The 72,089-nt window shown below is 36.4% G+C and overlaps 2 protein-coding genes, 1 non-coding gene and 1 pseudogene across 5 annotated transcripts; 2 read left to right on the top strand and 2 right to left on the bottom strand.

The window, feature by feature from the left end:
• Window positions 1-3,936: 3,936 nt before the first annotated feature.
• On the top strand, window positions 3,937-14,251 carry TTC14 (tetratricopeptide repeat domain 14). 3 transcript variants are annotated; one of them, XM_028101081.2, is made up of 12 exons: window positions 3,937-4,254; window positions 4,710-4,834; window positions 4,945-5,144; window positions 6,069-6,153; window positions 6,312-6,441; window positions 6,932-7,087; window positions 7,735-7,806; window positions 8,200-8,319; window positions 8,423-8,545; window positions 10,990-11,107; window positions 12,055-12,164; window positions 12,993-14,251. In XM_028101081.2, exons 1-12 carry the CDS (start codon window positions 4,094-4,096, stop codon window positions 13,900-13,902), a joined length of 2,310 nt encoding a protein of 769 aa, XP_027956882.1. In that variant the 5' UTR covers window positions 3,937-4,093; the 3' UTR covers window positions 13,903-14,251. The 3 variants fall into 3 exon arrangements, 2 of the variants coding, with proteins under 2 accessions (XP_027956882.1, XP_027956883.1); XR_003608780.2 differs by lacking the exon at window positions 12,993-14,251 and having other exon boundaries at window positions 10,990-11,621; window positions 12,055-12,139; XM_028101082.2 differs by lacking the exon at window positions 6,932-7,087.
• Window positions 14,252-17,438: 3,187 nt separating this feature from the next.
• CCDC39 (coiled-coil domain 39 molecular ruler complex subunit) lies at window positions 17,439-64,436 on the bottom strand. Its single transcript, XM_028101046.2, has 20 exons — window positions 64,347-64,436; window positions 58,252-58,371; window positions 56,496-56,642; window positions 54,867-55,025; window positions 54,038-54,130; window positions 53,813-53,941; window positions 50,451-50,642; window positions 47,525-47,628; window positions 46,825-46,957; window positions 44,225-44,419; window positions 43,105-43,269; window positions 33,359-33,496; window positions 30,993-31,201; window positions 28,331-28,454; window positions 20,887-21,046; window positions 20,351-20,457; window positions 19,515-19,655; window positions 19,194-19,373; window positions 18,983-19,068; window positions 17,439-17,626 (listed from the first exon to the last, which is right to left on the bottom strand). The coding sequence occupies exons 1-20, from the start codon at window positions 64,434-64,436 to the stop codon at window positions 17,470-17,472; spliced, it is 2,829 nt and encodes a 942-aa protein (XP_027956847.1). The 3' UTR covers window positions 17,439-17,469.
• LOC148165028 (U6 spliceosomal RNA) lies at window positions 21,949-22,053 on the top strand. Its single transcript, XR_015766895.1, has one exon. It is a non-coding gene; the product is annotated as a U6 spliceosomal RNA (small nuclear RNA).
• LOC114207041 (E3 ubiquitin-protein ligase makorin-1 pseudogene) lies at window positions 25,330-26,585 on the bottom strand (annotated as a pseudogene).
• Window positions 64,437-72,089: the final 7,653 nt, after the last annotated feature.

Below are 72,089 nucleotides of genomic sequence, written 5' to 3'. Positions count from 1 at the left end.
CATCCCTGAGTCCTTGTTTAATTGGCAGTAAGTTTTCTGGTAAAGGATAGAAAACTTGATACCCACAATGATCTTACAGCACCCTCATGTGGATAAATATTTGACAATGTTTTTCTTAAAGAGATGTGTTAATCTGTGATATGAAAAGTAAGAAAAGAAGGTGGTATAATCCTTTCAAACAAAGACTACTAGGATGAGTGAACCCTTATCAGAAGAAGTCTGAATTATTTCTCTAATAATGAAGATAAATTTTTGGCTGATCTAGCCATACTTTCCATTTAGTATTCCTCCTTTTTCCCTGAGTTAATCCAGGGTGACTCCATATATAACTCTGAATAGAGCAAAGCTACCACCTTCTATGGAAGCAAAGCTGCCTCTTGCACTGTGTGCCTATGAATAAAACCAAGTGGCCCCATTATAGGGGAAAAAAGGTTCAAGGCTATCTTTAGAAGTTCACATAATAATATTTTTTAAAATAAAATAAGTTCCATACATGTATATTTACAAACTATATTCTTACAGAGCATGGTTTCAGCTGACCCTCTAGATGGTATGGCATGGTAGAAAGAGTACTAGATACATAGTAAGATAATGTGGATTCTAAAGTTAGTTTTTGAACAAATTCTTAACCTTTCCATATCTGTTTTTTAATTTTTTAAATGGCAGAGTAGAAAGAGCAGAAACTACTAGTTGGTGGCTTCCCAGTATAGTCAAGATTCCTTTCATTCCAAACCATAAATTTACTCAAGCTGGCTTAAGTAACAATAAAAAAAAAAGGGGGATTTTTTTTTTAAAGAAAAAAAAATTGGGAAAAAAATTGCTGAAAAGTTAAAGGGAGGAGTATTAACATACCCTTATGGTCTTACCTGGGTTTACTCACACTTCCCTGATAGAAACATCTCATCCTTAACTCCAGGTGAGGATGAGACTTTTTGAAATTGTTTACATCAGAATCAAGAACTAGAAAAAAACCTGTCCATAGATTTCGTATATAGTCACAGATTATCTGTGTAAGTCCTTCCCATGTGGCAATACACAAGTTTCTGAGATCCAGACAAACTTCATCTTTTGCATATTGTGTCACTAGCAGCTCTGCATGTTATTTTGGGGAAACTTGGGGGATCCAAGAAAAGCTACTTTGAGATATGCTGCTTTTGCCTTTGCTTTTTGTGGCTACCTAGCTCTGGCTAAGTTTTTGTGTTCTTTGCTAAATAAGTTAGGCATTTAGAGAGAGAGAGAGAGAGAGAGAGTGTGTGTGTGTGTGTGTGTGTGTGTGTGTGTGTGTATTCTCACACAGAGGAAACAGGGGTCTCTTTCCACCAATATATAGCCTACCTGAAATTATACACATAACTAAATATTCCTACCTACCTCAATTTCACACTTGCTGTCTCCAGAACGCATCTTTCTTTTTCATATCTCTACTTCTTTAATTATATTGCTCCCTCCTCCTGGAAGGCACATACTTGCCTCCTCCTCTCCTCTCTTACCCCCATCAACTCCCACTACCTCATCCCCCAGAAAATAAGGGATCTAAGCAGACACCTAGTAGGTGTCCACAACAATAGTACTTACAATGTGCCCCATTTCTTCTTATGTCTGATCCTCTGTTGGACTGTGCACCACTCAATAATCAGTTGTTTTCATTTTTGTATCTCCAAGGCCTAGAGAATATTTGTTTAAAAGACGTTTATTGTGTTTATTTAAAAATGGAATTTGATATCACAATAAAAATAGGCCCAGGATCCAGACACCAAAAATCTGTCTTGAATGCCTTAACCTCTCTTCCTTCCCATATAGTCACTTGATTATTCATACTGCTTAATCTGTAAATCTTATCAAAAAAGATTTTTAAAAGATTCTTTTAAAGGTCAAACCAGTAAACAAAAAAATTAGAGCAAGAAGTGAAAGAAAAGTGTTTTCTATGTCCACCTTGAGAAATCCTGAATATGGGACTAGTTTCTCCAAAATGAAATGCAAAACTAATCCCCCTCACTTCCTCTCCTCACTCCCTCCAATCCTGTCAACCATCCAGTGCTCAGTCCCCTCCAAAGTCAAAGGATATCTATCCCAGCAGAAAATTAATTCAAATCCATCTGTAACTGAAAAAGGCCTAACCCCATGCTGTGGAAGCAGTACTTGGAAAGTGAAGAATAAGGTTGCCTCTGGCACTTACCTACTGTGACTACCTCTATTTAAGGCCAGCACCAACCAAAGATAGGACCCAGCCTGAGTTTTGATCATACCTCCTTGAAGTTTTGTGGGGTTTTTTCCCCATCATTACTATGTGTACAGCAAGTATTAGATAAATTTCATTCTTGAGGAACACTGCTTACCCTCTAAAAGCAGTTACTTTCTCTTGTTTCCATGGTCATACCACAGCAATTTTAGATATTTGAGACATGGGGTGGTTGGAGTTTACTCTGGTGTTAAAATTAGGATAAACAATAGATCCCATAGTGATGAAGGCATGTTCTACTCAAGAATGGCTTCAACAAGTTGGGCTTCTCAGACTAAGTGTCACTGTCTAGCAACTGGTTCTCAGATACTGGGCTTCTCAGTCCCTCCAGAGATAATTAGATCTTTAATAACAGAATACCTCTCACTAAAATCACATGACTTACTGGAATGTCTATATAGTTCATTTCGGTGGTTGGCTTTCAGTGACAGCACTCTCTTTCCTAATATCAGCCATTCTCTAGAGCTGTAGCTTAACACAAATCAGGCTGACCATTGAGTAAACTTTCCTTATGTGCTCTCAGTGGCTTGAAATGTATTGTCTTTTAAACTTGCATCCTTCTTTGTTGCATCTTCTCAAGTCTCAGTAAACCATTTGTCTGGATTTTTCAAAAACAGTGTAGAGGCATACATTGTATTCTGGACAGGGTCTTCTATCCAGGTGATGAGACAGCAAAAACACACAGCTGGAGAGGAGGCAGAATAACTGCTACCATTTATTTTTGTTCAAGAGGACTGTACTAAACTCCGCATATTTAAATGGTATGGATTTTAATATAGTGAAATAAAACAAAGTCATATTATCTCAGAATCAGAGGAAATTAGGCCTTCTGGATGATAAATATACTCTTTCCAGCAATTGTATCTGTGAAGATCTCTTAAGACCAAGGTTGTAACCCTCACTTTAACCTTTTACCAGGTGGGTGATATTGAGCAATTTATTGAGACTCTCGGGCCTGTTTCCTCAATCTCTAAAGTAAGAGTATAATGAGTTAAAGCATTTACGTTCTCAAGTCATAACTAAGGGGGAAAAAGGCCTAAATCACAATTACCTTTGTAAGTCACTTGAATTATCCATACATACAGTATATTGACTTTAATGTACACAACACTACACTGTAAATCTTATGGGCACTAAGTTTTTAGAAGCCACTTAAATAAAGAAATAAAAAAAGAATGCATATATGCATATGTCTAGACATTAAAGCCATTCTGATTTTAAGCTAACTCAAAATCATTACAGTGACAGAGTATGGATGGAGAACACAATTCCGGTGCTTAATGTTAGGATTCTTCCTTTCTTCTGGCCTTAGACTACCAAGAAATCTCCCAGAGCAGTCATTTTTATGTGGTTATGTCTGAGACGCAGATTGTGACTTTTCCAAGCGAGTACTCTGAAGGAAGAATCTTTGTAACCCGTTTGGGGTTCTCGCCCTGGCACTGGCACTTAGAAGCGCCTCAGTAAATAGGTGGGTGAATTTTTATTTAGCCTAGATTTGAGCCCGGGCCATCTCAACGTAATAATAACATCAAAGAAATTTTTAAAAAACAACCTTCTCACACATCACTACCTCAGAGCGGTAGGCAGCAATGCTTAGCCCAGTGCTTCCGGCTTCCGTAGTCTCGCTCCATTTCGCGAGACCGAGGCGGAGCTCCTCCGCGCAGCTCCTCCCAGTCGCCGCTTGGGGCAGTCCCGGAACACTTCCGGGAAACGACTGTGTAAGTGTTCTGTGATGTGTGCTTCCGGCGGCTTCCAGGCTCGTTCCGCAGCCTCCGGGACCACCAGGATGAAGTAGTGGGTACGGAACGGCGGGGCTAGCAGCCCACCTGTCGTTGGGTCCAGCAATCTCTAGCCATGGACCGGGACCTTCTGCGGCAGTCACTGAACTACCATGGGCCGTCATTGCTCTCCCTGCTCCGGAGCGAACAGCAGGACAATCCACACTTCCGGAGCCTCCTAGGGTCGGCGGCCGAGCCTGCCCGGGGCCCGCCGCCCCAGCAGCAGTTACAGGGCAGGTAATGGGACGGCGGTGCCGCTGCGAGACGGGGGAGGGGACGCAGGTCGGGGCCCCATTACCGCCGCCGGCTGGCTGATTCGGGAAGGAGCAGAGCGGCGGCCGCGAGCACGTGAGGATTGCGGCGCTGGTGGGAGGGCTGGTAGGAGGAGGGTCCGCGCTCCGGGTGTGAGCGAAAGCGGGGGATGTGGGCTGAACTTTTTCTTTGATACAGCCTAGCCAAAATCCCTTAGGCTTCGTTATCTGGAGCTTCGGGAGTTACTTTTTAACTTTCCTCGCCCTCCACCTACAGGCTGGCGAATGAGGGAATCCCTGATTAAAACTTTTTCTCGGAGGATGTACTGCCCGGAGCTTAGAATGGACCCGATTGGGCGATGAAAACCATGAGCATAAGCTTGGACGTACTGAAAAGTTTTGCCCATAAACCAGTATTCATAAATTTTGTTTCCTTTTAAGAAAAGAGAAGAGAGTTGACAACATTGAAATACAAAAATTCATTTCCAAAAAAGCGGATTTGCTTTTTGCACTTTCCTGGAAATCAGATGCACCTGCAACTTCTGAAGTCAATGAAGACAGTGAAGGTGAGTTTTATTAAAATATTTTGATTGCGGTTTGGGGTATTTCACTGCACCTGAGATGAAGGAAAGTACGATGCTCTTGTTAGTAATTTTGCTAATTTTTTTCTTTTCAGATGGTTATGCAATCATGCCACCTTTAGAACAGTTCATGGAGATACCTAGTATGGACCGGAGAGAGCTCTTTTTCCGAGATATTGAGCGTGGTGATATAGTGATTGGAAGAATTAGTTCCATTAGGGAATTTGGGTTTTTCATGGTGTTGATTTGTTTAGGCAGTGGCATCATAAGAGATATATCTCACTTAGAAATCACAGTAAGTTACTTTTCAGTTATTTGATTGCTTCTGTTTTTGGTAAGAGTCCTCTCAATGCAGGAATTATGTCTTTGCATCCAGTTGTGTTTGGGTGTACCCCGCTGACATAGTTTTGAGAAATAAATATTCATTGGAGAAAAAGTACGTTTTCTTTTTAAAAAATTATTAACGGTGATCTAGTTATTTAGTTTCCTCCTCTATTTCTGGTTTTTTGGGGGTTTATTTGGTCCCTTTGGACTGCAGGGATAGAGTCCTTTAAATGCTCAGAGATAACAGTGGATTCGGTGAGATTGATTGGTATTCCAGGCTTATTTCTTCTAGCTGAACATGTTCTTACTTATTTAGTATTTGGAGTTAGATACTTGCATGTGGATAATTTGGAAACAAATTTCTTTTTATATTTACAGTAGTTAAATTTAAATGATTTGTACATGTACATTATAAGATACTTTGCCTAAGATGAATTGTCTTGAATTTGAAATAGTGTGTCAATTTAAAAGGTTTGATATTTGCTATCTGTCAAGGCAGATGATGGAGGAAGAAAAAGCAGGATAGATTGGATAACAGACATAAACTTTGGAGAATTCGCATTTAGTTTTCATTGGAATTCTCATACTTTCTGGCTTTGTTTTTAACAAGCATAAAATATCTTCTTGTTTCATAACCCATACTTATATTTGATTCCTGAAACTGAATGCAAATTTCATGAGATTCTAGTTTTTGAAATGAACAGAAAACTTGTTTTACTGTGGGCACAGGAGTTGCTTATAATTAAAATCCTTATTTGAATTTAGACTTTAGAGCGCTAGTTGTTTTTTTAACGTTCTTGTCAACTGTTAGCTGATTATACTGAACAACTAGGATAAAAGATACTTCTCACCAAAGAACGGAATGTCTGACGTTTTAAAATACTTCTCATTGCAGGCTCTTTGTCCGTTAAGAGATGTGCCTTCTCACAGTAATCACGGGGATCCTTTATCATATTACCAAACTGGTGATATTATTCGAGGTGATCAATTTCATCATATTTATAAAAAAGTAACAGTTGTCAGATTTTTGTTCATATTAATTTTGAAAATCTGTCTAATGAGTAGTGTTTGGAAAGATTTATGTATTTTTATGTTTGTGTTTTCTTGTTAATCAGCTTAGTTTCCTTATTTTTTTAAGCTGGAATCAAAGATATTGACAGATACCATGAAAAGCTTGCAGTGTCTCTATATAGCTCATCTCTTCCACCACATCTATCTGGTATTAAACTAGGTGTAATTAGTTCTGAAGAGCTTCCTTTATACTACAGGTAATCTGTCTACATTACTTAAAGAAGTTAATTGCAAAACAGTTTCTTGATTTAAAAATAGCAAATTGTGGGGCGCCTGGGTGGCTCAGTCGTTACGCGTCTGCCTTTGGTTCAGGTCATGATCCCGGGGTCCTGGGATCGAGCCCCGCGTCTGGCTCCCTGCTCAGCAGGAAGCCTGCTTCTCCCTCTTCCATTCCCCCTGCTTGTGTTCCCTCTCTCACTGTCTCTCTCTCTCAAATAAATTAAATAAAATCTTTAAAAAAGAAAAAAACAAATTGTGTCTAACTTCTGACAAAGTAAAAAATTCTCTTATTTCAAAATATGCTCATTTTATTTTTATAACCCTTAAGTAAAAGAAACCAAAATAATATCACCACACCTTCATGTATAAAAATATGAGTATTTCTTTAATAGAAATGGGACATGCTAATTAAGTTAGTCATTTTTTATATTTTTGTTGTGTGTGTTTTGTTGTTTTTTGTTTTTTAAGGAGAAGTGTTGAACTAAATAGCAATTCTTTGGAATCCTATGAAAATATCATGCAGAGTTCCTTGGGATTTGTTAATCCAGGAGTAGTTGAATTCCTTCTAGGAAAACTAGGAATAGATGAATCTAATCCACCATCTTTAATGAGAGGCCTACAAAGGTATAGTAAATTAGTTGTTATTAAGCGGTAAGGTAAATGGTGCTGAGCTCAAAAGCTATATAACTGAGAGACATATTTGACTATTCTAAGCCTGGTGGCAGCAATATGCGAAAGAGTGAATGAACTAGGCGATCCCATTTCCTTCTGGAATGGAGTCTGTTGTGATTACATGTGTTGAGAAAGATGCAGAAAGTTTATAAGAATTTTATGTTAAAAAGAATATAAAATACAATATATAAAATATATTTTTTATATATAATATATAAAAAACAATAGTCATTTCTGAGAGTTTAAGAATATTCTTTTGTAAGAGAGGGAAGCAAACTGTAAGGGACTCTTAACAATAAAGAAAAACTGAGGGTTGATGGAGGGGAGGTTGGTGGGGGATGAGCTAAATGAGTGATGGGTGTTAAGGAGGGCACTTGTGTTGAGCACTGTGTATTATATGGAAGTTATGAAATCACTCAATTCTGCTCCTGAAACCAGTATTCCACAGTACGTTAACTAACTAGAATTCAAATAAAAATTTGAAAAAAAATACTCTTGTGGAAGGAATATAAATTTCTCGCCTAAGATTGAACTTTTTCAGTGTTGAATTTTTATGTCAGAGTAAAATATATAGTTTGATTTTTTTTTTTTTTTAATAGCAAAAACTTCTCTGAAGATGATTTCGCTTCTGCATTAAGAAAGAAACAGTCTGCATCTTGGGCTTTAAAATGGTATGAAAACTGTCTTTCAGCAGTTGCATTAAAGGTTAGGATAAGGCAGGCATTTTTAAATCATTATTAAGACCAAATTTGTTTATAAATGAATTAAAATGCCTTTTTGACATTAGCTTTTTTATAGGTGTAAATGGTATTATGTTGCAAACTTAGCAGACTTGTTTTAACCAACATTTTCCATGTTTTTCAAAAGGAATTAGTATATTGATATATCAATTTCATAAACACTTGTTATGAAATTATCCAAAGGCAGGATACTTCCTAGGTATATTGAGAGTATTGAAGACTAAATATTAACCACATTAGATTTGTTTTAAAAATTTATCCATACTAACATTATGTTTGGATATGCTGAGAAATATGTGTGATGCTTTGCAAATGTCTTTTTAGTGTGAAGATTGGAGTTGATTATTTTAAGGTTGGACGCCATGTAGATGCTATGAATGAATACAATAAGGCTTTGGAAATAGACAAACAAAATGTGGAAGCTTTGGTAGCTCGTGGAGCATTGTAAGTGAATCATGGCTTTTAAGGAATATTGGTAAAGTAAATGTGTACAAGATTTATGAATAGCTCACAAGATAAATTCTTCTAATGTATTTCCTATGTCTAGATATGCAACAAAAGGAAGTCTGAACAAAGCAATAGAAGATTTTGAGCTTGCATTGGAAAACTGTCCAACTCATAGGAATGCAAGAAAATACCTCTGCCAGACACTTGTAGAAAGAGGAGGGCAGTAAGTATCAGATTTTGTTTAAAATTAAGTAGAGATCTAATGTTCAACCAACTATAAATAAAATCTTGAACTCAACATAAGGAAATAGCATCTTTAACTCAATTCAAAACACCCTTAGTTTCAATTTTGTTTGAAAATGTTTTTTAAATATAGTCCTTTTTAAGATTTTTAGTCTTTTTTTCTTTATTACTGAGGTTCTTTATGATTGGTGGTTGGAGATATTTTAGTGTCTTAAGTTTATTGTTCTGAACATATATTAAGTAAGCTTTTCCTGGACATATACAATAAGTTTTTGTTTTAATAGGAATTTGATTTCTAACTCATTTCATCATTCTAGTGGTATAATGCCAGAAATTTGAATTGAGAGTTGTACAGTTAATTGTGAATATTTTGCTGTTATGTTTGCTGTGAATGTTTGCTGTTTGCTCTGTGCAATAAAATCCACAAATTCAGATTAAATGGAAGAGCAAATCATTAAGAACAAACCCTGCAATTTATATTACTGTCCTGATACGCTGGCATAATACCTGGCTTAGTTGTTGTATCATAAATATTTAATGATTAACAGGGTAGTCTAATTCATAAAACATTGTGAAAAATAATATTCCAATATAAATAATTTTAGTAACAACCTGCTTTAATAATTAAAAAATTTATAACAATAGCATCCTTTTGCATCTAATTTTTTAAATAGAATTATCATTTTTGTTTCATGAATTTGCCTAATTACTCCGATTTGTATGATCATTCCAGAATTCCAAATTAAGGAGTTTTGCAGTATTTGTTTTTAACTCAAGAACTTCTGTTTAGGGGCGCCTGGGTGGCTCAGTCGTTAAGCATCTGCCTTCGGCTCAGGTCATGATCCCAGGGTCCTGGGATCAAGTCCCACATCGAGTCCCACGTTGGGCTCCCTGCTCGGCAGGAAGCCTGCTTCTCCCTCTCCTACTCCCTCTGCTTGTGTCCCCTCTTTCACTGTGTGTCTCTGTCAAATAAAATCTTTTTTAAGAAAAAAAAAAACTTCTGTTTAGACCCAAGTGACTGGAGCAACTTTTTACTTTTTCATTAGGTAAATAGTTAATAAAATATGGCTGTCTTACTACCCACAAATTGGTGTCTTCTGGCTGAGTGGATGGCAACATGATCTACATGTTATCCAAGCCTGAAATGTTTGTATTAATAGCCTGCAGCTGGTCCCCTTCTGCCCATATTCAGTCTGGTACAAAAGTGATCCCATTGAAGCCATTGGGTTTTTGTGGGGTTGGGTTTTTGGGGTTTTTTTTTGGGGGGGGGGGTCACTTTTTTTTTTTTTTACTTTTTTCTACTTTCAAAAAGCAAAATATTTTACAAATCCTTTTCTGCTCTGTATACAAACTTTCTAATTCTGATTTTTCATAGCATAGACAGGAGTTTCATCTAATAATTCTTTGTACCAGCTAGCTGTGATACACATATATGTGTTGGTATTTCCAACTTCATCAGTGAATTCTCTGGGAAAATTTTTCTGCAGAAAGGAAAATTCTTCATAAATTACTAGGAAAAGCCAACCTATGTAATTCTGTGCTAAAGCTCAAGATTATAGTAAATTTATTTATTTTTAAAAATTTTATTTGAGAGAGAGCGCACGCACTAGCATGGGGGAGAGGCAGAGGGAGAGGGAGAAGCAGACTCCCCGCTGAGCAGGGAGCCCAACATGAGACTCGATGTGGGACTCCATCTCAGGACCCCTGGGATCATGACCTGAGCTGAAGGCAGATGCTTAACCGACTGAGCCACCCAGGTGCCCAAGATTATAATAAATTTAGAGAAAACCTTGGCTAATCATGTTTTCATGTGTCATACTAAAATCCCAATGCTGGACATACAATATGGCTTTAGTTACCAGTAATGAATTCCTACTTTTTTTAAATTGAGATATAATTGACATATAACATTATATTAGATTCAGATGTACAACATAATTTGTCAGATGTATATATTGCAAAATAATTACCACAACATTTGGTTAACATCTACCATCACACATAGTTACAATTTTTTTTTTCTTGTGAGAACTTTTAAGATCTACTCTCTGAGCAATATTCAAATATGTAATATAGTATTACTGACTATAGTCACCATGCTGTACATTACATCCCCAGGACTTATCTATCTTTTAACGGGAACATTGTAATTTTGACCACCTTCACCCATTTCGCCAGTGCCCTCCCAACCCCGCACAACCACCAATCTGTTCTCTGTATCTATGAGTTTAGATTTTTTGTTTTATGTGGTCTTTTTACCAAAGAAATAGCAGTAAAAAGCACATGATTTAGGTACTACTCAATTAGAAAAATGTTACCAAACATGGTTTTTCTCTAATAAGTTCTCTCATATAAGCTTCTGACCTATATGCATATTTGAGAATTTTTGTTTTTATGAAAAGCTAATCTCTGTTTCAAATTTAGGTTAGAAGAAGAAGAAAAGTTTTTAAATGCTGAAAGTTACTACAAGAAAGCTTTGGCTTTGGATGAGACTTTTAAAGATGCAGAGGATGCTTTGCAGAAGCTTCATAAATATATGCAGGTGATTCTTTATTTCCTCTTAGAAATTTAGTGATAGTTGAAATTGATGCCAAAACTTAATTTTCTTATAGGGAATACTATTCTAGATTACTTAGTCAAGGCATTATGAAAAGTGTCTTTTTAGATACAACTTTTCCAAATTGGGTTTGACATTACTTCATAGTGCCTTTTCTTTTTTGTTAGTACTCAAAAGTAAAAATAGCCCTATGAGAAAATTCCTCCTGCCTACATGTGGTATGTGGTTTTGAGAACTGTCCTTATAGTGAGCTTTCCTGGTGGTTACAAATTCAGTGCTGTTGCTGTAATTGAGCTAATTATAAAAACCTCTTTGAGAAATAATTTTAAATTGCCTTTTCCTGTAATACTGATGATGATGTTTTCTCATGCATTTTCTTCTGAATTGGACCATTGCTGCTGTGTCTGTGACATCTGGTGCTGCTCATCCCCATCCTCAAACTGGAAAATGATTTCTTATGTAATCATGCGTCCAACTGGGCTGTGCTATTTTTTAAATGGTTTGTATTTGAACATGGTGATTCCTCCCTCAATTCACCTTAATGGAATTTATTTGAATTTTATTTATAAAATTTGTGTCCTGTCTAAATTATTCAATTTTTTTAAAAATAATTTTTCATGTATTTTATTATGTATTTTATTTTTTCCCTTTCTTGCACTCTGGGTCATGGGTACCAATGCAATGGCTTCCCCTTTTTTCATGGAATACCAACTGCAATATGGTCCTCAATGCTGTTCTGGCTATTCCAATGATTAATGCCAAACACTTGTATGGTTAATTTTTTACATGTTAAAAATACTTAATGCTGGATATATGGTGATTTGGGTGTACCCCATTTGGTTTCTGGTGGGGGGGTGGTCTTTTGAAAACTGGGTTTTATATATTCTGCTGTTTTTAACGTGTGGTTTTTTCCGATATCTGGGTTCTAAAAGAAATCTTTGGAATTAAGAGAAAAACAAGCTGAAAAGGAAGAAAAGCAGAAAACAAAGAAAATAGAAACAAGTGCAGAAAAGTTGCGTAAGCTCTTAAAAGAGGAGAAAAGGTAAACTATAATATTCAGTATTTTTTAACTTAAAGCAACTACTGAGTTGAACCAAAGTGCCATATGGAGGTTAAAGTAAGTAAAAAAACAAAAAACAAAAAACTATTGAATCATAATCAGTGATAGTTTGTAAGTATGTGTACCACACATTTTTCTGTAAAAGAAATTAAGTGGATTCTAAAGGTAGAGTTCTGCAAAAAAAAAAAAGAAAAATCTTAAAATTAAAATATATAATAAATTGTTTTAATTATCTGTATTTTAGGGAGAAATGTTTTAGAACTAGAGCAGTGGTTCTCACCTGGGGGTGGCTTTGTCCCCCCAGGGACATTTCTGGTCGTCATAACTGGTGGAGTGGTACTAACATGTAGTGGGTAGAGGTCAGGGATGCTGCTAAACATCCTACGGTGATACCCCCACCCCCATCATCACCCTTCCTAACCAACAAAGAATTATTCAGGTGAGAATGTCAATAGTGCTAAGGTAGAGAAACTCTATATTAGAGGTAACCAGATACAAAACTTCATTTCTCTCCTTTATGTATTCAGATGGACTTAAATTTTTTAGACAGTGTTCGAGATGTGACTGTGTCTTCAGAAATAATGGATTCGCTTTCAATGACAATTGTCTACACAGTATTTTTTCCCCAAAAGTCATGCCTGGTAGTAAAATTGGATATTGTAGTAACCGATGTTATTATAGTAATTGCTTATCTAAAGCCACAGCTTTTATGAAACCTTTAAAGAGAACAAAGTAGGACTAGAATCTTTATGGATAATCAAGAAACATTTTTGTACTTAACATATTTGATGGGTTAACGATATTTTTTAGGCTAAAGAAGAAAAGAAGAAAATCAACTTCTTCCTCTTCAAGTGTTTCTTCTGCTGATGAATCTGATTCTTCATCATCCTCCTCTTCCTCTTCCGGTCACAAAAGGCATAAGAAACATAAGAGGAACCGTTCAGAGTCTTCTCGAAGTTCCAAAAAGCATTTAGCTAAGGCCTCCTCAAGTCAGATAGATCAGAATAGGAAAGATGAGTGCTTCCCAGTTCCAGCCAATACTTTAGCATCTTTTCTTAACCAAAAACAAGAAGTGGAAAAACTACTGGAAAAGCAGGACAGGTTACCATATCAAAAGAAACAGGTAAAAGAGAAAGATAGATGCCCTCTCTCTTCATCTTCAGTTGAAATTCCGGATGATTTTGGAGGTAGGTCTGAAGATCCAAGAGATTTTTATACTCAGGCAAGTAGTAGCAAAACAGAAAAACCATATAAATCAGAAAAACATTCTTCCAGTAGAAGAGATTCCTCAGATTCCTTTTATAGGAATTCAGAGGACAAAGTGAAAACTTACAGTTATAGAAGATTTGAAAAAGATACAGAGGGAAGAAAAGAGCACTATAGAAGGTGGGAGCCAGGTTCCATGAGGCATTCCACTTCACCAGCAAGCTCAGACTACTCATGTAAGTCAGTTGAAAAATACAAAAAATACACTTGTTCAGGGTCACGTGATTTTAGTAGACATGAGCAAAGATACCCGTTAAATAAAAATCAAGGAGAATATGAAATAGAGGATAATTATGAAGAGGATATTAAAACAGAGGTTCCAGAAGCAGATGGCCTGAATAGCAAAGAGCAGTCAGAAAGTGGAGTTAAAAAAAATTTACCTCAGAATTTACTCAATATATTTAATCAGATAGCTGCATTTGAGAAAGAAAAAGGAAATAAGCCAAAAAAATAATATGCCAGGGGATTCAGTGCCATTACACAAAAGGCTTACATGAAAGTTTTGGGTCTTCTAGTCCAGAAGAATCTCTACTCCTAAAGCTATTTTATTTGTAGAGATTGCAGAAAGCAGATGCTTTTTAGCTATTCTCAAAGTATATTTGTTTCAGTTGTGGTTCTCACAGCTTGATTTTTTAGGCTTTTCATGTGTATGTTTCTGTATGGTATTTCTTACTGTGATGATTTAAACTTCACCTAAAGACAATTCTCAGAAGTTTTGCTTCCTCATGGTATTATAGTGTATGAGAATTCCTCGGGTCCACCTTATCCTGCTGCTTGAGAGAAAATTAAATTTGTTCATTGAACACTTGGACTGTTCAAAAATTATTTCATTGTCTTTTCTGTTAAATTCTGTCTTTTCCCTCAGCTTTTGAAAGAGATACATAGTATTTGATTGTTCCTTAAGTACCGTTTTATATTGATCATTTATTTAAATATCACATTTTTTGTATAACTTCTAAGATTATATACAGATGATCTGTCTTGCCTAATTGACCTCTCAAGTTTGATTTAATTAAAAATGGTTTGTGTGCCAGCTTAACAATACCTTAGGAATAAAGCCATGAAAGTTGAAAATAGGGGCCCATTTTGCTTATTTTTTTTTCTTAAACCTATTGTTAGCAGTATAGCCCTAAGAAATTTCTTAACCTTAAATATTGGCAAGATCCTTAGAGACTATATACCAGGCAAGAATAGATCAGAATAAAAAGAATCCTTTTAGCAAAAACAGCAGTGGCAAGAGAAACACACTCTAAATCTGGTTTTCCCCTAAGGGAAAGAAAATTGGGAAACTGTCCTAGTATTGCATATGTCCAGTTGGGAAGGCACTGGGCATGTTTTAATTTGCCTAGAGCTGGCCTGCATTTCCTCTTGATACCTCTCTCCTGGCACTTCCCTTGATACCTCCCTTTCTTAGGGTCTGAATAAATGACAAGGCCACCAAAGCCTGGTTTTACTCAATAAATTCCAGCAATTGGAGCTGAAGAAGTGACTTAGATCATAAAAAATCCTTCCAAATTTGAAAACAGAGATTTGAAGATAGAGATGGTAGTCATGGTTGTTGATTTAGAACGGTCTTTAGAATCTTTCCAATTTCAGGTTCTAGACACTGTGACAACAGGCCTTTAATGCTACGTCTGTCTAAATCATTCTAATTGGGTATGTCCTGTTTGTGGCCTTCAGACTTTAGCATTGGGAGCCTAGTGAAAAAGCTAGTTTGTTTTACAGTGGAACAGAGAAACTGGTCAAAAACCATGCGTAATAGCAGTAGGAAGGTCACTCAGGTCATTCATCTTTGTACCAAGAAACTCATCTTAAAAGAGTCCCTGGTTCTTTCTGTGTATTAATAGCTCCTGTATCATCCCTACATAGTCCTACACAGTGGTTTTTGTAAAAAGTGAAAAGTATCTCGACATGGTCTTTGATCTTTAGGAATTGCTAGTACATCTTCAGTATTTTACGTACACCATTTTATTTACTAAAAAATCTCTGAGCATCACTATCAACCAGCACTGTAATTTTCCAAGGTGTCTTTGTGGCTTAATGTTACATTCAGGTACAAGAAAATTAGGATAGTACCTTATATAGGCTTGCCTGAATTTATGAATTCCATCTTCCCTAGTTTCTTTCCCGGAACATACTAAATTTAAGCAGAGTCTACAAGCCAGTTTCTAAGGATGTGTTCAGGAAACCCGTCACAGCAAAAGAATATTGGGGACTGGCTTACCAAGAATTGTTAGTAATTAGCAGTTTTTTTCCTTATCATTATGTCTATACTTTGTACATACCCAGACTGTGTCTTGACTTCCATAAATAACTTTCTAACACAATAGGTGGATGTTTAAGATAACTCTCCACATTTGGAGATAATGGGTTTGTGATCCCTGTGTCACCATATAGCATTATTATACACATAGTGTTGGAACTGTTTATTTAATAGAGTTAAATACAGACTTGTATACTGGCCTAGAACCTAACCATTCCACAAATATTGTGCTAGCCTTTGGGTGGTGACTCAATAATAGGTAGAAGTTATTGTGCAGTTCCTAAGTCAGGGCCTTTCATATATTTGATTATTTCAGTAAACTTGTGGTGTAAGTAACTCTTACTGTCTCAGTATTACAAATAAGGAAAAAAGCATAGAGAAGCAACTTTCCCTAAGGTCATAGAGCCAGTAAGACAATCCCTGCCTCCACAGAACAATGTTTAATACTGAATTGCAAGTTCCAAGTAATTTACAAAGTAATGCACACAAATGCACTTTGCGGTGAACACACAAAGTGAGCATAAAATTAATCAGTTTTTAGATCTAAATCTCATGCATTTAGAACCTTGTTTTACAAAAAAATTATTCATTGGACTTGGCTATACCATTTGCTGGCTATTTCTAAAAACAATAATAATCAGGAAAAACAGGTTTACTGCCACTACTACCTTTCAGAAGGAACTGTAAATGACACTTCTAAACAATGACAACAGTTGTGACAAATTCAAGGTTTGAAGGAGAAATATTCAGTTAAGTATATAGTTTCTAAGTATATATAGCTAAGTATTTAAAAGCCAGTTTTATAACATAATCATACTCCACACTCTCTTCCAAGAGTTGAAAATATTGGGTTCATGTTCTACAATAAGGTATTAAACGGAATAACACTCTAAATCAGGTGGTCCATTTCTACCATGAATTTATGGGATTCCTATTGCAAATCAAATCATACCTAGCTCTTTGTCTACTACATCAAGAAGGTCTTGGGGGGAGAAAAGTCTTGAAAGTACATCGTTACTCTTGAAAACAAAATGTTTAATGTGTTCGACTTCTTTCAAGATCAGAGTTGAGTAATTAGAAATTTCAGCTGCATTTTTCTTAATACGCAGTGCTCTTTCCTATTGTTTTTTTGGGGGGAGGGAGTAAATGCTATTTTTCGGTTAAAAATAGAAGTTTCTTCTTCAAAAGAAACTAAGAGACTTCTCCCCCAGAAGTCCAAGAAACATGTTTCTTTAACTAAAGCAAACCTAATTTTAGGATTTTCTAGGGTAAATGAGAATTTTAGTATTATATTCAAAGGACAGTGAATCTTCAGAAATTTCCTGAAAGATTGTGTTAAATTAGAATTGAAGTAGTTTCATGGCTAGCGTGAAATACTGAAGCAAACCATTTTCTAGTTTAACAAATATCAAAATAACAGTGAAAAACATCATTTTCTCTATGCTTATAAAACATGTAGCCTTGTTAAAGAATCTGCTATTACTGCTTTCCTTCTCTGTGAAGAAAACAGTATGGCAAAAGCTAAGAAAATTAAGCATTTCTTTGGCTTATCTGAACCTAAATTGCTTGACTTTTTAACTCAGTTTTCACATTTTCCACAGGGTAAACTTTCGTCTAATTATTGCATATTTCTAACACGATTTCAGTGGGCCTCTCATATAACTACACAGCACCCAAAAGCATAGGGTGGAATTCACTATCTTAAAAGTAAGATTTTTGTTTTCGTGTTTACAACTTATACAAAAGAGATTAAAATGTTTATTTGCAGCCCTTTTTGTTTTTACCATTACTGGAGCTACTGGTCGCACTTGGTGGCCTAGAAATATTGCCAGTCCCTGAAGAGGAGGCTGGGAAGTTCAGCTCTAATACTTTAATTGAAGTCTGAGAGGCAGTAGTTGTGGAACTTCTGGATGACCTACAGGAAAAGAAAACCAGCACTATTTTAAATTGAATTCAAAATCCTTATTAGTAAAGAACCCCTTGCTAATGGCAAAAGATACCATAATCCCACAAGGAATTAAAAGAGATCAGAAAGTATATACTAGTAAAAGCATAACCATTCATGTCAAAAAATGCGTTCAGAAAAAAAAGGTAATGAACATAGAGTTTCAAACTAGTTCAAAAATATGTTTCTATATGAGAAAAATATTTTCAACTATAATCAATTTAGAAGTGGAATCATTAAACATTGAAAAGGTTTTGCAAAAATCATTAAGCATAAAGTGCCATGGTAATTTGGGTGCTGGCCAGAGTGACTACAGTAATAGTTATGTAATCTAAGCTAAAGAAAAGAAAATGAGGCCTATTGACAGGATAAAGTGGGGTCATTTGAAAAGCATAACTAGCTATACAATTCTGAAATGCTAAGACTTAAAAATATCGAAATACAGTGATGTTCAGGTTACTCCTTACCATGTTTATGTAGAAACAGATTTGTTCTACTTAAACACTATCTTTTAGGATGTCCCTTTTATTTTCTGAAAGCTATCTGTGGACAAGTGAAAAATAAATGGCTATTGAACATAGGAGATTGGGAATTTTAAAATTAAGATCATTAATAATTTTGATTTTGTCAGCAAAGCACAGAGTGTTGATTAAACATCAATCTACCTGATAGAATTCCAGATAAAACTGAAGTGCAGAAGTAAAGAATAATTTCCTTTTTAGCAAAATAAAGCAGCAAAAATGAAATAAAATTCTACTTAAAACTTCATAATGTGGTTTTAATCATAAAAATCCTATGTCTGTACATCTAAGTTGCCTTTTTATGGTTTAAAAAATTCTCCCCAGAGGCGCCTGGGTGGCTCATTCAGTTAAGCAGCTGCCGTCCGCTCAGGTCATGATCCTGGAGTCCCGGGATTGAGCCCTGAGCCCCGCATCGGGCTCCCTGCTCAGCGGGGAGTCTGCTTGTCCTCCCTCTGCTCCTCACCCTGCTCATACTCCCTCTCTCTCTCTCAAATAAATAAAATCTTTAAAAAAAAAAACAAAAAACTCCCCATACTCAGTGTTAACCGTGCAAGACGTAACCTCCAAAATTTCACCCTGCTTTATCCTACGGAAAGCTGGAAGTCACAAAACACTCCTGTCCTCATAGAAACTGACATCAGACAAATCAGAGGGAAAGTCTTGCTCTGCTGGCTGTTACCTGCATACATAACACTAACATAGAAAGGTGGGTAAGGAGGATAAGGAGAGCACTGGCAGATCCAGTGGCTGTAGCGGTATTTGCATAGGACAGAGAGTAGTTGAGATGATTTTTACTTCCACTTACCTTGTTGATACCAGTGAAGTCTGTGAAGCAGATCTAGAACTCTGGCGACTGCCTTTTGTACCAGCTGTAGGTAGTTCTAAACCATTCTGGAAGAATATTCAATAGCGATCATTAGTACCACTACATATTAGAATATTTTGAATTAGACTTTATGATAAATGCCATAAATTTGTGTTTAAAAAATATTTTAGCTAGAAGGTACTGTTATTACCTGTTGAAAGTATGTTTGAAGGATAATACGGATCTCAGCATTTTCTTCTGTGACATCAACTAGCATTTCATCAATGATCTTGTGGAAATGTTTCACTTCACGAAGTTTGATATCTTGTTCTTCTAGTGTTTCATCTTTTGTGTCTTTCAAAAGTCGGATTTCCTTGGTGAGTTTTGCACACTGTTGTTGGTCAAGAGTAGTCAGTTATTATTTAAAACTATTTCCCAGAACTTAGTATTATGGATGAAGGATTTGGAATTACCATTTGGAACTCGAAAATATATAAATATGACAGGTCAGTTTTTAAAAAGACAGCAGTACCTGTTTAATTACTCTCTCTAATTTTGGCTTCTGCTCCTCAGTTTCTCTATTTAGTTGAGATGAATAAGCCTTCTTCTCTGATAATTTTTCTTTGACATTATTTGTTAAATGTTCTATAACTTCTAAAGTATTTTCCATGCTCTGCAGAAAATAAAGCATTAACATACTTAACTGGTTAGAATCAAGAACTTACAACTTGCCATTTTTTCAAGTATTTAATTCATTTATTTTTGTATATAACATACATTATATTGGTAGATAAGTATAACAGTTCCTGGATTAAGTTTTGTATATAATTCCACTGGAAAGTATTTTTATGGTACTTGGGGGAAAAATAAGTCAAACAGTGGCTATTAAAAGCATGCAATTTTCAAAAATTCATACCATTGGTTCCTTCAAACATTAGCAAAAAAAAAAAATTTTATATCGAGCTTGCTTACCAAGCACATTGTTTTCTCTTTCAGTGATGTGGTTTAGTAACTACTTTCTACTAGATTATTTTTATCTTTCAAATTTTAAGGAGCAATCTTTAAGGTGATCTTTAAAGAATTAAATGAAATAAAAGTTCATTAAATAAAAGTGGGTAGATGTAATTAGTTGGCTATGATTCATCACTTAATTAACAAGTCATTATCAGTCCATCCTGTGTTTAGTACTATGATTTTAACTAATTTATTTAATACTTTGGTCACTTGTTTTTTTTTCTCATTTTAATTAAATGAGACTATCTACTTTAAAAAATTATCTTCTTTCTACAAGATAACAAGACAGTAGACATAATAATAATGATAGTTAACTTTTACTAAGGGCTTATTACTAAAGCCTATATAATTTACCTGGATATCTTCCTGTAGTTCCCTGATTTGTCTTTGTTTGTATCTGTATTTTTCATCAATAGCTCTTTTTTGTTCTTCTAGTTGAATTTTTTGTTCATACTCATCACCTAAAATTAGAGAATTATTAAATTTTTAACATGCTATGTAGAAAGCAAGCTTCAAGTCTTACATATATTAAACTTCTAACATTTTTTGTTAACAGAAAGTTAAATTCCTTGTATCTGCTTGTTGAAAAACAGTATAACCATGTAATGTGGTAGCCATTCTTGTTTTGTCAACATAGAGCAACCAGTGTGCTGCTATTTTCTTCTCATTTGAAATTAATTCCCAGAGAAGTGATATGCAATACTGCTAGAACTAATAATGGAAATAACAACTTAGTCCTTATTTTAAAGGGGGCAGGGAGATGATTTTCTGACTCAATCAAACATGGTACATTTTTGTTTTCCAAGTCTCACAATGTTTCGCTTTAAAAATAAGTAACTACAGCTTTAATTGCATATATTCATAAAAAATTTTTAATAACTCCTACATACTGGATGGAGTCACTTTTTTAAAAGATTGTTTATAATTGTTGTTGCAACTTCTCAGCACTTGCAAGGTGTTTTCTAGAGCATAGATTTCTTTTTCAGCTTTGTTGATCTTAGCATCCAAACTGTCACCTTCCCTTTGAAGTTCTTCTTTTTCTTGAGCAGCCTATGAAATACAGAATAGAAGTGACTGCACATATGGTGAGTGCTGTGAATTATGTAAGACTGATGAATCACAGACCTGTACCTCTGAAACAAATAATACATTATATGTAAAAAAAAAAAAGATAGCAGGAAAGGAAAAATGAAAGGGGGGAATCAGAGGGGGAGACGAACCATGAGAGACTATGGACTCCGAGAAACAAACTGAGGGTTCTAGAGGGGAGGGGGTGGGGGGATGGGTTAGCCTGGTGATGGGTATTAAAGAGGGCACGTATTGAATGGAGCACTGGGTATTATACGCAAACAATCATGGAACACTACATCAAAAACTAATGATGCAATGTATGGTGATTAACATAACATGATAAAAAAATTAAAAAAAATTTAACTTCTTTAAAAAAAAAAAAAGTGACTGCACAAAAGTATCAGGAGAAAATTTCTGTTTCCAGGGCAGGAAATAGTATACTCACAACAATACCAATTTACCTTGGGGCCTACACGCAGCATTAAGCATTTATTTCTTGCACTTGATTTAGAAAAGAAGACTAAAGCCCCAAGACCTTCAAAATATAGTACATAGGATACAAACTGATGGAAGTGTAGTAATTAACCAAAGTTTACATTAAAACTTTCCAATAAAAATTACCAGAAAGCTAAGCAGGTCTACACTTTACTGGAAAGAGAGAGGGTTAACTAGAAGGTGGCTTCAAACTAGATCTATCCCATAAGAAGAATACATGTTTCTGGCCTGAAAGAGGCTTAGGAACACTTTCTCATTTTAAGTCTTAAGAATAAAGGAGGTAAGCAAACCTAGGAAAACAAATGCATATTATTTCCAACGCAGTTATATTGCTATTAGAACTAGTATTTCAACGTTTTTGAACAGTTAAGTAATATTAAAATTAGAATACTCACTTCGGTAGCACATACTAAAATCAGAACAAATAGAAAAAAATAGTTTGGTGCCTGCACAAGAATAACATGCAAATTTGTGAAGCACTCTGTATTTTTAAAAGGAGAAACACTGCATGATTCCACTTAAATGAGATGCCTATAATAGTTAAATTCACAGACGGAGGATAGCACGGTGGTTGCCCGGGGCTGAGGAGAGGGAAAAATGGGGACTCAGTGTTTAACGGGTAGACAGTTTCAGTTTTGGAAGATGAAAAAGTTCTGGAGATGGATGTTGGTGTTGGTTGCACAACAGTGGGGATGTACTTAACGCCACAGAACTGCACACTTAAAAACTGTTAAAATGGCCAATTTTATGTGTATTTTGCCATGTTTAAAAAAAAATTTTAGGGGCGCCTGAGTGGCTCAGTCGGTTAAGTGGCTGCCTTCGGCTCAGGTCATGATCCCAGGGTCCTGGGATCGAGCCCCATGTCGGGCTCCCTGCTCGGTGGGAAGCTTGCTTCTCCCTCTCCCACTCCCCCTGCTTGTGTTCCCTCTCTTGCTGTCTCTGTCAAATAAATAAATAAAATCTTTAAAAAAAATTTTTTTTTAATTAGAGAAAGATAACTGATAAATGTGGCTGGAAAAAAATGCAGTCTATAAATTGCTGAAAACCAAAAAGTCTCAGTAGTAGGCATACTCAATGACTTTTTCCAGCTTAACTCTGTCACTGGGCTAGGCTCTCTACAGTTGTATCCAAAAAGTTCCAAAGAACTTCTCCAATTAAATGTTGACAGTGATAATATGAATACATATTTAAAAGTGCCAAAACCCATTTTTAATCAAAATTAAATAATTTAATTTGTTAATTTATTCAATCCCTAGGTGTGGCATGTATTTAAACCAGAATGTGGCCATTTGAAGTTTTATTGGTAATTCTTTATCTCTTAACATTTTCACTGGTATTTATTCTTCAAAATATGTTAACACATATTTTTATAGTAAATGGTACATAAGAATACACTTAGCAAAAAAAAAAAAATTCTTAAATTATAATCTAATTCCAGTTAAGTTGAGTCTAGAATTGGCAACCTTTTCATTCAAAAAATACTATAGTGGAAGAGACCTAGAATGAATCAAAACAGCTAGATTTTAATTGTGGATATCCTACGAATGAGGTAACATTAAATAATTCATTTTCCTTCTCCGAGTTCAGTATTTGTCAAACAAAGGGGCTGACTTTGTACATTTATATATATTTCTTGATCTAATTCCATATGTACCTTACACTAAAAACTTTTATGACCCTATCTGGTTCTAAATCAGACATTATAGAATGTATACCTTTTATCCTAGATTAGAAAGCTTATATTAGAAACAGATTTTTATTTATACCTTTCTGTCAACATTTTAAAGCACTTTCTAGTAATTTCATTTTCTAACAGTTTCATTAAATTGTGGTCAGAACTGGACTGTAACCTTATAAAAACCACATAAGACACACTGAATCTAGCTACAAATAAAAAGTTTCATTTTTACACATCTGGCACATGTGAAGTGTTAAGAGTAAAACATTTAAATATGCTGCATAATGAAAAATGGAATAATGTGGCAAGCTGCGGACCCTAGAAAGGATGGAAAGTGAAGAGTGGCATTAGGAAATTGGGAAGGTAACTGATCGCCTTGATTCATCTTACATATCCCTTATGCTGACATTTATCCAGCAACTTCACCGTGAACAGAACACACACTCTTTTCCTCATAAAATTTGCCTGTTTTCCTGAGAAGTGGATACATCATCATCATCGTCATCATCATCATCACAGCAATAACAATAATGACAGCAATTTACTGAGGGCTCATGTTGTACATTTACTGAGGGCTCATTTTGTTCCAGACACTTAAGGGTTTTACATATATTTCTTCTGGGGGGGGGCTTTTTGTTTTATTTGGGAAAAGTGCTTCTTACAAAAGGGCAGCTGCAAAATACAGAGACCTCTGCAACAATTATTTGTTTTTTCTTAGAGTGAAAGAATGGGTGGGATCCAAGGAATGAATCAAAGCAGTACATGGACAAATGAGGAGCATTTCCAAGTTCTTTTAGGAACTAGAGCGAAAAAACTCAAAGCTAAAGTTTCCAATCTTCTTCTAACAACTTAACTTTAGCTCGTCTCGTGGATTACCACCCCCGCCCCCCCTTTAGTGGAAAAGCATGACTTACTCCTGCCAACCAATGACCCCACTATAAGAAACACCTTGAACTAAGTTCTGAATCACATCTGTCTACCTGCAAAGCTCAGGGATGGAATGAGGCAAATACCCACAAAAACAAAAATCTGACAACAAAACCTCAAATGAGGACAAACATTTGTCCAAAAGTGCCTGGGCTGGAGAGGCTGGGAGACCCTAAAACATTAAGTACAGCTGTGTATCCGAGCCCTGGTTTGTGTTAATGAATGGGACCAGCAGACAGGTGACCCCTCTGTGGCTAAGCCCATTTCTCTATTTATACGGACAGAGCTAGCACCGCTCTACCGACAGCTACCAATATCCTGCTTTGTCCTTTACGGTCTATGTGCCATACGAGGCTGAAACCACTAAACCACAGTTTTTCCACTAAAGCTAAGAACACAGCATCTATGCAGGGACAAGAAGCTTTTCACACACTCTCATACACATCAAGTCCATCAGCCCTCGGGAGTCCGCTTCCAGCTCGGCCGTTCACTTAGGCCACTACATCTGTTGTACGTGTTCCTTCTCAACTTTCCTATCGTGCTAAACACAGTAAAAATCTCAATACGTTTGCACCTGGTTCTGGTTACCCAGTAGTATGACTTGTGCGCAATTCAACAAGAGACCAAAACCACAGAACAGGTGCACAGTGGGGGTTATGGGGGAGGGAACAGATTTAAAAACACAGATGTGCAGATTTCACCAGAAACCTCGGGTATCCACCTCGTAAGTCTGTGGCAGGCTACGTGCCACAGTGCAGATCCGTCGCCCATCACCTCTATTCTTATACCCCAAAGCAGGGCCAATGCTGTTCTTGAACCTGGGGTCCTCCAAGTAAGTGTGGAGAGTCCATCAACGCTACCCTAGAATGGTGTCAATCTGGTGGAAACCAGATGACGCAACAGACCTACGCTGACAGTTAAATTCATGTTACAAAAAAATTAGCTTTAAGATTTATTTTTGTAACTTTTTTTTTTAAACAGAAAAAAACACACTCCTTGGGGAAAGGTGAGGGATTGAGACAGGCCCTGGGTAAGAAGGATCACAACAGCACTTGGAGTTGATAGGCCTGCCTAGGAAAGAAACTCGGGCACTACCACACCACCACAGGGGACAGCTACTGTCTGGGGCTCAGCAGACCAGTTCACCCGCCACATCAAGCTGCTATAGATCCAAGTCATAATAATCTCCCAGCTCATCATGAAACAAGTCCCACTCATCTTCAGAGTCTGTCAGGTCATCGTCCCCACCTGCAGCCAAAAGCATAAGCAACATGTCACCCAGCTCAAAGGTGACAACCTCCTCTTCTTGTTGTCAAAGGGATTGCTGTTCTCTCCTCAATGAGCTCCCAGAAGTGGTTCCTTCGTTGCTCCCGGTATCTGCTTGATGTTCCCACTTTCTGTCTCTGTGGCTCCTCTCTACTGCCATCAGGGTATGCATGCTTGTAAAAACAGTTCCCTCCAAATGGGCAGCTCCCACGTCCTTCATCAAAATACCTGCATGCCTTGTTGCTCATTGCTTCCTTGTATTTCTGAATGAGTTTCTGCTTCTCTTCTTTCTCCTCCACCAAGTTCCACTCACTTGGAATGACAAAGTTAGATGTGATCCGGCATTCTGGGCAGAACTTTATGATCTTGCTCTCAAATTGCTTAGCCCTCCTCCACTTGCGAATACACTTGAGACAGTAAGTGTGGTTGCAGTTGGAGAGAATCCCAAAGCGGCGCTCACTGGGGTTGGCTTTTTCATAGACCACCTCCATGCATATGCCACACACCATGTCCTTACTGCACTGGACAGCAAATGAGAACTCCATGTCCTTCTCATGGGCCTCAATGCAAGATTTTATATGTTGCGATCTCTGGGCAGCATCCGTCGGATGGAGGACCTGCAGCCCACACGTCACAGGAGTCTCCGTGGAGATACACAAAGTTCTCCCCGTACCAGCACTCTCTGACCGTAGCATAGGGGCAAAGCTGCTGCTTGGTTTCTGCTGCCGTTTGCTCTTTCTTCAATTGTTCCTTGGTCACTGAGCCCTGCGGGGATGCTTCTAGTGCAGGAAGGGGCAGTACGGCCACAGTAGGGCTGCCCAGGAACAAACTCAATGGCATTCACCCATCTTCTGAACCTGCTCCTACAGTTGCAAAGTTTGAATTTCTTGACTCAGCTTCGCCTGTATTCATTTCAACAACTGGTCCAATGCCTGATGAGAGACTTGAGGAAGCAGCAAGGGATGATTTTGCAGTTAGATCTGCAGCAGTCACTTCGTCCTGTTTCAAAGGCTTACTATGTTCATATCTGCAGCAGTCTCCGTAAATACAGTATCCTCGCTGAAAATACTTGCACACTACACCATAAGGACTGTCAGAGAGGTCATGCGAGTAGTGACAGTTATCTCCTTCCTTATAAACCCTGTGCATGAAATACCTCCAAGGTTTCCCTCCTGCTTTTGATGTTGTTTGTCGTGGTGGGGTTCAGAGCCGACAGCCAAGAAAATTCTTGAGATGTGTTCGGTGCCAAAAAAGGTGGTCTTATCCAAACACCAGGACAAGGAAGGACTCACGGTTAGAAAAGGTTGCCGCCACATATACTTCTTCATTTACTTCTCACAACAAAAGTAATAATATTCTCATTTTGCAAGTGAGGAAACTAAGCCCCCAAAATGATTAAATAACTTATTCAAGGTCACCTGCTTGCTCAGTGATAGTACCAAGATATGGACAAAGGAACTCTAACATCAGAGCTTTTAGGTAACATCACATACCCTGTTGGAAGAAAAACTTAACTGGAATTATAACATCTACCTTCTTCCAACACTGACCAGCCTAGAGCCTACCCTTCACCCCTCAGGAACCTTTAAAACCTGAGAGGAGGAAAGTCTTGTTAGTATCAGGTCAAAGCCTGAGGTACCACAGACTGATGAGTTACAAGAACAGTTTGAGAGCTGGGATTCATTTCTCATGTAGGTTAGGTGGAATTTCCTGAGGCAAAGTGGCAGGCATATCACACTCAGTGTATGTGTTAGGGGCACACTCAAAGAAGGGCTACAGAAGGAAACTTGCAAGATTAAGTATAAGTCAAAGGAAAGGGAACATCTGTCCACAGGGTCATCCTCTAAAGGTGTGAATTAGATCTTCCCATTTCCTTCAGTGTATGATACAGGAAAAATGAGTTAAAGTTAAAATTTCCACTCCTTTGTAGTGTCTTGAGTAAGTTCCCAGACCTCCGTGTAAAGGAAATCACACCTGTTCGGTTTCTACATGGCAAAAATGAGTATGGCAGTACTCAGGAAGGGAAATGCATCTAGTTCCTGATCACTTCTTCATTTCCCCTTATGGGTTACTCAGTAAAGATAACTATGAAATGGCAGACAAATCTCAAACATTAGAACAGAGCAGATTCACCCAATCTGTCTCTCTCCCATCTAATATGAAGGCAAAGGAACAGGCCTCTTCCTCTGGATAGCCACCATACCAGAGATGCACTGGTAAATTAGAGAATTAAGATTTCAGGGTGGTGTAGCTCCAGGTGATGATCTAGGCTGTAGCCACATGAGTGGATGGCTATAGTGAAGTAAGGCCTTGAGCCTGAGGTGTTGAACAGGTTATCACATGAATACTAAAGACATGCAAAGTGATAGCAAGTGTTAGGGTAAAACAGATTATGAATCTTGAATAAATGAGGGCAAATGACATGACACAAATGATAGCAAAAAAAAAAAAGTATCAAAGAACAGTCCAGACCTCTCTTTGACCTCATGGACTTGAGGTGTATAGCTTCAGGGGGCGCCTGGGTGGTTCAGTCAGTTAAGCCTCTGACTCTTGGTTTCAGCTCCCATCATGACCTCAGGTTGATCAAGCCCAGCGTCAGCTCCGCACTCAGTACAGTCTGCCTGAGGTTCTCTCCCTCTCCCTCTGCCCCTTCCCCCACTCGGGCAATGTTGCGCATGCCCACACTCTCTCAAATAAATAAATCTTTAAAAAATAATAATAGCTTCAGTACCTCCACCTAACAACTAGTGTTTTATGGCCCTGATCAAGTGCAGTAGCTACAAGAGCACTATGAAATTTAAAGTTGCATGGCAAAAAAAAAAAAAAAAAGCCATTTGGTTGTTAACAAAGAGCAAAGATACTTCACTTTATCACAACTATGAATCAATTAAGATTACCTTTATCACATAATAGGCCTGTGTTTTCTCCTCTTCTCCTTCAGGAGGCAGCATTACAACAGTAAGAATTTCATATCTATTCTTCAGCTTATCAATTTTACTTAGCCTCTCATGAAACTCAGCACTAATATGGAAAGAAAAAGAAAAACACTAAAACACAAATGACATACATTTTTAAAGGACTATAGTGTTCTTATATGACATTTTTATTAATACTAAATTCAAACAGGTTAAATATATTCTCACTTTTCAATTTTCTAATTAGTGGGAAGCATCTCGGGTTTCACCCTATTTGAAAGCTAAGAAGTTAGGCTGCCATAGTTTCATGGAAGTTGGCAGAAGACACAAGACTCCTAGGTCTGAGAAAAAGGACTTTGTCATTCATGGTACACCAAGTAGCATGAGCCTCCTGCTTGCAGAGCTCTCAAAGTCCCATGCAAGTGAAAAGGAGCTCAAGTGGATATTACATACACCGTAGGTTTACATCACAGCTAAGGAAACTCAAGCTTAAGTAATCCAAATATCTTATAATGGGAACTAAGCAAATACATCCAATCTTTACTCCAGCAAGAGGATACCACCTCTAGCTTCCAAGGCTATTCACTATCATTTAAAAGATAGTTTAATGCAAGGTACCTCGTTAGCGCAGTAGGTAGCTCGTCAGTCTCATAAAAGATAATTTAATGCAAATTAAAACCACAATACCATATTACATCACAGCCTTAGGGTAGCTACTAGAAAAAAAAAGAAAGGAAAATATTGGCAGGGTGCCTGGGTGACTTAGTTGGTTAAGCTGCTGGTTCTTGATTTCAGCTCAGATCATGATCTCAGGGTCCTGGGGGCTCTCAGTGGGGAGTCTGCCTGAGATTCTCTACCTCTTCCTCTGCCCCTCCCCACACTAGTGCACTCTCTTGAACTCTCTCTAAAATAAAAAAATAAATAAATCTTTAAAAAAAAAAGTACTGGCAGGGGCGCCTGGGTGGCTCAGTCAGTTAAGCACCTGCCTTCGGCTCGCGTGTTGATCTCAGGGTCCTGGGATCGAGTCCCGCATCGGGCTGCCTGCTCAGTGGGGAGTCTGCCTCTCCCTCTCACTCTGCTCCCCACTGCTTGTGCTCACTCTATATCAAATAAATAAACAAAATCTTTTTTTAAAAAAAAAGTACTGGCCCTCTCTCACTGTATCTATCTCTATCAAATGAATAAATAAAATCTTTAAAAAAAAAGTACTGGCAATAATATGGAGAAATTGGAACCCTTGTGCATTATTGGTGGAACTGTAAAATGATGCAACCACTATGGAAAACAGTATGGCAGTTCCTCAAAAAATGACAAATAGAACTACCATATGATACAGCAATCCCACTTCCAGTTAGATAGCCAAAAAAAATCAAAAGCAGGTACTTGAAGAAATCTCAGCACCCCGATGTTAATAGCAGCATTTTATTCATAATAGCCAAGAGGTAAAGCAACCCAAACATCCATGGACAGATGAATGGATACACTAAATGTGGTATATACATGTAATGGAATATTATTCACCCTTAAAAGGAAATTGCATCACATGCTACATAGATGAACCTGAGGATATTATGCTAAGTGGAATAAGCCAGTCACAAAAGACAAATACTGCATGATTCCACTTACATGAAGTATCTAAAGCAGGCAATTTCATACAGACAGAAAGAATGGTAGTTACCAAGGGCTGGGAGAAGGAGGAAATGGAAGGTTATAAAGACTGAAAAGGGAGACACAAAACTGTTATTTGCAATTGATGTAAATGAAATACCTAGAAATTAGAATCTACCGATCAACTGCCAGAATTAATAAGAGTTTAAGCAAAGTTAATAGATTCTTTATAGAAATCAACTGTATTTCTATAATGCTAGTAACAAACCAAAAATGAAATGATTTAAAAGGAAACAACATTGACAGAAACATTTTAAAAAGTAGCAGGTAGGGGCACCTATGTGGCTCAGTCCGTTGAGCATCTAACTCTTGATTTTGGCTCAGGTCATGATCTCAGGGTCCTGGGATTGAGCTCCACATTTGGCTCCCTGCTCAGTGGGAAGCCTGCTTCTCCCTCTCCCACTCCCCGTTTGTGTTCCCTCTCTCGCTGTCTCTCTCTCTCTCTGTCAAATAAATAAATAAAATCTTTTAATAAATAAATAAATAAATAAATAAATGCAGCCATGGCAAAACATGTTATTGAACTCTCCCCACAAAACATACTTGAGGGCGCCTGGGTGGCTCAGTCGTTAAGCGTCTGCCTTTGGCTCAGGTCATGGTCCCAAGGTCCTGGGATCGAGTCGCACATCAGGCTCCCTCCTCAGTGGGAAGCCTGCTTCTCCCTCTCCCACTCCCCCTGCTTGTGTTCCCTCTCTCACTGTGTCTCTCTCTGTCAAATAAATAAATAAAATCTTTAAAAAAAATACTCGAAAATCAGTTCCAAGGGAATTAGTGATCTCATTACAAAAGGGATAATCTAAAGAATTAGGAGTTAGCCAAAGGAAAGGAGGAGGAAAAACCATAGGTTTATGACTAAGATGTGTCCAATATATTAAAAGCCTTTTCAAATAAGTAAAAGATGATCATCCAGTCAGTTCTTCTGACATCACGCTTACATTTTCAAAAAATTTTAGCAGTATTTTAAAACTTGAATTACCTTATGTTCTGCCGTTCTTGCTCAACATATCTTATTTGTGATGCAAGCATTGTTTTGTGAACTTTAATTTCTTCGATTCGTTCTTCCATAGCTGTGTGTAATTGCTGCTTTCTTTTTTCCAGAGAAAGTACTTCTTCTGCCTTACTGTGAAGCATTTCTCTAGTACGTTTAACTTCAAGTTTTAAAAGATTGTCTTCTATCATCAAATCCTGTCAACATAACAAAATTGTCAGATACTGAAATAATTACTATTATACCAAATCCATAATATTTTCTTTTATTGCCACAGAAGTCAAACTTGAAAATATAACTTTTTCTAATTTGACCACTGACCAAGATAACTAGGATTAAATTTAGATTGCTCTGAGTGATGACGCTTGGTTTTTCTTCACTTTTTAAGAAAAGGATTTATTTCAAGTCTTATTATAATTCAATTTGAAATTTAAGTTTTACTAATAAAAAAAAAGGAAGAAGTTATTCCCAAAATTGAAACTTACTATCCAGGAAATACATATAGTCCTGTGGATGAAAATTTTTATATTCTAAACTAAATCTCACAAAACAACATGTAAATAAATGTTTATTCTAAACAATTCAGTCATGGATAGAGTACTGACACAAGAGTACACAAATAGATCAATTTTCAGAATAGAAAGCCCAGAAACAAACACTCCAGAACATAAGACTTTATTATTTCAAAACATAGCTTTTCAGGTGGAGAAAAGATTAGATCCCTACATCTCAAATGTACCAAAATAAATTCCAGATTAATGAAAATTTTAATGTAAGAGAGAAAACCAATGCAGTTACTGAAATAGTAAACATTTGTTTGATTTTTAGTATGACAAAGAAGTTTCTAAGTATAAAAATTATGCAGGGAAAAACAAATATTTGATGTTAAAAAAAGTTTTTAATGTCAAAAAACTGAATAAAAATTTAAAGATAAGTGGAAAAAATATTGACAATATTTATGACAGTTAATATTTTTACATATGAAGGTCTTTTGCAAAGCAATTCAAAAATATAAACCTTCTAATGGAAATATGAGCTAAGATAAAAATCTAGAAATCCAAAAAAGAAAGATTATGGAATATAACATACTAGAAAAAAATGTTTTGAACATTTTTTCGAGAGGGAGAGAGCATGCACAAGTGGCGGGGGGAGGGGACCACAGAGGGAGAGGGAGAGAAACCCAAGCAGGCTCCACGCACAGTGCAGAGCCCATGCGGGGCTCAATCCCACAACCCTGAGATCATGACTTGCGCAGAAAGCAAAAGCCAGACACTTAACCCACTGAGCCACCCAGGCACCCTTGAACATTTTTATTTAAACATAAATATTTTATGTTGAAACATGAAATGTTTTCACGTGTCACCAACTTAAAAAATACAGACTAAAACAATGAAATACGTTTGCCCATCAAGTTAACAATTTTATAAATTATAATATCCAGCCTTACTGGTGGTGAGTAAAATAGAATGCTTACACACTGCTGGTGGGAGTATTAAATGAACCCTCTAGAAGAAGACAATTTGGCTTGAAAATAGTTTGGGGGCACCTGGGTGGCTCAGTCAGTTGACCACCCGACTCTTGGTTTCGGCTCATGTCATGATTTCAGGGTCATGAGAGCAAGTCCTTTGTGGAGCTCCCCGCTCAGCATGGAGTCTGCTTCAGAGTTTCCCTCTCTCCCTCTGCCACTCCCCCTGTTCGCGCATGCTCTCTCTCTCTCAAATAAAATAAAGTATTTCAAAAAAAAGAAAATAGTTTCAAGATACTGAAAATATTCATTCTTTTTGGACCATAATTATACAATTATAAATTTTTCCTAACTCATTAAATAACTATACAGTGATATATATGCATGGTATATGGTAGTACTATTTTTTTTAAGTGGGCTCCACACCCAATGTGGGGCTCAAACTCATGACCTTGAGAACAAGAGTCGCATGCTCCACTGACTGAGCCAGCCAGACGCCCCTGATAGTACTATTTAGAATAACCAAACATTGGAAATTAAACACAAAAGAAACACGAAAAACAGGAGATGGTTAAATAAATTATGGTAACTTGCATGCAATAAACTGTAGAAAGCCTTTAAAAATAATTTTTAAAGAATATTTAATGTTCAATATTTAATGCTTGCAAACATACATGGAAATAGAGAATATATTTAAAATTTTTTAAAAATAACATATATAAAGCCAATTTTCTTCAAAAGACTACAAGAAAATAATATAACGTTAACACCTTATCTTATATACAGTGATTTATTTTCATCCTTATAAATTGGTATATTTTTAAAATTTTCCATAGTTAGCATTAAAATGTGGTTTTTAATATTTCATACACATATGATTTTACTGTACCTGTTTCAAAGCTTTGGTTTTATTAAGTTCTTTCTCTGATCCGTCATTGAAAAGATTTAGTTCATTTATTTTGGTCATGAGGAACTGTTTTTCATCACAATTTTTACTGTTTGACTTCTTGATAAAATAAAGATCATTCTATAAAAAGGGAAAAGAGGTGAAATACATATTTTAAAATAATATTAAATACATAGTATTAAACATATCTTACATTAAATTATATGCTCCATTGAATATTTATAATAATTCGATTTTTAAATCTCATTCTTCATGCTCTAATGTTTCTAATATAATACATGTGGATATTCACACAGAAACATTTTCATTTTTATCACTTACTGATGTTTTGGATTTGGTTTGGGTTCAATAGTTCTGGTAAATATTATGTACAGTTCGACCTGAATTATTGGGTGACTGCCATTTATGGGGAGAAATAGGAGGAAGCCAAGCATCGGTTCAGTACACAGCTCACCTTTTAAGTTTATTATTTGATTCAACCCAAGTCACAGAAGGCAAAAACCTTCATGGTCTAAAACAGCATAGTGTTTTGGTTCATGGTACAAGCTCTAGAATCAGATGGCCATAATTACACATTAGTCATCTGACCCTGGTGGGCAACCTATTCTTCTTTAGTTTCCTCATTTCTAAAATGGAGATGACAGTACCTACCTCCCTGAGCTGCTGTGAGGATTAAAGATGTTACTGTCAAAGAGTATGTACAACAGTGTTTGACACATAGAAGGGTCATGAATTCTTACTATTATTTAATTACATGTATAATCACATATTGCTAGAGAGAAAAATGCTAGAAAAGATCTAAGTCCATCAGATACATAAATGTGTCACACATACCCAGATATCAGTTTCCTAGCTTTATAACAATCTACATCTCTCCACTCACCCAGACCTCAGAACAAGGTTTGTGCTCATAGTCCCCTCTGGGTACCTAAAGCAAAAACTTTATAGTTCCAAGACCTAGTTCTGTTCCTCTCTCCTCTGTCTTTTACTCTCTCTCTGCCTCCCTCCTATGCCTCTCTCATTGCCTGTATTTTTCTTAGGTATCAAGACCTAAGATTGCAGCAAGACAGTAAGAAGAGGAATTTTTTTTTTTGTATAAAGATGTGATTTCATAAAATTAACTTTTAGAATGAAAAAATTTTAACTTAAGGTGATTTTCAACCAGAAGGAATTAGTTTCTATTATGCAAAATAGGAAATGGAATGGCATGGGAGAGGTAATGCAGAATGACTTGACAATCTCATGGTACTATTGAGAAGAGCAGACCTTCATTAGAAGGTTAACTAGCTTCAATATCTTTAAAACTTCACTTGCATTTCTTTTAATTTATTTATCTCTCTGTTAAAACCAGAGTTGGGATAGGCAAAAGTACTAGTCAACTGTATAATGGATAGAGCCCCAGAGTAGTTAAAAGGCAGAACACTAGAATCATTTCCACACAGCAAAACAGACACAATTCACACCAGGGTCAAGAAACATGCTGGCATACAAATGTCACCCTCCTATCATTATGTAGCATTAATATTCTCCTCATATTCTATGTAATTAAAACAAAACCATTTATTGAATACCTACTAAAAGCACTGTGTTAAGATACACGTTGCTTCTAATTCTCCCAAATGCCCTAAAATAAAATCAAATATTTTCTTTCATTTAATAGGTTAACTAAGGCTCAGTTAACTAGGGCTCAGAAAATTTAAAGTAGCAATCCTGAGAGGGAGGAGCAAGATGACAGAGGAGTACCCAGGAATTCAGCTAGATAGGTATCAAACCACTCTGAACACCTACAAACTCAAAAGGATATCTAAGAAAAGAATAGCAGCAATTCTATGAACAGAAAAGCAACCACTTTCTGGAAGGTAGGACATGCGGAGAAGTGAATCCGAGGCGATATTTGGGAAGATAGACCATGCGGGGAGGGAGCCTCCATCAGCCACTACCGGCAAGTGATAGAGCAGAGCACAAAATCGGAACTTTTACAAGTCGGCTCCACTGAGGAATATCGCTCCAGAGGCTAAGCAGGGGGTGGAACCCTCGCTGGGACAGTGTGGTCTCAGGACCCTTGGGGTTACAGAAAGACTGGGGGTGCCTGAATGTGGCAGAGCTCCCAGGTATCGGAGCAGGGAAGCCGGCTGCAGAGACAGAGCCGAGGAGTGGGCTCTCAGCTCGGGGTTGCCATAAACCGTGATCTGCAGCACAGTGGGGCCACTGCTCTTCCAGCAGGGACCCAACAAGTGGCAGATCCAGGAGACTCTCCTTCCTCCCCCAGGAGGAGTGGCGCAGAGTGCACGGCAGGGATCTGCTGGGTTTGGAGTCCCCAATGGGGTCGTGCGCCAGAGATAGAAATGCTCGGTCACAGGCCAGATGAGCCTTCTCTTCTGATTTGCTTAGGTGAGCACGGAGTGCGGCCAGAGAATGGGGAGACGGGAGTGATTGACTGCTTTTCTCTGGGGGCACACTGAGGAGTGGGGCCCCAGTTCTCCACAACTCCGGGACCAGAGACAGGGAGGCCGCCATTTTCATTCTCATCCTCCAAAGCTGTACGGAAAGCTTGTAGGGAACAACAGCTCCCGAGAGCAAACCCAAGAAGATTACTTAGCCTGGCCCCTGACAAGGGCGGGGCAATTCCACCTCCGGCAAAGACATTTGAGAACCATGGCAACAGGCCCCTCCCCCAGAAGATCAGCAAGAACATCCAGCCAAGACCAAGTTTACCAATCAATGAGAACGGCAGAACTCCATAGCTAGAGGAATACTGCACATAGAATTCGTGGCTTTTTTTCCCATGATTCTTTAGTCTTTCAAAGTTAATTTTTTAATTTTCTTTATTTTTTCTTTTTCTATTTTTTTTAATTTTTCTTCTTTCCTTTTTCAACCAACATATTTTATCAATTGCTTTTTTAAAATTTTTTTTAATTTTCACTTTACAAATTCTATCCCTTCATTGTATTTAATCTTATTTTTTGTATATATATGTTTTTCTTTCTTTAAAATTTTGAGATACAGTTTCTTCTAACAGACCAAAATATACCCTAAATCTAGTGTATGGCTTTGTTCTAGTCTCCCACCTGATCACATTCTCTCCTTTTTTTTTTCTTTTTTTAAATTTTTCTTTTCTTTTTTCAACAAACTTATCAATTCTTTTAAAATATTTTTAAATTTTTATCTTTATATTCATATTCCATCCCTTTATCATATTTACCCATATATATATATAAGTTTTTCATTCTTTAAAATTTTGGGAGGCAGTTTCTTCTAACAGACCAAGATACACCCAAAATCTAGTGTGTGGCTCTGTTCTATTCACCAGCTTGATCAAAAAAAAAAATTTTTTTTCCTTCTTTTCCCCCCGGTTTCAGATCTCTTCTGATTTGCTTAGTGTATATTTTTCTGGGGTCGCTGTTACCCTTTTAGCATTTTGTTCTCTCATTCATCTATTCTCCTCTGGACAAAATGACAAAATGGAAAAACTTAACTCAAAAATAAAAAAAGACAAGAGACAATACTGACTGCCAGGGACCTAATCAATACAGACATTAGTAAGATGTCAGAACCAGAGTTCAGAATGATGATTATAAAGATACTAGCTGGGCTTGAAAAAAACATAGAAGATACTAGAGAATCCCTTTCTGGAGAAATAAAAGAACTAAAATCTAACCAAGTCAAAATCAAAAAGGCTATTAATGAGGTGCAATCAAATGGAGGCTCTAATTGCTAGGATAAATGAAGCAGAAGAGAGAATTAGTGATAGAGAAGACCAAATGATGGAGAATAAAGAAGCTGAGAAAATGAGAGATAAACAACTACTGGATCACGAGAGCAGAATTCGAGAGATAAGGGATACCATAAGATGAAACAATATTAGAATAATTGGGATCCCAAAAGAAGAAAGAGAGAGAGGGGCAGAAGGTATACTGGAGCAAATTACAACGGAGAACTTCCCTAATTTGAGGAAGGAAACAGGCATCAAAATCCAGGAGGCACAGAGAACCCCCCCTCAAAATCAATAAAAATAGGTCAACACCCCGACATCTAATAGTAAAACTTAAAAGTCTCAGAGACAAAGAGATAATCCTAAAAGCAGCTAAGGACAAGAGGTCTATAACCTACAATGGTAGAAACATTAGAATGGCAGCAAACCTATGCACAGAGACCTGGCAGGCCAGAAAGGACTGGCATGATATATTCAGGGCACTAAATGAGAACAATATGCAGCCAAAAATACTATACCCAGCTAGTCTGTAACTGAAAATAGAAGAAGAGATAAAAAGCTTCCAGGACAAACAAAAACTAAAAGAATTTGCAAACACCAAACCAGTCCTACAAGAAATATTGAAAGGGGTCCTCTAAGTAAAGAGAGAGCCTAAAAGTAACATAGACCAGAAAGGAACAGAGACAATATACAATAATAGTCACCTTACAGGCAATACAATGGCACTGAATTCATATCTTTCAATAGTTAACCTGAATGTAAATGGGCTAAATGCCCCAGTCAAAAGACACAGGGTACCAGCTTGGATAAAAAAACAAGACCCATCGATATACTATCTGCAAGAGACTCATTTTAGACCCAAAGACACCTCCAAATTTAAAGTGAGGGGGTGGAAAAACATTTACCATGCTAATAGACATCAAAAGAAAGCTGGGGTGGCAATCCTTATATGAGACAAATTAGATTTTAAACAAAAGACTATAATAAGAGATGAGGAAGGACACTATATCATACTTAAAGGGTCTATGCAACAAGATCTAACAATTTTATTTTATTTTTTAAAGATTTTATTTATTTGACAGAGAGAGAAATAGCGAGAGCAGGAACACAAGCAGGGGGCATTGGAGAGGGAGAAGCAGGCTTCCCACTGATCAGGGAGCCCAATGCGGGACTCGATCCCAGGACCCTGGGATCATGACCTGAGCTGAAGGCAGACGCTTAACAACTGAGCCACCAAGGTGCCCGAAGATCTAACAGTTTTAAATATATATGCCCCTAACATGAGAGCAGCAAATTATATAAGCCAATTAATAACAAAATCAAACAAACATCGACAATACAATTATACTAGGGATTTTAACACCCCCTTCACTGAAATGGACAGATCATCTAAGCAAAAGATCAACAAGGAAATAAAGGCTTTAAATGACACACTGGACCAGCAACCTCACAGATATACTCAGAACAATCCATCCCAAAGCAACAGAATACACATTCTTCTCTAGTGCATATGGAACATGCTCCAGAATAGATCACATCCTGGGTCACAAATCAGGTCAACCAGTACCAAAAGACTGGGATCGTTCTCTGCATGTTTTCAGATTACAATGCTTTGAAACTAGAACTCAATCACAAGAGGAAAGTTGGAAAGAAATACATAGAGGCTAAAGAGCATCCTACTAAAGAATGAATGTGTCAAGAAGGAAATTAAAGAATTTTTAAAAATTCATGGAAACAAATGAAAATGAAAATACAACTAACTGTTCAAAATCTTTGGGATGCAGCAAAGGCAGTCCTATGAAGAAAGTATATAGCAATACAAGCCTTTCTCAAGAAACAAGAAAGGTCTCAAATACACAACCTAACCCTACACCTAAAGGAGCTGGAGGAAGAACAGCAAATAAAGTCTAAACCCAGCAGGAGAAGAGAAATCATAAAGATCAGAGCAGAAATCAATGAAATAGAAACAAAAAGAAGAGCAGAACAGATCAATGAAACTAGGAGCTGGTTCTTTGAAAGAATTAAGATTGATAAACCCCTGGCCAGACTTATCAAAAAGAAAACAGAAAGGACCCAAATGAACAGAATCATGAAGAAACAGGAGAGATGACAACCAACACCAAAGAAATACAAACAATAATAAGAACTATTATAAGCAACTATATGCCAGCAAATTAGACAATGTGAAAGACATGGATGCATTCCTAGAGACATATAAACTACCAAAACTGAAGAAGGAAGAAATAGAAAACCTGAACAGACCCATAACCAGTAAGGAAATTGAAGCAGTAATCAAAAATCTCCCAAGAAACAAGAGCCTAGGACCAGATGGCTTCCCAGGGGAATTCTACCAAACATTTAAAGAACAATTAATACCTATTCTTCTGAAACTGTTCCAAAAAATAGAAATGGAAAGAAAACTTCCAAACTCATTTTATGAGGCCAGCATTACCTTGATTCCAAAACCAGACAAAGACCCCATCAAAAAGGAGAATTACAGATCAATATCCCTGATGAACATGGACGCAAAAATTCTCACCAAAATACTAACCAATAGGATCCAACAGTACATTAAAATGATTATTCATCACGACTAAGTGGGATTTATTCCTGGGCTGCAAGGTTGGTTCAATATCTACAAATCAATCAATGTGATACAATACATTAATAAAAGAACAAGAACCATATGATCCTCTCAATAGATGCAGAAAAAGCATTTGACAAAGTACAGCATTCTTTCTTGATTAGAACTCTTCACAGTGTAGGGATAAAGGGTACATACCTAATTATCATAAAAGCTATCTATGAAAACCCCACAGCGAATATCATTCTCAATGGGGAAAAACTGAGAGCTTTTCCCCTAAGGTCAGGAACGTCCATGGCAGGAATGTCCACTATCACCACTGCTATTCAACATAGTATTAGAAGTCCTAGCCAGAGCAATCAGACAACAAAAAGAAATAAAAGGCATCTGAACCTACAAAGAAGAAGTCAAACTCTCACTCTTTGCAGATGGTATGATACTTTCTGTGGAAAACCCAAAAGACTCCACCCCAAAACTGCTAGAACTCATACAGGAATTCAGTCAAGTGGCAGGATATAAAATCAATGCACAGAAATCAGTGGCATTCCTATACACCAACAACAAGACAGAAGAAAGAGAAATTAAGGAGTCGATCCCATTTACAATTGCACCCAAAACCATAAGATACCTAGGAATAAATCTAACCAAAGAGGCAAAATATCTGTACTCAGAAACTATAGAATACTCATGAAAGAAATTGAAGAAGACACAAAGAAATGGAAAAACGTTCCATGCTCATGGACTGGAAGAACAAATAGTGTGAAAATGTCTATGCTACTTAGAGCAATCTACACATTTAATGCAATTCCTATCAAAATACCATCCACTTTTTTCAAAGAAATGGAACAAATAATCCTAAAATTTGTATGGAACCAGAAAAGACCCTAAATCGCCAGAGAAATGTTGAAAAAGGAAAGCAAAGCTGGTGGCCTCACAATCCCGGACTTCAAGCTGTTACAAAGCTGTCATCATCAAGACAGTATGGTACTGGCACAAAAACAGACACATAGATCAATGGAACAGAATCGAGAGCCCAGAAATGGACCCTCAACTCTATGGTCAACTAATCTTCGACAAAGCAGGAAAGACTGTCCAATGGAAAAAAGACAGTGTCTTCAACAAATGGTGTTGGGAAAACTGGACAGCCACATGCAGAAGAATGAAACGGGACCATTTCCTTACACCACACACAAAAATAGACTCCAAATGTATGAAAGACCTAAATGTGAGAAAGGAATCCATCAAAATCCTTGAGGAGAACACAGGCAGCAACCTCTTTGACCTCAGCCGCAGCAACTTCTTCCTAGACACATCACCAAAGGCAAGGGAAGCAAGGGCAAAAATGAACTATTGGGACTTCATCAAGATAAAAAGCTTTTGCACAGCAAAAGAAACAGTCCACAAAACCAAAAGACAACTGACAGAATGGGAGAAGATATTTGCAAATGACATATCAGATAAAGGGCTAGTATCCAAAATCTATAAAGAACTTATCAAACTCAACACCCAAAGAACAAATAATCCAAGAAATGGGCAGAAGACATGAACAGACATTTTTCCAAAGAAGACATCCAAATGGCCAACAGACACATGAAAAAGTGCTCCACATCGCTCGGCATCAGGGAAATCCAAATCAAAACCTCAATGAGATACCACCTCACACCCGTCAGAATGGCTAAAATTAACAAGTCAGGAAATGACAGATGTTGGCGAGGATTATGTAGAAAGGGGAACTCTCCTACACTGCTGGTGGGAATGCAAACTGGGGCAGCCACTCTGGAAAACAGTATGGAAGTTCCTCAAAAAGTTCAAAATAGAGCTACCCTATGACCCAGCAATTGAACTACTGGGTATTTACCCCAAAGATATAAAGGTAGTGATCCGAAGGGGCACATGCACCCAATGTTTATAGCAGCAATGTCCACAATAGCCAAACTATGGAAAGAGCCTAGATGTCCATCAACAGATGAATGGATAAAAAAGATGTGGTATATATATATGTGTGTATATATATATATATATATATACACACATATATATATATATATATATATACAATGGAATATTATGCAGCCATCAAAAAAATGAAATCTTGCCAATTGCAACAATGTGGATGGAACTAGAAGGTATTATGCTGAGCGAAAAGTCAATCAGAGAAAGACAATAATCATATGACCTCACTGATACGTGGAATTTGAGAAATAAGACAGAGAATCATAGGGCAACGGAGGGAAAAATGAAACAGGACAAAACCAGAGAGGGAGACAAACCATGAAAGACTCTTAATCTCAGGAAACAAAGGGTTGCTGGAGTGGAGGGGGATGGGAGGGATGGGGTGGCTGGGTGATGGACACTGGGGAGGGTATGCGCTATGGTGAGCTCTGTGAATTGTATAAGACTGATGAATCACAGACCTGTACTCCTGAAACAAATAATGCATTATATGTTAATAAAAAAAAAAGGAGCAGTACTGATATAAACTTGATATTCAAAACCAGTTGTTTCTGCCTCCAAAACATGTGTTCTTTTCCACAAATCTAAAGAAACAGTTTTTAAAAATTTCATCAGGCTACAAGCCACTCCAAAACCAAAATGTTGTCATTGTAAATTTTTTTTTAATTAATTTTAAAAAGTAAGAGCTCCCTTTCACCTTTGTCATCCTAAAGGAATTCAAGGCAATTCTTCTTATCACCACTAGAGGACACTCATCACAAGCCTTTCAAACTATAAATGACTCCTATCCTTTGGGGTTCTCATCCCATTCTGGTCTATGATCGCCTTCATTCTTACTCTCCAGTTAATCTTTAACACAGGGTTTATATTATATAGGTTCCCCTAACATAGGTTTTATATGACCATAAACACTGAAATACTGGAAGATGAACATTTTCATCTTATTAACAACAGTAGTCATTCAAAATATTATAACCAAGTAAATATGTGAGTAACTACAATAGATGACCCATAAAGGTCATTTCAAAGATAAAAGGCAATTAAGTTATTCTGGCAAAAACATCATAGAAAATTGTAGTTTGTCAACGTTTTAAATCATGTACTATTTAAGAGTATTTTGAAGTCCTATGGGCCAAGGATCAAATCCTAGCTCTCCATGTACTAGCTGTGTAACCATGGACAATTTAATCTGTGACACAAGTAATAATATCTCCCTCACAAGACACTGATAAAGATTAAATGAGATAAAATACTAAAGGCATGTAATATACTTATCATATAGTAAATGCATAATCAATGGTAATGTTATATTCTCATAGTCGGTATAGAAACATGAACATTAGTTCATACATTTTTTATACATGCAGGTAGTTTGGCAATCATCCTATCCAAAGTAAAGTCTTAGGACCAAGTTGACTTAAAACAGAATGACTAATGACTAGGATATTTGAAGCATCAAAAGTATTTCGGCTAAGTTACATGAAGTTTCTTGATCTGTGTTTCCAAAAGGCCAAATGTAGATTTTTTCTCTTCCAATGTCTTTTTAAGTTCAACAATTTTTGTTTCCAGGGCTTGTTTTTCTTCTGAATTAATTTCTCCTTTTAACCGTGACATTCGGCGTTCCACTTGTTGAATGTAAAAATCCTGTTACATTTTTAAAAACAGATAGTAAGGAGAAACAAACAGTTAAGACCATTTCCATAAATGGTTTTACACAATAAACACAATAAAACACAATAAACACTTTCTTAAAGTTTAGTCTTAAGTGTTATTTACTAAAGTCACTTTAATTCTTCAGTAATTTATAGTACAAAATCCTTTTTAACTCTAAGTGGAGAAACAGCAAACTATTCTTCAACAATCAAGGTACATGATAGTGACATAAAGGTAAGTAATCTTCTGAAAATATAAGAAGTCAGCTAAGAGGGTATATACTACTAGGATGGAACCTCAGTAAATCCACTGGATTTACATGGACATGGATTTTTGAGGGCACATTTTCTAAGGGATACAAAAAAGTCACAAATTGTTAGCCATGAATGGCTCAAATATGATGAACTTCCAATGAATTATTTTTAAAATAATACTTTAACATCTGTAATTTTGAGAAACTATGACATTAGACAAGGAAATTAAGATGTAGAGAGGGATGATATTAAAGAATTAACATGAGACAGAATATATAAATGGAACAAATAAGGAAAAATGTCTGAAGTGCTTTTAAACTATTAGTCAGGGGTTGGGGTAAGGAAGCCCATGTTTGCATGACTAAGACTCAACATACAGTTTTTCCAGGTTTCAGATAGCCCACTCCTTGGTTTGTTTTACTCCAGGCCCAATTGCCCCAGGTTCCTTTAAAGCATGATTGTCCCTCACTGGAGCTGTCTATCCTCTGACCTGTTTATTTCAGATCAAGAAAAAAAATAGGTTTTAAGGCTCCCTTACCCTACTGCTTACCAAACATGATATCCTATTTCAGCATCTGTCTATCCCTCCAAGAGTGCTTTAAAAATCTTTGTTTTTTCAGGACACTGTGGTATCTTAACCGTCACAACTATAACAAATCAATATGGAAGACATTCATAAGATTAACATCTACCTGACTGTACATAATTTCTTGCTGCTTCAAGGTTTCAAAATCCAGTTTATGTAACTGATGGTTGAGGTGCTTTAGGGAGGAACGAGTTCCTTCAATTTCTGATACAACAGCTTTTTCTTTCATTGTCTCAGTCTGTAATTCCTGAACTTTCTTAAACAGCACATCTTTCACTATGTTCAATTGAACTTCCACTTCCTGATGATAAGAATAATAGTGATCAATGAAATTATAATACCTTGAAATGTTTTATTATATGAACATTATAATCTGGGGGGTCATAAATTAACCCCCCAACATTTCAGCCCTTGAGAATATAAGAATGCCCTTCCCACAATTTCAACAAATCTCCAACATTTCTTATAATCTACTCTATTCCAGTAACTTGATCTGTCATCTTAATTCTACACCATGTCATTCTACACCTTAGAACCTGGCCATTCCACTGGCTTCCTTAGATATAGCAGAGACGCACAACTTTTAAGTTCACAGAATTTGCTGAAGTCTTGAGGGTGTTACAAGAAAGAAATCACATAGCTCAATCTCCCACCTTCTTCTGGGCACTATCCAGTGGTGAGCAGGTAAATGTTTAAACATCAGCTTTCCAATAGATGGCAGGTTAGGGGGAAGAAGCTGATTTTCTTTTTATAAATATTCCCATTATGGCCAATTTCAAGCTACTAACATGATTCTGCTAAATGCAGAGTTGGAAAGAGATACGCAGTAGCAGATCATTACATAGCATTTCCACTATACAGATATAATAAATGTAAGTAATTTTAAGTAACCTTAAGAGCATAAATAGATAATAGTAAAATCTAGTAAAATAATTTAGAAGTGATGAGTGCTTATTACTTTGTTTTTAATATTATGTATTTAATTATAAGTCTATATAATTTAATTTTTAATAGTAGCCATGTTTAGCAGCTGACTTGCAAAATTCCAGAAAATTTAACTATCAACTCTTAAGAGCTGGTAAGGGCTGGCCCCAACACACCACTGGCACCTTCATTCATACCTTGTCTCTAGTTGGCCTCCCTACATGTGCAGCCTTCTAGGAAACAGAAACCAGTCCCCCATTCCCACCGCTCATTTCTCAAGAGGCAGATCTGTCTTGACCTTAAGGCTCCACGACAAGTGTTCTAGGCTTCAAATAGATCTCCCATGCCAAGCAAGATCTGTTGAAAGTTATCATTTTAATTGTTGAAATAATTTCCCTCTGTGCTCTTATGCCCAGATAAGTATATTTCCTTTTGGCAACCAATGAACCTCAATATGAAAACAAAATCTGTGACTGGCACATTTAAATTTTGACAAATTAAGAAATATAATCTAATATAATCTTTAAAATGCCTTTTTTATATAATAGACAATTTTCATTAGTTTTAAGACCTTCTCAAAGACTGCTTGGCAGTTTTAAAGTCGGTGCTTGGTGGTGAATAACATAATACATCTCCAAAACATACAGGATTAGGATTTTTCCAAACAAAGAAAAACAGCTACAAAAACCAAGATTATGAATAAACCGCTGAGACAGCACAAGTAGCACACATGCTGCCAATCCCATTTTTTCTAATTAAGCTAATTTCTTAAAAAATGTCACCAGTTTTTAATGTCATCATCAAAAGGTCTATTTCATATGGATTTCAGTCTTTGCAGATTTCTAATAAGTTCTAATATTGTCCTATCTCAGTGCTACAGAAAATCAAGCTCTTGGGAGGAAAAAAAACCTTTTTTTTTTAAATAATGTGATTTAGACTCCTATGCCACTCAAGTCAAGCCTGCTGCATGACTTCATTATTCAGAGATTTTGAACATTCAACAGCACACCAAAGAAGCTTGATTTTATCCAAATATAAGTGAAACCATACTTGATATTTAGCAAATGAGGGATTTTGTCGTGATCTTCAGCTGCCCCTCAGAAAGAGTAGAAGCAAGAAGTAGTGCCAATGGTGTCAGGTCACAGAAGTCACTTGGAAGTTTTCAAAGAGGAAATGGTGAACCAGCCTTTCCCAGTTTCTCAAAAATTGGCCTAAATGCTACCAAGACGCCAAAGACATCCCAGTAGAGTTAGTAAAGTAGAACACTTAAGAGTCCATTTACTTATAAATGGTGCCAGACTGTCAGAGATAATAAATGATAAAGAAATACAGGGAAGGAATGTAAACCATTGGGGGGAATTTGATCACAAACAAAAAAAAACAAATGATAACCAACTGTAAGGGTAGAAATAAATTTTAAAACATGGGCATTTTTCAAGGTATGTCTGCAATATAAGAGCATATATATGAATGACAAGCAAAGACACACCAGGCATTGGAAAGGCACAAGATCACAGGTGGAGGGCTACCTTTGAAAGAAGACAGCCAAGGCAAATGCTGAAAGTAAAGCAAAAGGAGAAGTAGAAGCTTTAAGAGAGAAGGCCAGAAACATCTTCAGAAGCTACATACAAAAAGGGGGTCCAACAACTCAAAATTCTGATTACAAATGTGGTCACACCAGAAAGCAGAGCCTCTTAAAAGACCTCCTACTCCCTAATTGCAAGAGTCTAATTCACTATTGCTAGATTCTGTGACTGTTTAAGAACTAAAACTAAACTTTACCTTTACACTTTTTTCCTCTTCCCTTAGCGTATCTTCCAAATTGGTAGCTCTCTCTTCCACAGACATTGTTTTCTCAGTTATCTGCTTTAATTTTTTTCTTACAATCTGATTATGATTTTTAATTTTCTGTAACCTAGAGAGAATTTATGAGGAAAAAATAGAAAACATGTCTAAAAAGTAATACAAACATGGAATAGCTTATCCTAAGATTTCTTCATATAACTTGAAGGTTTCTTTAGGTTTCTTTAGGTTTCTTTAGGCCATAAACCTAAACCTTTTTATTACCTTTCTGGAAACCTTATATATTTAATAAGTCATAAAAATATTGTTCCTAAACCTTTACAAAGAAAAATCCAGGAAAAACTTTTTTTCAAGTTTAATAATTTAGTAGCCATCAGTTATTTAACAAAAGCTTAAATATTTAATAATTTTTCTAGTGGTCAAAAACTAGGGAGCTTGAGTGGCTCAGTCAGTTAAGCATTCAACTCTTGATTTCAGGTCAGGGTGTGATCTGAGGGTCATGAGATCGAGCCCTGCATCTTGTCCCTCTCCCTCTGCTCTTCCCTCTACTTGTTCTCTCTCTCTTTCTCTCTCTCTCTCTCTCAAATAAATAAATAAATAAATAAATAAATAAATAAAATCTTTAAAAAAACATAAGTAGTCAAAAACTATAAACATATTTAAGTATCTTTTTTCTTACCTTGCTGTTTCTTCATGAATGTCCTTCTTTATTTTGGAAATATTTTTCCTTATAGCTTCTAAATCACTGGAACTTCTATTCACAGTGGCTTTTAAAGAATCCAGCTATTCATTAGTTAACAGACAAAAATTACATAGTTACTCTACATCTTATAAATTAATTTTATTTTTGAGAAGTTCTATTCTGAACATGTTAGTTTTTAACCTACATCACACCTATAAATACAGTGCCCATGTTGCTGTAATCCATATAACCAGTTTTTCTTTTTGATCTGATATTACATTTTAAATGACTTATTTCATGATACTGGCAAATTATACAGTCCTACATAGATGCATGAAAGGTACTTAGAGCAAAAGCTTCACAGTATTGGATTTGGCAATAATTTCTTGGATATGACAGGCAACAAAAGAAAAAAGACAAATTGGACTTCATCAAAATTTAAAACTTCTATGCATCAAAAGACAATATCAACACAGTTAAAAGCACTCCATAAAATGGAGAAAATACTTGCAAATCATATACCTGATAAGGGATTAATATCTAGAATATATAGATAATTTCTAAAACTCACCACCATCAACAAAAAAAAAAACCCCAAACTGATCCAAAAATGAGCAAAGGACTTGAATAGACATTTCTCCAAAGAAGATATACTAATAAAAAATGCTCAACAGCATCAATCATTATGGAAATGCAAATCAAAACTACAATAAAATACCACCTCACACCCTTCCATAAGGATGGCTACTACCAAAAAAAGAAAAAAGAAAAAGAGAAAAGAACAAGTGTTGGCGAGAATGTGGAGAAACTGGAACTTTTGTGCACCATTGGTGGGAATATAAAATGGTACAGCCACTACAGAAAACAGTATGGTGGTCCCTCAAAAAATTAAAAACACAATTACCATAAGTACCATCCAGCAATTCTGAGATAATTGTACACCCATGTTCATAGCAGCATTATTCACAATAGCTAAAACATAGCAGCAACCCAAATGTCCACGGACAGATAAACGGAGCAGCAAAACATGATATATACATGCAATGGAATGGTATTCAGCCTTAAAAAGTAACAAAAATTTGACATCTGCTACAACATAAATAAACCTTGAGGACATTTTGCTAAGTGAAATAAATGAAATAACCCAGTCACAAAACAATAAATACTGATTTCATGCATATGAAGTACTTAGAGTAGTCTCACAGAGACAGAAAGTAGAATGGTACTTGCTAGGAGCTGGGAGGAGGGGTGGAATGGGGAGTTATTGTTTAATTAGTATGCGGTTTCAGTTTTACAAGAAGAAAAGAGTTATGGAGATGGATGGTGGTAATGGTTGCCTAACATTAGGAACGTATTTAATACCACTGAACTGTATGCTTGAAAATGATTAAGATGGTAAAGTGTACATTATGTGTACTTTATCTCAATTTTTAAAATATTTTATTTATTTATTTGAGAGAGAGAGAGAACATGAGCAGGGGGAGGGGCAGAGGAAGAAGCAGATTCCCCACTGAGCGAGGACCCTGATTCAGGGCTCAATCCCAGGACCCTGGGATCACAATCTGAACTGAAGGCAGACGTTTAACCAACTGAGCTATCCAGGTGCCCCTATTTTACCTCAATTTTAAAATTTGGAGGAAAGAAATGAATGAATGAAGTACTGATGCATACTACAACATGGATGAACCTTGAAAACATTATGTAAGTAAAAGAATCCAGACATGAAGTGCTCCATAGTATATTATTTCATTTATATGAAATATCCAAAATAGGCAAATCCACAGAGACAGAAAGTAGATTAGCAGTTGCCAGGGCTGAGTAGGAGGAAGGAAGCAAAGTGATTGCTAATGGGCAAGGAGTTTCTTTTTGAAAGACAAAGATAGTCTAAAAAATTAGATAGTGGTGATGGTTGCACATTCTATGAAATACTAAAAACCACTGAATTGTATACTTTAAAAGGGCAAATTATTATATGTGAATTATATCTCAATAAACAAATTATGAATGAATCAATGAATCCCTGCATTCTTTAATGCAATTGGTTTAAACTTAAAAATTTTTAAGAATGAACTATTATCAGTGACATTTAATTTAGGCAAGAAATTTGCTTATTTTATTTTTTTAGGACCATAAGTAATTACTCTTTTTGGACAGAAAAAAAATCTTTCCTTCTTTATCAGAAATAAAAAGTATAACAACTTGTAGAATGAAATGCTCTACAATATTCCAATTTCCTGCCTAAACAGTAGTAACTTCAAACAATGTGGCCTCAAGGCACAAATTTCAAAAAGATCCCTTTATTGCTAACTAAAGGGATCACTAACACTCCCTATGGAACAATCTAGTTGGCCATGTGTGCCTGCAAAAGAAGAAAAGAACAAAGCAGAAGTTTCGTTCTCTGTTTCAAGGTATTTTACCACTACACTGTCTCACTACTAGACTGAAATATTATCCCTTCACAAGGGGAGAAACTGAACTTAAGCAAATAACTCCATCTAGAATTTGAGTCAAAATCACCATACACATGTAGCACTGGAAAGACACTTCAGGTTATCACTAATGTCGATTTCATCTTCACATCTGCCCATGGGCCAGTTACAATCATGATTTCAGTCTAGACCTTCAGGAACCTTTTGCCTCAAGTCACTTACAAAACTCTGTATGTGTTGGGCAAGTTGTGTGCTGTACGACTCCAGGAGGAGACCTTCACACCACCTGTGGTATGCCTGGCACCTCCCCCCATCCCACCCCCCCATTGCTTTCACCAAGCAGGGCTCAACTGCAGTACCCTAAAAGTTCCACAACATGAAGGGACATAAGAAAAAAGAACTAGAAGGCAATTCCTTAATCAAAAGAGAGCTTTTATGCTTATTTTTTAGTAATTTGTCATAAACACACAAGCCAGTCTTTTTAGTTGACATACCTCATCTTTCAGCTGATTTCTGTTAGTTTCATGACGCTGATACTCCGTTCTACATTTTAAAAGTTTACGAGTAGCAACAGAAATTTTTTTCTCATACTCTGTGTTATTCCCAATCTCACTTTCCAAAAACTTGATCTTTTCTTTAACCAAATTTTCTTTTTCTCTTATTTCCTGCTTTATCCTTGCTAATGCCTAAGGTTTAAAAATATGTTAAATATAGGTTTAATGCGAAGAACAAAACAAAAAGGAATTTAGTTTTCATTTTTCTACATTCAGTATTTTATCAAAACTTCTTAAGACAATATTTTCTTTAAAAAAGTCTATTTTGGGGACACCTGGGTGGCTCAGTCAATTAAGCATCCAACTCTTGATCTCAGCTCTTAATCTCAAGGCCGTGAGTTCGAGCCCTGCACTGTGCTCTACACAGGGCGTGGAGTCTACTTCAAAAAAAAAAGAGAGAGAAAGTCTATTTTTATATGAATAAAAACAAAGTATTAATATGTTACACATCAGTATCTATAAGCTCATTTTTTTTTTGAAGATCTTGTTTTCTTTCATCTGGTACTTTGCTAAAGAGATGAAAAAAATGTCAAGCTTTTATAAACAAAAGGTGATATCTAAAAAATATAACACTGTTGAATATTTTTACGTAGAAAGTTGGATTTCAATTATTTTTTTCCAAATATTTCACAGGACCAGTTTTTTTTTCACCTTTTGAGAATAATATTTTAGTTATTGGTTTCAATAAGAATGTCTTCACTAAGGCCTTTTGCTGGTCTTGGAGAATAAAAATAAATAGCATATACAAGGTAGTTAAATGAGATGTGGACAAAGCACCATGGGAAAAAGAGATGATGAAGTCTACCCAAGAGGAATTACTAAAAGGCATTACTTAAGAGGCTTCTTTTACGTTAGGCCTAAAAGATAAATGGAGATGCATAAACACTCTATTGTGGTTAAATCGTAGGGAGGGCAGGGATGGAATGGGGATGTATTAAGAAGGGGTGGGTACAAATGAAAGGAATGAGGCTGGAAAGGTAGAGGTTAGGGCCCAATTGTGAAAAAAATCAATTTTTTAACTGCCATGTTAAAGAGGTTCAATTTTTAAGCAATGTGGAACAAAGAAGATTTTAGAGCTGAAGAATAAAAAGCTCATATGTGGTTTTTATAAGTGATGTTGATAGCAACATGTTAGAAGAATTGGAGGAAAAAGATAATTTTACCCTAAGATGTAATTCCAAAATGGGGTCCCACCAAACAATCCCAGAAAATTGGGTTGGGGGAGGGTGTATGTTCTGAAATGAGTAAGTTTTAGAAATGCTGTATGTAATACTGTACATATTAGCATACTAAATGGATATATATTTGAAATGTACTACATTTTTTTAAAGATTTTATTTATTTGAGAGCAAGAGAACATGAGCAGGGGAGTGGGGTAGAGCAGACAGAGAGGGAGAAGGAGAAGTGGGGAGTGGGGTAGGGCAGAGGGCAGAGGGAAAGAGAGAAGCAGGCTCCCCACTGAGCAGGGAGCCCGATTCTCGGGGCTCGATCCCAGGACCCTGAGATCATGACCTGAACTGAAGGCAGACGCTTAACCGACTGAGCCACCCAGGCGCCCCTAAAATGCATTACATTTAAAAAAGCATTGTAAATTTATTTAATCCCATATGTTGTCTATAACAATTAACACTCTATAATGTAGCAATCTATATATATACTGTGTTCATTCAACCAAAGACAGGTCAAAACATCCTAAGTTTATGTATGTCAAATGATCATTCTAGAACTTCCTGCCTTATATTGATTTTCTACAACTTAAACAGATACTTTAATACCTACTTCAACATTCTCATCTACTCACAGTTAAGCTTTTTGTAGGTGATGCTGATAAGTACAGTAATATCCCAAAATTTCTACACTGGAATAAAAGCATAATAGAAAAATATTTTTCCTTTTCTATATAATGTAAAAGTTTCTCTCAAGAAGCCAATTTCAGGTTCATATGCTCAGACTCCTGCCAAGAAGACACTAAGAAGGCAGGAAATGTTTTGGAGGAAAAGGAACAAAAGATCAAATCCTCTGGTGGTATGAACTGGATCTCACTGGCTTACCAGCACTGACTGACACATCTCTTCTCAACTCTGTGTTGAATGGAGTCACATTGGTATGGAAGTAGTTTCCCCACAGAAATCAGAAATGCTACAAATGGGGAGCCAGTTGTTAAACACTCAGAAGCATACCACTACATATGGAGCCACTTCTTAGCACCCATCCTATTCCCTTACAACAAAGACAACCAGGAGATGTCCATAAGGAACCATAGTGAATATGACCAGAGAGCTACAAATTGTATATTCTGCCAAATCGGCACGCTGAGTCAATTCAGCTGTGGGGTTGTATGAGAATGCAATTGTGGATCTGCAATCTTGGATCTGTCACATTTGATCTACACAGAGGAAGAGTCAGGACTTGATGTCTGAAACCAAGATCAGCATTAAGAATTAAGAGGAACTCATAGTTAAGACTGGTTCTCCCTTGTCCCTCCAAGGAAGTCATAGGCCATTTTGTTGATAAAATGTTGGTTACTTATAGAAATTTAAAATAAAAGAATAATTTACATATAAGTCACATATAGCAAGTAAATCTCATACAGATATGAGAATACCAAACCCCCAATGACCTAAGCTGCTTGCCTTTCCATGGAGTAGACGCAGAAAGGAAGTTAACATATCCTCAATTCTTTCTCCTTCCCAACTCTCCCTAATCTTCCCATTTTTACTCACCACCATTTTGCCCTTTAATGACTTTCCAAAAAACGTCTCCTAAATTACCTCTGAAAGTAGCAAAAATAACACTAGGTCCGTGTTTAATCAGTGTGGTACTCCTTCCCTTCCAAGCTTCTACCCTATTATGGGTGCCTCAGTTTCAAAAGTGAAACTTTATCAGTCTAGGTTTCTTTCCTGACTCTCCCTTTTTGTTTCTTGGCCAACCATGAGACTCATTTCCCTACACCAGTGATTACTCCAAACAGCACATATATTAAGTCCAAAGCACCTTGGGCAACCATGTGTAAGTCAGAGCATTGGTTTTACTGCACTAACATTATCTATTGACTTTCTCTTGTTCCACATTTCAGAGTGGCAGGATCTAGTCTTCAGCATTATAATACCCTAAGTAAATAACCTTCATAAAATCACATATCTAAATGTAAAGAGTGAGCTTTGAAAAACATTTACCAAAACTATTGAACCCTACTATAAATGATTTTCAAATAACAATGTGAGTTACATTTGAAATGAATGAGTTAAATACAAAAGAGAATAACACAGTTGAACACTGCAAGGACCAAACAACTACTTTACCAAGGCACCATTATCAATGTCTCGATCTCTCTTCTGCATCTGCTCTATTGTGTTCTCCCACTGTTTAATGAGTTCTTGTCTTTCATTATGAATCTTACGAAAATCTTGTGCTGCTTTATCCAATTCTAACTGTCAAATAGAGAGCAAATAACATTTTTGTGAATTTAAGTGCTATTGCATACATCCCTTCGACAATTAAGAAACAAAAATCTTCACTAAACTAACCTGTGCACTTAGAGTCTCCATAAGTTCGTTGTCAAGTACCTTTCTTCTCTGATTACATTCCAAAGTCAGTCTTTCTAATTGCAGGGTCAGTGCCTATGATGTAGTTTCATGTAAAAATATTCAAAATTATCATTTAACTTAAAAGCTATTAATATATCTCACATTAAGTACTATTATAGATACACACTTATTTGCTATCTAAAACAATTACAAAATAATACATAATCTTTTAACCCCAAAGGGCTGCAATGAAAACTCAATTGTTTCTAAAAAGACTTTTAATACTTTTTAAAGTTAGAAAAAAAGATAAACAATAATTTGCCTTTTAAAATTATTTAAAATAATGCATTTGGTATTAAATCTATTAGAAAATAGCATGTTCATAATACTAATGTATTAATACATTTATTACAAGTAGATTTAAGTAATGGTTATAATAATATATTAAATAATAGCACTATAGTCTCAAATCAGCAAACACTGTATATTACATTCAAACTATTATTTAGACAAAAGAAGTTAAATTACTAATTCTAATATAAAACTTTCTTCTCTGAAATGCTTTTGAAAACTTTTCTCAATCAGGATTTTTAACCTGGAGTCTGTGGATCCCTAAATGGTCAGAGGGTTTCAGCAAAATTTTATGAGTATTTGAGTATAGTCACTTTTCTAAAGAGAGGATCCTTGGCTTTATTAGACTGTCAAAGGAGTCTCTGACCCAAAGAAAGTTTAAGAACTACGGCTTTTAAATTACAAATGTAATTCAGAAAAAAGGTTCACATACTACAGATTCAGAGAAAACCTAAGATTACAATTTATAATTTCTCACCCTAATTTTACTATCATCTTGTTGTGCATACTTCTGAAGAGTGAGGGCATCACTATCTTTACGAGCTGATTCTTCTAACCAGGCTTCCAATGCTTGCCGGTCCCAGTTCATTTGACATTTCAAACCATCCAATTTTTGAGTAGTTTTAAATATGTTATTCTAATTTCCAAAGAAAGGGGGCAGGGAGAGATTACAGAATATTATTTACTACACAAACTAAAATAAAACATAAGATTACATACTACAGGACATATTAAAAAGGAAAGAAGAAAACCTGTCCCTTTCCCAACTTCCAGATATATATAATGCACCATATTTCATTATATAACAACCATACCTGTATTTAATTCTTCAGTTGTAAAATAGAGAGGAAACGATTATACGAGGTTGAGAATAACAGTTGAGTCAAAGATTGCTTAAAAAGGCTTTAGGGAAAGCCCCCCCCAGAGCAATCTCTAATGTCAGTCACTCCCCCAAATCCATCCCATGTGGATATACAATCTTAGTAAAAATAATGTGCTTGATATGCTAACTCAAGCCCAAGTCAAGTCCCCATCAGCTCCATTTCCAATCAGATTCTTGCCTCTAAGAGGCTTCTTCTACAGAAATTTTGAAAGTAGTTTTAGTTGAAATAAATACAGTTGTTAAGAAGATAAAAATATTTCTGTAAGTGAATAAGTCAGTCAGAGAAAGACAAATACCATATGATTTCACTCATACGTGGAATTTAAGAAACAAAATGGATGAACATAGGGGAAGGGAAGGAAAAATAAAATAAGATGGAAATTGAAAGGGAGGCAAACCATAAGAGACACTGAACTCTAGGAAACAAACTAAGGGTTGCTGGAGGGGAGGTGGGTAGGGGGAAGGGATAATTGGGTGATGGGCATTAAGGAGGGCACTTGATATAATGAGCCCTGGATGTTATATGCAACTGATGAATCACTAAATTCTACCTCTGAAACTAATAAAAAAAAATTTTCTGTAAATGTATTCATTTAACAAATCTAGAGTCATAAAAGAAAACAGATCAATATGCATATAAATACAAATTAATATAATAAAATGTGTATGTATACATATGCATATACATGTGCGTTTCTATATGTATATGCACATGTAAAGAGAAGAATTGAATTTGGAATGAACTCCCAAATCAGGCAACTAAAAACAAAGGAAAAGAGAAAAAGAGGTTATAGTAGTTTAATATTAGAGTTACAGGCTAAATTAATATGAAAGGTAAACATTTTGAATGAAAAATGAAAACTCAATATTAAAAGTAAGTTTTTTAATGTGGCCTTTTAAAAATATATGAATAAATTATGCCTAGTATCATATGATACTTCTGAATAAATTATGACTAGTATCACATAATAGACAGCCAGTGTGGTACTCTGCACATGGTGGCTCAATGACTATTTGGTAAATGAATAGTGGGAAAATAAATATAACATTCTATCATTGCATTCAAATGACAACTCTACATGCCTTTCATTGTCCAAAAAACAATGTAAATAAATGTCAGGAAATTAATGAATGTCTTTCTCATACAGAAAAAAAATCACTGCTTGTTTGGTGAGGGAAGAAAGAACAATAGCACAAAATTTTAAGTAACATTTCAATACATACTTCCTTATCACTTTTCTTTTCCTGTATTGAAGCCATTTCATTTTCCAGTCGTTGGATTTCATCCTTCACTCGTCCCAGTTCTCTTTCAGCAATGATCCTAAAATGCTCTTCACTTTCAATCTCATGCTCCCTGGCTTTACAAAGAGACTACAGAATAATTTACGAGATAGAAAAACGTTTTAATTTTTAATATTATAAAATATTTATAATAATCCATTAGCCCCCCAAAAAAGTTCCCACAAAATACTGAGATTAAGTACTATTAATTCTACTTCTCTGAAACCTAAACCATGTTAGACTTTATGATTCAGTGTACTTTGTGTTGTGTACTAGTTGTTAAGAAAGTCAGTTCATGGAATGACCTAGGAGAAAATATTGTTGTCAGCAATTTTCAGATATTATGTTAGTCTAGGGAAATTGAAGAAAACCAAAGTTAATAATGGTGAGATTTAAAAAAGATATAACTCATTACTTACCTAAAAAATAAGAAATAAAATTTAAAAATACTTGGGAGATGGGATGTTTCTAGAACTGATTATACATTCTAATTAAGAGATAATTTATAAATGACAATGTAAACACTGATGGTTATAAATATTTCCCAGAATATATTAACAAACCATCATGCCTTTGTGTTAAGTTTTACTTAGTAAAATACTTAGTAAAGTATTTGTTGACTGCTGAGTTTGTAGTGCTTCAAAGTTATCACCATCAGTATTATTTTTAAAGTGTATAGGAAGTTTATTGTCTTTTGTGTCTATTATCTGATTTAATTAAGGTTTAACTATAATGAAATATACCTACAGAGAGTCTCTGACTTTCAAATCCCCAACTCAGTGATTTAGTAACTTTAAGAAAAGATGTTCCAAACAATGTATTAGTTAATCATATCAGGATTCAAAAATTTCAAGTATTGCTTTTAAAAGTTCATTAAACTTGTAGCTTCCTAATAAGATTTATACACAATAAAATGGTTACTTATCTGTATTAATTATAAATTGGCATTAAAAGCATGCTTTGTTCACTTTTAAGAATTACATATCTTTCAAAGAAAGGTAGAGGCATTTTTAAAAAAATAGTTTGGAATGGAAGTTAGTAAACTCTCCAGGGCTGATTTGCTGAGCTGATTTGCTAGGCATCATCAGGGAATGATGTTCTACACATGAACAAAGTGCCCATAAAATAGAAGCTTACTTAACTAATCACTCTAAGTTTTAAGTTTATTATTTATAGTTATATTCTAAAATGGATTATACTTTCCCTGGTTATCTTAAATAATACCCTAAATATAATTTAACTTTTCTATCATCTCAGGATCCTAAAATATCATGGTGCCCTAAGGGCTACTGAAGTGTGTGAACTATGTGCTTCCACTCAAAAAGGCCCAGTGGATTGCACTGAAAAAGTGAAAAGGAGGTGGAAATTCTATCATGTGTTACATTAGGTCTATTTTGGCTTAAAATCATTGTTTGATCACTAAACCCTTCTCATATAATCTGATGCCTAATATTACATTAGACTGTTTGAATGATTTCTTCTTTCAAATGCATTAGTTATTCCTGAAATCGGTGGCAGCAGTGAGTTCCTCAAAGCCTTTTTTTCTACCTACTTTCAAGTTCAAGGTTATGTTCACAATAGTTTAGCTATGCTAAAGTTTCCCATTGTATCTCTAAAATAAAATCACAGATGTGAATGCAATGTGAAATGTTCCATGACTACACATGGCATAATCAACATTATGTTGGCATTACTGTACCTGTGTAAATGAAAATTCTTGCTTAACATTTTTGAAGTGAGAAGTCATAGCATTAATTCGATCTTCATAGTCACGTAGCTGATCTTGCAAACTTGACCTTTCCTCCTGCATCTTTGACAACTGTAAATAATATGTGCAGTAATTTAGAGATTACTGTAGGAAAATTAGCACTACATTAAGACAATAGAAACCTCTCAGATTTCTCAGAAATCTCTCAAGGACCACTGCTAAGATGCAATTTTCATACAGCAGTACTTTAAGGGAAAAAATGGTATTTTTATTCCATAATCAAACCACAAGATCTCTAGAGCAAACCAGAGCATAACAACAGATATAACAAAAACACAGAACATGAACCATAAATTTGATAAGTAGTGGGATACCAGGCATAACAGCTCCTCCCCGAACTCCTATGCAAAACCAACAGATTTAGGGCAAGCTGTACAGAACAGAACAACTCTCCTGTGCTTAGACCCTTATTGTTAATGTATTTTGTGTGTCATTGAATTAGAACCCTGAGTAGAAACAAAACAATGCAAATGCATAACAAACAAACAAAAAAAACTTTAGGAAATTACAAGATAGATTCTCAGGACAATGAGAATATATCACCCCTCAAAGCAATACAAAAACTCAATAAAACAAAAAAATATCCTTTCTTATAGTCTTGATCTGTGGTTCCCAAAGTTGGGGCTACAACCCAGGAGGTATACAACAAAATCCACAATATTTGAATTTTTAAATAAGGAAGAAATTAAAGAGTAATGTCCTATGTGTTATATCCTATATTTTATTAAACATACTAAGTAACATTAAATATGTATTTTTTGCTTTTTATTTCATTTCAGTTTTACTTTTTTTTTTTTAAGATTTTATTTATTTATCTGACAGAGAGAGAGACAGGGAGAGAGGGAACACAAGCAGGGGGAGTGCGAGAAGGAGAAGCAGACTTCCCGCTGAGCAGGGAGCAGGGTGTGGGGCTCGATCCCTGGAACCCGGGATCATGACTCGAGCCAAAGGGAGACACTTAACGACTGAGCCACCCAGGCACCCCCAGTTTTACTTTTAATTCCCTCTTTTGTTTACTTTGTTGTTCTTTTTTATTTAAGATTTTTTATTTATTTATTTGAGAGAGAAAGAGAAAGAGCATTGAGGGGGGGAGGGTCAGAGGGAGAAGCAGATTCCCCGCCCAGCAGGGAGCCCAATGTGGGACTCCATCCAGGGACTCCAGGATCATGACCTGATCCGAAGGCAGTTGTTCAACCAACAGAGCCACCGAGGTGCCCCTGTTGTTCTTTTTTAAATTTATTAAGAGCAGTTCTTAATTTCCTTACTTTTGTCACATGGATTACAATGGACTGTTTGTGTCACCCTCAAATTCATATGTTGAGGCCCTTACCCACAATGTGATGGTATGTGGAGGTGGGCCTTTGGGAGGTAAATAGGTTTAAATTAGGACCTGAAGGTAGGACCCTCATGATGGAATTAGTCTCCTTATAAAAACAAGAGACCAGAGCTTTCTTTCTCTCTGCCATGTGAGAACAAAGTGAGAAGGCAGCCATGTGCAAGCCAGGAAGAGGGCTCTCACTAGAACCCAACCACACTTCCACCCTGATCTCAACTTCTAGCCTTTCAGAACCTTGAAAAATAAATGTCTGTTTTTTAAGTCACTCAGTCTATGGTATTTTGTTATAGCAACCCAAGCCAACTAAGGCATTGATTTAAAAATGAAGGCATTTAAGCCTGTAAGTTTTCTCTAGGTAAGATTTTTGCTATTTCCAATGAATACAGGTGTGAAGCACTCTCTTTTTATTGTTTTCTAAAAGCTGACTTTCCCTTTCAATTTCTCTAGGATAGAAGCGCTAACCAGGAATATATATCTGAGAAATTGGCCTAAGTACTTAAGACGGATGTCTTAGTCAGCTCAGGCTGCCATAACAAAATATCATAGACTGTTTGGCTTAAAGATCAGAAATTTATTTCTCACAGTTCTGGGGGCTGGGAAGTCCAGGATTGAGGTGCTAGCCAATTTGGTTCTGGTGAAATCTCTCTTCCTGACTTACAGACAGTGTCTTCTAGCTGCATACTCAAATGGTGGAGAGAGAGAGTTCTGGTCTGTCTTCCGCTTCATATAAAGATACTAATCGCATCATGGGAGCCACATTCTCATGACCTCATCTAAACCTAATTACCTCCCAAAGGCCCCACTACCAAATACCATCACATTGGAGATTAGGGCTTCAATATATGAATGGGGTGAGGAAGATATCAGTCCATAACAATGGAGGATAATTTTTAAAATTATTTATTATAAATGCTACTGATTATGATAAAATTCCTACCACTCATTTCTTTAATTGTGGTAAAATATTCATAACCTACTTTTTATCATTTTAACCGTTTTTCAGTATACATTAAGAGTGGCATTAAGTACATTCACGTGTTGTGCAACCACTGTCACCATCCACCTGAAAATTTTCATCTTCCCAAACTGAAACTCTGCCCATTAAACCCTAACTCTCCATTCCCCTTCCCCCCAGCCCCTGGAAATTGCCATTCTACTTATATCTTTATGAACTTGACTACTCTAGGTATGTCATATAAGTGGAACCATACAGTGTTTTATGTCCACCTTATTTCACTTCATATAATGTCTTTAAGGTTTATCATTCACTTTTAGTGCATTAAGGATTTTGTTCTGATATAGTAAATGATCCACCTTTATAAATATTTTACAGACATATTCTTTAAAGTGTTTATTTAAGGGATATATATACTCTATTTTTATTTTTATTATATTATTCATAACTCTATATCCTTATTTTTGTCTATTAGAATTGTCCAGTTCTGAGGAGGTCAATATTGAAGTATCCTACTACAACTGTATTTTTTTGTCCAAGTCTACTTGTATTTATAACAGCTTTTACTTTGATGTACTTAGTTATTGCACTGTTTGGTGTATACAGCTTTATGACTTTTATTTTCTTCATCAGTTATAACTTTTATGATTGCATAATGAACCAGAGCAAAAGCATCTGCTTTTTTTTTTTTAAAGATTTTATTTATTTGACAGAGAGAGCACAAGCAGAAGGAGAGAGAGGGAGAAGCAGGCTCCCTGCTGAGCAAGGAGCTTGATGTGGGACTTGATCCCAGGACCCTGGGATCATGACCCGGGCCGAAGGCAGCCGCTTAACTGACTGAGCCACCCAGGCATCCCAGCATCTGCTTTTTTTAATGAAAGCATAATGACTAACTCTCCACAAGCTGATAATTTCTTCCTCACAGAATTCCCAGACAATATTTTTTTGCCTCTTTTAAATATAAAAGGTCATGCAAGGACCACCAGATACTTACTGAAAACTTACATCATGTGAGGGATATCAAGATAAACAAACAAACAAAAGGATCCCAGAGGAAACATAACTCAAGACACAAAAAAGAACTAAACACATACACACATGCACACACACACACACACACACACACACACACACACTCAGCCAGACTGATATGGTACTTCTAAAACAAGACCATACGCTACAAAAAAGCAACAAGCAAATAACCTGAAAATTAAAAATATGGTTGATAGAGTTGCAATGTAAAAATGACACAAAACCCTAAAAGCTTCCAGAGATTAAAATTGTAACCTACAAAGAAATGGAAATGGAAATCATTCTAATATCAGATTACTCATCAACATCACTACTGGAAGATAATACTTTGCAAATTCTGTGGAAAAAATATTTTTAACCTAGAATATTCTACCTAGCCAAAACCATCAAATGTGAGATTAAATAAAAAACATTTTCAGATTTGGAGTTTTCCTCCTATACACCCTTCTCAGGGACACATAAGAAAGTATTTCATCAAAACAAGGAAATAACCCAAGAAAGAAGATATGTGATCTAGGAAATAGAGCATCAACCCAGTAAAGGAATAAAGGAAATTCTCAAGTTAACAGGTGGAAAATAGGCCTGTGGAAAAAAATCCATATTAAAAAAATACAGGACTCTAGAAGGAAGGAGTGGAGGGAGAAAGAAGGTTCTTGAAGATCTGATACTATGATTTAAAGAATATAAAGCAAGCAATGCAAGAAATCAATTGGCAACTAAGGATGCAAGGAATCAAAAGCACAGTACTACGGACCCTTCTTGAAACAACTACTTAAGGATAGAACCCAACCAGTCAAAAGACGAATTAAAGTGAAAAATCCAAGAAAAGGTAAACTGAGTAAAAGTGGCTGCATTAAGGACCATTAAATCAGTTTAAAAATAAAACTAAGACTAAACACTTGTAGTAAATTAAGGACACTGAACAGAATGAAAATAAAATAAACCTTGATAATATAAAAATAATAAAACCACTTTTTTTTAATGGGGTAAAAGATGGTGGAAAGAAGTGTGAGAGTTAATTTCTTTGTTTTAAAAATGAAAAATGAAAGATCAGGGAATCAGCCAACAAATGAAACAAAGCATTTTTGTAAACAATAATTTAACCATTTCATTTTTTTCTTATACTTTTTCCTAATGTTAAGAAAATTTTTTAGCAATCACTATCTGTTGTAATCAAGTAATATTTATTTGAATTCAACAATCCCTCTCTTTGTCTCTTAAGTAAAATTAAATTATTTTTATTAAATAAAAATTGTTATGTTAAAAACAGCACATATAGTAGGACTGCATTCTTATAACTTCTGTTTGTCTTTTCTACCTACATATCTGTAGATAATGATGTCTGGAATATTTGTTTAATGTCATGATAGTCACACTTCTATAGTCAACAGTAAGTATTTCGAGGAGGGAATACTCTTCTATTTTATACCCTTCTGCTCTGTTTGAATGGCTTAAACTTACCAGAGTTGCTTTTTTAATGCCATTGTTTATTCAGGTGAAGTGATTATGAACCTTCACTCTTCTTCTTTCTATTGCTCTGTAATATTTTTTAAATAGCTAATTACTATGTATATAAAATCATATGAGACAAATATTATGGTAATAATACCAAAAACTAACATTTGAATGGAAATTTAACCTATATTTATGTGCTTGGAGCTGTATAACAACCCTGGGAAATAATTATTTTATTTATTTCCGGTTTATAGAAGAAGAAACAGGCTCACTGAGGATAATTAGGATTTGAACCCAGGGCTGGATACTTCTTAATATTATTATTCCTCAGTACTCAGTGCTAAATCTCTTATTTTCCCTAATGTTGCCCTTCATTTAAACAAACAACTGCAGCCATCTAATTTAGACATGAGTAAATATGTCAGAGTATTTTTGAAAAAAAATCCTCAAAAAACAGTGAAGAATTTTCATTTTTCAGAGGGAAGAAAATCTTCTCTTCCATTCTATAAAGTAATGTAATCATCATCCGTTCTTCTTGGACCCTCTTCTCCACAACACATTGCCATGTGATGGAACTTTAGACTGACTGTTAAAGGTTTTTAAAAGTTTTCTAGCTGGTTGCAATTTTATTTTTAACAACTATTATGCATTGGTTGCAAGCTGCTGTAAAATATTCCTTACAACGTAAAATATTTTATATCACTCTGTGACAACATTCTCACTTTGAAAAGCTGCAAACTGTACATTTTACATTCTTACTAGAACGTTCCTCTTGAAAACATTTCTTCGAGTCACTTTTAACTTTAAATGTCATAGGCAGAAACTCAAAAAGAAATGTCAACCAGAACGTGTCTTGTTTATAAACATCCGTCAACAACTGTTGCTACGAAAACCGCAGAAGTCCCTTTGCAAGCCGCGCTTAATTCTGAGGAAGGAAAAGTGGACCCGGGAACCAGCCTTTCCTCTCCTGCCCACGAGGCTGGAAATGATTACGTGGAGCAGGAGAGGACAGAGTAACGACTCAGGCTTTATGTCCTGAGTATCAATTATCGTTTCAATTTATATTTTGTAATGCTTAGCCAAGTTCCGAAAAGGGCAGGCAGGCACGGGAGGGAGGAAGACGGTGCGGGTGAGAGTTAGAGAAGAGATGAAACTCGGGAAGGAAAGGGGAGGAATAAAAGGGTTGGGGTATTCCTGCCAACCAGAAACTTCCTCCTCTTTACCCCGCCTTCTTCGCCCGGTCCTTACCTGATCTTCCAGTATCTTGTTCTCCTCATTTGCCACCGGGATAGCAAACCCATCGTCCCAATGCAGCTCCGCCAAGAATTCGCTACTCATGATAGCAAACGGATAGGGGACCTCTGACAGGCTGTGGAGAAAAGATCCGCTTGCTCGTAGAGCCCGGGAGTAGCACGCGAGGCAACCCCCTCACCCGCAAAGCTCCCCTGTAATTACCACGGCAGCCCTAACAACCGTCCCGCGCCCTTAGTTACCAAACAGGAAGTGCTCAAGCCGCCAAGCAAAACTTCCGGTTGAGAACCCGGTCCCTAGATCACGAGCAGCTTTTCCTTTTTGAGTTCCCAGGGAAGCGAAGCACTTACTCCAGAGCTTCGCTGGGGTTGCCAGGCGCCAGCATAACTTTCCCTCAAATTGCGGCTTGGGGTGGTCCCCCCCGGAGCGCTCCTGGAGGGTGTAAAGTCGGTGGCACCTGCGGTCTTTAGGTTACACAGCGTACGGGAATGGCATTGCACCACGCAACTGCCGGATCGCGCGCAGATGAGAGCTAAAGAAAACAGTAAAGCCGACTTTCAAATGCTGTTTGTTGACTTTCCTCCGTAGATGAAATCTCGTAGGCTGAAGTAGACTGGCATTTCGAAGCACAGTTCATCCCTTAGAATCGCTGATGTGTGTTTCGATCTTTGTGTTAATCTCCGGGTCTTCACAATGCTCGTCTGTACTTTGCAGTGCGTCCTAGCTAACCGCGGACGAGGACTGCGCAGAGATGGCAAACTTGGGGCGCAGAGTTTGGTGGTCCCTCCCTCGCCACTCCTACACCTTGTTTTTCTTTACATTTTCATTTAACATTCACAAATCTTCTCTTTCACACAGAAATCTGTATTTCTTCCTAATCTCGAAAAAGGAAACACTGAGCCCACATTATCATGAAGGCATTATTCGGCTGAAGAGGCGCCCCCTTTAGCACTTCACCAATTCAGTAATTTGAATTACCGGCTTCGCACTGTAGACGTTTGAGTTTACAGCTTCTGTTCTATAGCATCTCAGAACTGGAAAGAATAAAACAATCAGCTAATCTAATCATTTCATTTTCCAGATTAAGAAAACTGAGGCTCCCTAAAGTGAAGGGATTAAAGTCTTAGCACTTGAACCAGGATACAGATCTCCTACTACAAACTATGCGGTCTGCCATGAGAAATGTTCTTGGCTGAAATACCTCTACTACAGCATCATCAGCTTAAATTAATTTTGCTTATCCAATAAGCAACTGTCTGTAGCCTTTTTTGCCCTTTTGAATTTTATTTTACCATTATTTTGTTACACTTTTTATTATAAAAAGTTTAAATATAAAAAAGAATAAAGGGGGGCGAGAGGTGGGAAAAAAGAGCAGGGTATGATGAATGCCCACATACTCATTATCTTGATTTAACATATTTTGCCACATTCACTTCATCTATATTTTTTGCTGAAGCACTTTAAAGAAAATCACAGACCTCATGACATTTCATCCCCAAATATTTGAGCATGCATCACTAACGTTTAATGTTCAATGTTTTCTAACAGAAATACAGTATAATTATCACATCTATCAAAATTCACAATATCAAAATTATTGAATATCATTTCATAACCATTTCAATTGTCCTGAAAATGTCTTTTTACCATTGGTTTGTTAACTATACTTTTGAAATCTTGTAGTTTTGTCTCCTTGTGCTTACCTGGTTTTCCATATATTGAATCTTATGGACTGTTTCTCTAGTCTCAAAGAGTCTCAAAGACTAAAATTAGCTTTTTGTATTCTTAAAAGCATTTATCTTTTATCTTCTATCACCATAGAAATATTTTATACATACTTTATAGATGTATTAAATGTAGCATATGTGATATATATTATTTCACTGACTACTCAGATGCAATAAAATTTTATTCTTAGAAACAACTTTTATACATTTGACAATCTATAGTATATTCCATGCATCAAAGTGTAATGAACACATTCCTTCACTGAAATACTATATTTATCGATATATACAACTACCATCTTTAGAAAGAATTTTTATATATGTGCCTTTATGGAGTATATTAAATGCGGCACACTGTGGTAAAACATCATTCACTGTAAATAACACTGTACTTATTCACATATACAACATGCTTAGAAATATCTTCTATCGGAGGTAGAATTAGCACAGCATTTTATCCCTCACTTCTGCAATGCCTAAATTCCCACGGTGGTGGAGGAGAAAAACAGCTTGTAGGGGGGATTTCAACCTGTGTGGAATAATGGAAATTTAGAGCTTAAAAAACCTTATAAAAGATGATCTTTTATAATAGTTTAGTCATTCCTACTAATGAAAATGTTAGTATCCAGCACATATTGAGATGGCATATAGTTATTTATACTGGAGATTTGTTATGGCAATGCTGCTTCCTAAAATTATTAGTGTTGTTCTGTCCATATGTCTTAAACATTCTTTTCTAATTTCTCATCCCCATTACTAATGTGAATACTGAGGCAGCTGCCTCAGCCTGTGCCAATCTGCTGATCCACCCCTCTGTGTTAGCTGGAGCTGCCAAATCCATGACCGCAGCTGTCTTTGCTGTTGTCCTGCAGGCCTCAAGGACATCAGAAGTCTGGCAGACAAATCCATGCAAAGAGTCCCATTTCTCATGTCTCATGGATTCTATTTCCCGAATTTCAGAAATTTTGTACAATGCTGAATTTTGTACAAAATGTCCGTACATTCTTCCTAATTCTACATTTCTGCCTTAAAATGATATTCCTGCTTCTCCACCTCATCACCACAGCATTCCATATCATCCAGTTGCCACTTTTAGAATCCCACTATTATAACTCGACTTGAATTTACTCAGATCTAGACTCGGAAACAAAACCCGAAGTTTTACAAGCCTTGTTGCTGACCATGAAATACTCAATTTAATCCCAAAACGCTAAGGTAGATGTCACTCTTTTACTACCGCATTCCCAAGTAAATAAACCTCATCCAAATCAGATTTTTCAGGCTAAAATATGAAGAGGTTTATGGTTTTACAAAAATAATGTGATATTTGTAAAAAAAAAAAGAGAGAAAGAAAGAAAAAGAAAAATACATATATGTATAAAGAAAAAGGAAAAGCTATCTTTCACCTCATTGCCAAGAGGTTGCCACTGTTTGGCATGTGTCCTACCAGTATTTTTTTAAGTACAGCTATATATACATAGATATATTAACTTTTCCCACAGAAATAGAATCATATTATAGATATTCTTTTGCAGATTCATTTTATCACTTAACAATAGTGGCCATGTTTTCATATCAGTACATTAGATCTTTGGTCTTTTAATGGCAGTTTAAACTTCAGTATTATCCATCAATTTTAACTTTTTAAGCAATGCTACAATGAACATTTTTATTGTACTGTATTTCATCAAGTCTGGGGTCTACTTATTTTCACATCTGAGTATCTCTAAAGTTGGGATACATATTTCAATCAGCAGTGTTTTTGATTTGGTGAATAAGAGATAACCTTGCACACATTTGTGTTTCTGCATGACCTATTCTTAGAAGTAAAATTAATGGAAAACGTATATAGGCAATTCTATTTTGATATACTGAATTCTTTCAAAACGTCTTTATATACCAACAGAATATGGCAGTATCCTTGCATACTCTGCATATTATGAAGTAATATTTTACAACCTAAGGAGAAAAATATGGTATCTTGTTGTTTATTGCCAATTTTTTAATTATGAGACTGAGCATCACATTTCTTCAGCTAAGAATTTATCATATCCTAAAACAAGTACCATATGATTTCACTCATATGTGGAATTTAAGAAACAAATGAACAAAGAAAAAAAAAGAGACAAACAAGAAAAGACTCTTAACGATAGAGAACAAACAGATGGTTACCAGAGGGGACGTGGGTGGGAGATAGTTAAAACAGGTCAAGAGAATGAAGAGTACACTTATCATGATGAGCACTGAGTGATGTTCAGAATTGGTGAATCACTATATTGTACCCCTGAAACTAACATAACACTGTACATTAATTATATTGGAATTTTTAAAAATAAAAATAAATAAATAAAATGTATCATATCCTTTGCCCATCCATCTCATTAGGTTGTCTCTTCTTTTTGAATTATAACAGTGCTTTCTATTTTATGGACAGTATTCTTTGTGCATGCTTGTGTGTGACATGTGTGTATGAACAGTATTTTTCTCCCAATCTGTTTTTTGGGGGTTTTAAAACTTTGTTTTTGGTATATTTTGCCATACCACCTCAGAAACTGCTCTTGTTGCCATTAGTATGCTTCATATTCCAATGGGAAGTTTAGCATCAACTCGCCAGATCTATGCGCTGCATTCAGCTCAGCTATTCCTTCCCTCTTTTTTCTCATGGCTTTTTAGGACTATCAGTTTCCCGGTAACCTTCTCAATCTCATTTGTTGCTTTATTGTGTCCTGTTTGGCTTCTTAATATTGGTATTCCTCAAGACCCAAAGCTTGCCTCTCTACTCTTCTCTTCTTACACTTGCTTCCTAGGTGATCATAGCCATTTTCATGGCTTTAAGTACCATGGACTTCTTTAACGACTCCCATTAGTATTTCTGTATCCCAGATCTCTCTTCTACACTAAACATATGTCCAACTGCCTATCTGACAGTCCCACTGAGATGTGTCCTAGATGAGATGCCTCAAATCTAATACACAGGTACAAGACAGAATTCTTGATTTCATCCCACACATATTTCAAACCTCTTTCTCAGTCTTTCCTAGCACAGTAGAACCAAAGCCATATATCCAGCTGTACAAAATCAAATCCTAGCTGTCATTACTGACTCCTTCCTCTTCCACACTTTCCACCTCCAGTACCTCACTATGACATCTCACTTCTACCTTCAAGTCTATATTGATTCTACTTCTCTCCATCTTCACTGCCATCACTCCAATTCAGACTATCATCATTTCTCATGGCACTAATGCAGCTGCGTCCTCAACGTATCCAGTTCTTTCTTCAATGTTCTTTTTCTATTCCAGCATCCAATCCAGCATACCACATTGCATTTTGTTGTCACGTCTCCTTAGTCTCCCCTGGTCTGTGACAAGTTCCCAGTTTTTTCTTGTTTTTCATGACCTGGACAGAACTGAGAAGTACTGGTCAGGTGTTTTGTAGAATGATATTATTTGTTTTATCTGATGGTTTTCTCATAATTAGGACAGAGCAATGGGTTTTAGGAAAGAAACCCATAGAGGTGAAGTGCACTTCTCATCACATCATATCAGGGAGTACATGTTCTCATGACATCACTGGTGATTTTAATCTTGATCATTTTGTTAAAGTAGCATTTGCCAGGTTTCTTTGTTTTTAATTAAAATATAATTAGCATACAGTGTTATATTAGTTTCAGGTGTACAGTGTAATGATTCAACGATTCTGTATATTACTCAGTGTTCATCAAGATAAGCATACTCTTGGTCCCCTTTATCTATTTCACCCCACTTTATTTTTTTAAAGATTTTATTTATTTGACAGAGAGAAAGAGAGAGTGCGCACGCACAAGCATGGGGAGTGGCAGGCAGACTGAGAAGGAGAAGCAGGCTTTCTGTTGAGCAGGGAGCCTAATGCGGGACTTGATCCCAGAACCCGGTGATCATGACCTGAGCCAAAGGCAGATGCCTAACCAACTGAGCCACCCAGGCGCCCCTATTTCACCCCATTTTAAAACTACTATTTTCCTTTCCAAACTCTGAGTGATTCAATATTCAGCGTGCCCTCAAGGAGGGAGATTACACCCTACCTCCTAAAAGGGGAGTACCTACATATATTATTTGAAATTTTTCCATAGGTAAGATTAACTCTTCTCCATTTATTTATTCAATTATTAATTAATAGCACTATGGACTAATATATACTTTATACTTTGGATTCCAAACTACGCTGTAGTGTTGCTCAATTTGTTCCAGCTTTAGCCATTGGCCCCTGTCTCTTTGACACGCCTTCATCCTTTTGAGCGCCTCTTTACTTTCTGGCACTGCAAAATGCCCCAGGATCATCTTGTTTTTTTTCCTTACCCAGCCTAAGAATTAGCCATTTCTCCAAGGAGCACTGGTTCCTTTTGGTGGAGAATGGTATTTAGAAACCAAGATCTGGGCTCTGGGTATGTTTGCTGCTATGGGGTTGTCATTATTTCTGGGCCCTCTCAGCAGACAGAATTAGGTAACATATGTATGTATATTAACCCAAGATTTCATACATATATATTATTGTCTTTGTATCTGTCTACCTGTATAAGGTAAACATTGGTACCTACTGATGTCTCTGACTCCAGTCTAGTACCACAGACTTCATTCTAGTCTGCCTTTCTTATTTGAAACTTTCCTTCTCACAGCGAGAAACCTTACAGCCATTATTCATCATCCATTCACTTATTTCTTCGAATTCAATATACATTTAAACTAGTTCCATAATTATTAGCATACTCTCAGTACAAGCCTTTTCAAGGACATGCGTTTTTATTTTTCCTAGATAAATACCGAAGGATACAAATGCTAACCAGAGAGTAAGGTGTATATGTTTAGTTTTATAAAAACATGCCTGACCTTTTTGGCTTAGTTAGAATTAAATCCAAACTGCTTAACCTGTCTACAAAGTCCTACGTGATCTGATCCCTGCTTGTTTTTTCCAACCTCATCTCTTGCCATCTTTCCTCTCATTCACTATGTTTCAGCTACCCTGGCTTTTTAAAATTGCTTTGTTAGAACCTCAATAAACTAAGGTGTCTTCCAGACTTGAGGGCCTCATATATGTTGCTCCTTCTCCCTGGAACATTTTCCTCCCATGACTGTAGTTCTATATATTCTTCAGTTCTAGTATTCTTCAGGGTTCCATAGTCTTCAGTTTATATATAACCTCCTTATAGAGATCTCCCTTGCCCATTTAATCCAACATAGCTTTCTCCTGTTATTCTTTCTTAAAGCAAAATTTTCACATTTAGTAATTTCATTCAGACAACTCACCACAATTGGCATTTAATGTTTTTATTTGCTTGTTTACTTATTTTTGGTCTTTGCCATTAGACTACAATAGCATGACAGTAGGAACCAGATGCATTTTGTTCACCCTATATTCAAAAACTGGAACAATACCTGTACCTGGTAGTGCTCAATAAAAATCTGCTGAAAGGGCACCTGGGTGGCTCAGTTGGTTAAGCGACTGCCTTCGGCTCAGGTCATGGTCCTGGAGTCCCAGGATCAAGTCCCACATCGGGCTCCCTGCTCAGCAGGGAGTCTGCTTCTCCCTCTGACCCTCTTCCCTCTCGTGGTTTCTCTCATTCTCTCTCTCTCAAATAAATAAATAAAATCTTAAAAAAAAATTAAAAATAAAAAAATAAAAAAATAAAAATCTGCTGAAAGAATCAATGTGAACAAAAAGAGCAGCTTCAAATGTTTGTGATTAAATCTATCAGTCTTCCTCGATAACTTTTGTTTTACACCACACTAGGGAGAGCCTTTTCCAGAAGACTATAAAAATGATCTCCAAAAGTTTTTCTAGTATTCTTAGAATTATATGTTAAGGGGCACCTGGGTGGCTTAGTTGGCTGGGCATCTAACTCTTGACTTCAGCTCAGGTCGTGATCTTGAGGTCCTGGAATCGAGCCCTCTGTCGGGCTCTGCACTCAGGGTGGAGTCTGCCTGAGATTCTCTCTCTCCCTCTTCCTCTGCCTGTCCCCCTTGCACTCTCTAGATGG

The sequence above is a fragment of the Eumetopias jubatus genome, unplaced genomic scaffold (assembly GCF_037043125.1).
Source record: "Eumetopias jubatus isolate StellerSeaLion01/CBP00866 unplaced genomic scaffold, mEumJub1_p1.0 scaffold_1, whole genome shotgun sequence".
Lineage (NCBI taxonomy): Eukaryota > Metazoa > Chordata > Mammalia > Carnivora > Otariidae > Eumetopias > Eumetopias jubatus.
The sequence above is the reverse complement of the archived record's forward strand: the minus strand, read 5'-3'. Positions and strand labels throughout refer to the sequence as shown.

Excerpts from the sequence above, each read along its gene's own strand:
- TTC14 (XM_028101081.2), top strand. The coding sequence starts at position 4,094 with ATGGACCGGGACCTTCTGCGGCAGTCACTGAACTACCATGGGCCGTCA. Across the intron at positions 6,154-6,311 it reads AACTGGTGATATTATTCGAG|CTGGAATCAAAGATATTGAC; the intron begins GTGATCAATTTC and ends TATTTTTTTAAG. Across the intron at positions 11,108-12,054 it reads AGCTTCATAAATATATGCAG|AAATCTTTGGAATTAAGAGA; the intron begins GTGATTCTTTAT and ends GGGTTCTAAAAG.
- CCDC39 (XM_028101046.2), bottom strand. The coding sequence starts at position 64,436 with ATGAGTAGCGAATTCTTGGCGGAGCTGCATTGGGACGATGGGTTTGCT. Across the intron at positions 50,643-53,812 it reads ACATTGATAATGGTGCCTTG|GCATTAGCAAGGATAAAGCA; the intron begins GTAAAGTAGTTG and ends TTTAAACCTTAG. Across the intron at positions 19,069-19,193 it reads TTCAAACATACTTTCAACAG|AATGGTTTAGAACTACCTAC; the intron begins GTAATAACAGTA and ends ATATTCTTCCAG.